Source organism: Spermophilus citellus, assembly GCF_964194105.1.
Source record: "Spermophilus citellus genome assembly, chromosome: 9".
NCBI classification, from domain to species: Eukaryota; Metazoa; Chordata; class Mammalia; order Rodentia; family Sciuridae; genus Spermophilus; species Spermophilus citellus.
Window position 1 is genome coordinate 109,844,053 of NC_138191.1, and position 69,529 is coordinate 109,913,581.

General features: G+C 49.4%; 3 protein-coding genes across 4 annotated transcripts in view; all 3 read left to right on the forward strand.

The window, feature by feature from the left end:
- The first annotated feature begins 2,449 nt into the window (after positions 1 to 2,449).
- Positions 2,450 to 11,679, forward strand: HPCAL4 (hippocalcin like 4). Its single transcript, XM_081305512.1, has 4 exons — positions 2,450 to 2,560; positions 8,556 to 8,725; positions 8,874 to 9,089; positions 10,768 to 11,679. Exons 2-4 carry the CDS (start codon positions 8,564 to 8,566, stop codon positions 10,963 to 10,965), a joined length of 576 nt encoding a protein of 191 aa, XP_081161638.1. The 5' UTR covers positions 2,450 to 2,560; positions 8,556 to 8,563; the 3' UTR covers positions 10,966 to 11,679.
- An 8,837-nt stretch (positions 11,680 to 20,516) lies between these two features.
- Positions 20,517 to 42,928, forward strand: NT5C1A (5'-nucleotidase, cytosolic IA). Its single transcript, XM_081305982.1, has 6 exons — positions 20,517 to 20,975; positions 29,024 to 29,191; positions 29,647 to 29,776; positions 31,472 to 31,594; positions 33,579 to 33,763; positions 35,304 to 42,928. The coding sequence occupies exons 1-6, from the start codon at positions 20,850 to 20,852 to the stop codon at positions 35,667 to 35,669; spliced, it is 1,098 nt and encodes a 365-aa protein (XP_081162108.1). The 5' UTR covers positions 20,517 to 20,849; the 3' UTR covers positions 35,670 to 42,928.
- Positions 42,929 to 52,496: 9,568 nt separating this feature from the next.
- HEYL (hes related family bHLH transcription factor with YRPW motif like) overlaps positions 52,497 to 69,529 on the forward strand; it is an 18,425-nt gene continuing 1,392 nt past the window's right edge. Inside the window, exons 1-6 of one of the 2 annotated variants that reach the window (XM_081307981.1) lie at positions 58,126 to 58,240; positions 58,313 to 59,137; positions 59,418 to 59,480; positions 60,996 to 61,079; positions 62,280 to 62,361; positions 65,484 to 69,529. The exon at positions 65,484 to 69,529 is cut by the window's right edge and continues 1,392 nt beyond it. In XM_081307981.1, the coding sequence (XP_081164107.1) occupies positions 58,805 to 59,137; positions 59,418 to 59,480; positions 60,996 to 61,079; positions 62,280 to 62,361; positions 65,484 to 66,157 (1,236 nt within the window). In that variant the 5' untranslated portion in view covers positions 58,126 to 58,240; positions 58,313 to 58,804 and the 3' untranslated portion in view covers positions 66,158 to 69,529. Of the gene's footprint in view, positions 52,698 to 58,125; positions 58,241 to 58,312; positions 59,138 to 59,413; positions 59,481 to 60,995; positions 61,080 to 62,279; positions 62,362 to 65,483 lie in introns of those variants that run through there. The other variant, XM_081307982.1, reaches the window with a different exon arrangement.

Genomic DNA, 69,529 nt, shown 5'->3' on the forward strand with positions numbered 1-69,529 from the left:
ATTAACACTCATTTCTTTTCCTTTCTTCACAATTTCATGGATAGAAGAATCATTCTTGTTACAGCTCTTAACAATCAGCATACAATTTTATTAAGTCAAGAATTTTCACCTTTTTACTTACAGGACATCTTTTATGGATTCTCTTTGGCATACCCAAAATGCCAGCATCACTACTCTGGTTGCAGCTATTATTAAGTAAAATAAGGATAACTTGAAACCAAGCACTATGATAACCCACTAACTATAACTAACAGGCAGATTGTATATATAGCATGGATACATTGGACAAAAGGATAATTCATGTCCAAGGCAGGATGGAGAGATGGAGAGGGATGGCATGAGATTTCATCATGTTACTCAGAACAGAGTACACTTTAAAACTTATAAATTTTTTATTTCTGAAACTTTCTATTTAATATTTTCAGACTATGATTGACTGCAGGTTACTAAAACCACAGAAAGCAAAAACACCGGTAAAGGGGACTACTGTAAAGTTCTAGAATAGCACCTGGCACAAAGTAAGCTCTCAATATGTTGCCTAGTGGTAACATTAGCACCTGCCTCATAGAGATTCAGTCCCATCTAACTCTGTTCAATGTGATACTTTCTTTTCGTTTAAAATTTCTTTAATTTAAAGAAATTTTCAAGCTCTATCCTTATTTCTGGAAGACCCCCAAAAGAATTTCCGACTTGAAATTCTTCCCCTGTTCCACTGGATCTGTACTAGCTCCCACATTTTGCAGACTAGGAGACCCAGAGTGAGAAAGGTCCTGCTCATGGTCACATATAGAATCATCTGTAAAAATGGGACTCCATTTTAGGGTTTCAGATACTATTTCCAGCAAATGCTGCCTATCCCCACCTCCTTGTGCCTTACATGTACTATGGTTAACTGAAAGCAGGACAGTTTCTGCCCACCTCTGGGTCCCCAGGGCCCAGAGCAGAGGAGTTGCCTGGAAAGCAAAAGAGGGAGTTCTAACACCTGTCCCTTATAGTCACCAACAAAAGGTGCCAGAGAAGTGCCTCCTATCTGGAGGGGCAGGTCCCTAGCTCCCTGCTAGGCTCCAGCGAGGAGCCCCTAAACCCCAGCTAGGGCCCCAGAGACCCGTAGAGACACATCATGAAGCCAGGAGAATGGGACAACAAAATCAAGGCAGGAACGGGGGCCTATTGGTTCCTCTCCAGCCTGCCTATCCTGGAGGTTTCTGGATCAGCCCCAGAAACCTCATCTCCACTGGTGGCAGGCCTGTCCCCATCCCCCATCGCCCTCCCAATTCTACATTTGCTGCTTGGACAGAAGACCTGCTTCTTAGCATCTGCGATCCCATTCGACCAATCTCCAGGCGTCCCGCCCCACTTTTAATAGATCCCTACAAGGCCCTCCCTCGCACGTGGCCCAGCCCAGGCATTTCTGCTCGCCTTTTACCCCCACTTTGGCATAAAAGGGTTCCTTTCTACCTCCTTAAGTTGTGAGCCCTCACACGCCGGTGCTGCCTGAATGGCGTGGCCAGGTTTTGGGGAGACCCCCAAACGCGGGGAGGAGGTGTTCCCGGGGCCCTGAAACCTTCCAGACCCGCTCAGTGTAAACCGCCTCGGGTTTGTGTCAACATCCGAAGCCGGAGACTGGCGGCGGCTGGGGACAGGCTCCATCTAGGGCAGGGAACACCGGAGGGTGGGGAATGCAGGGGTCCTTAAGGTAGGAAGAGGGGTCCTTCTACGAGACAATACGAGAGACCTTTGGGGGTTTTCCAGAAATAAGGATAGAGCTTGTCTGAGAAGGGATGGAATTAAGAGCTGCCGGGGTAATCTAGCTTGGGGACAGGTAGAGGTTGAATATTCACATCCATACTGCGCTCTCTGCGTACACCTACCCTCCTCTCTGTTTCACGGAGTGAGGAGAGTGGGTTATGGGGGGCGGGTGGTGCAAAGGCAGGAGCTGCTGACCATCCCATCTCTTCTCTCCCCCACCTGTCAGTCGGCACTGCTCGTTTTCTCTCTCCAGTTTCGGGTGGGATATGGAGGAGGGGGGGTCTCATCTTGTGAGTCATCCCCTCTTCCACCCCCACCCCCGCTGGGGCCCAGGAAGAGAGGGCTTAGAGATTCGGCTGTGGTTCTCTCGTTTCCATAGCAACGGTGCGGTTGTTTTTGTGAATCCACTTCAATTGTCAGTAGTTTTCACCCCAGACTGTGACCCGGGGTCTGAGCCTCAGGGAAGGGGGTAAAGATAGGGGTACAGTCCTCCCGCATCCTGGAGACTCCGAGAAGGTCAGCGCTGGCGGGCGGGGCGCGCTTCTGTGGCTGGGCCTCACTAGCCACCCCATCCCCACCTGAAACCCCGCCTGCCACTCGGCCCCGCAGAGCCAATCGACGTCCAAGTTGCCCGGGGTGGGGCGGGGCTTATGCAAATCGTGTCGCCTTCCAGGGGCACAGAGTGATACAAGAGCTGGGAGGCGGCTCCGGCGTGGACCTTGGGAAGCCCAGCTGCCCGCCCGCGAGCCAGCCTAGCCTCCGCGGCCCGCCGAGGCTCAGAGCGATCCGGAGACCCGGCGAGCGGCCTCAGGTAACGCGGGTGGGGCCGGGCCCTCTGAGCAACCCCGCTGGGCGGAGGCCCTAGACCCCTCCCCCTCCACTCTTCCTCTGCAACCTGTTCTTCTGTCCCCTAATTCTTCTCCCGATCCTGGGTCCTCCATAAGTAGTAGCATCTGGAGGACCGGGGACAGGGGACCTCCACCTCAGACCCGGTCCCCTGGTGCAAGGAAGGAAGCCGCCTCGTTACCCCCAGCTCAGGTAAGAACATCCATTGCTCTGGCTCCCAGGGCTCACAGGCTCACACATACACCTACCTGGGGTCGTGGGGGGTGTGGTGGTGTTGGTGCTAGAGGCACCAGTCACCCTCCTGTTGCCTTTGGAGATGGCTAGTCTGCCTAGCCCCATGGCAACCTCCCACCTCCAGAGAGTCCCCACCAGCTCCTCCGGCAACTCATCGCCCTTCACACCATGGGCTCTGTCCCCAAAGACAGCCCACCTCCACAGGGCGCCCACTCCCTGCTTACATTGTCACCACTTCCCATCCCTCAAGCTGACAGCTCCCAGCATACCTGAAGGAGAGAAGAAGCACCAGACATTCTCTCAGCAGCCCACCTCCAGTGGTCCCCAGTACTAGGCAGAAGTCCCCATATTTGGTCTCTTTTTTCTGGATGGAGGATGAACCAGGGATGCCACCCTACAGTAGACTATCCTTACCCTGTCACTGGCTGCCAAGGCTTCAGCTTCCATACTTCCTTCTCCTCTCACCCCTCACAACCAAAGAACCAAGTCCTCTCATTCCGCCTCTCAAATATCTAATCTGTATCTCTCTAGCCTTCCTAAGCCTTGTTGCTCCCTCTCTTGTCTTCCTGCTATTCTTCAGGGACCATGCCAAAATTCCATGTGGACTGTGTCATTCCTTTCCCTAAGGTGGCTTGAACCTGGAAGGCAGAAGAGCTAGGTGCAAATCTTGCCTTTGCCTCAGTGGTTTATTTGACCCTGGTCAAGTCACTTTCCTCTCTGATCTTTGGTAGAATGGTAAGGTGGCAGGCACAGGATAGATGATCTTGAATAGTCTTCCAGCACTGACACACTCTGGTTCTATGGCTGATTATGGGAAAATAGGGCTCTGAACCATAAGGATATTTCACAGAGGAGGCCTGAACAACTTCAGTCCTCACTGAAGGGACATTACTTCTTACCCAGGCCTAGATACAGGCCACCTCCTCCAGGCCCCTTCTCTTAGGGAGTCTCTCCTCGATTACTAGTCCACCCTGATTTGGACAGCTCCAAATAGGAGGTGACCAATAGAGCTCACCCTTTATTTTTCACACCCTGCCTCTCATGAAGAAGGAGAGGGAGAATACCTGGCTGCAGCTGTTATTGCTGCTGCTTGAAGAAGAGCAAAGGGAGGAGAGCAAAGAGAAAATCTCCTGACCAGGGAGCTGTTGTCACCATAGCAACCGCCTCAGCACCAGCTTCTCTGAAGCTGGGCGAGAGTGTGGGATTATTGCCTCCTTCAGTCCCTCCCACCCTCACTGCCACCTCTCTACTCGAAGCCCATAACCCTGAGCCCTCTAGAAGAAACCTCTAAGCACAGAGGAGCAACAGTTTTGTGTTTGGGGGCAGTGCCAGCTTCTCAGCTGGAGCACAGCTCTCCAGAGGCCATGGCTCCAACAGAATATGCCCCAAGCTAGGTTCTGGCCTTTGCTTTGCTGCTGATGGGCTCTAGTTGACCTTGGATGAACCCTTCCTTTCCCTGGCTCTGGGTTCATTGTCTCTAAAGTGGGTACCATAGAAAAAGCACAGGTAAACAAGACAATGTATTGGGGCAGGGAATATAGCTCAGTTGGTAGAGTGCTTGCCGTGCATGCACAAGGCCCTGGATTCGATCCCCAGCACCCCTCCCCCCCAAAAAAAGACAGTGTGACATAGTTACAAGGAAGAAAGGGGCTCTTTTCTTCTCACATAATCTACTAAGAGATGTTCATTGAACATGGCTGAGTCCTGGGCACTGCCTCCAAGCCTCTGCAGGGTGCTACATATATGCATATCGGACAGAGAACCGCGGGGGAGAGGTACAAGAAGGCAGATTCAGGAACAATGGGAAGAGCACTTTTCTCAGTAACCAAGCTTCTCAAAAGTGGCCTGGGTCCTACTGTGTAGGGATAAGCTCCTTACCATTGAGCAAAAGTCCTGGGGAACTTTTCCTAGCTCAGGAAAGGCCTCCCCTGGAATTCTTGAGCACCAGGTGAGGTCTCTGCTACAGAGTCATAGGGCGCACAGTCTTTTGGTACCCAGAGTGCTGAGCCTGTGCTGCTGCCTACCCACTGTCCAGGCTGGAAAAGGATAATCATCAGGAATTGGGCCCTGAAGGCTGATTGTAGCTTTGTGTCAGCCCAGAAGAGAAAAAGGATGGTGGAGGAAAGGAAATTAGCCAAACAAATAGGTGAGGTCTATTCTATCTGTGAGAAGTCTGGCTTAAGAGTATGTGGCAGTGAGGGGAGCAATGGGAGGTAAGGTGAGATAGGTGAGCCTCCTGAAACCAGATTTTAGAAGATTCTGGAGTTTCAAAGGGCCAACGAACATGGCTGCCTCTGCCCTTATTGTAACTCCGGGGGCTGGGTGTACTTCCTCAGAACAGAAGAGTCAGAGGGAAGGCACTTCCTGTGAGGCAGGTGAACCCCTTGGGCATGGGCCTGGCTTGGCATGTGGAACACCATCTGGATTTCTGCCCCTGGACATGGATAGTGAATGTTTCGGGAGTGTTTCAAAGAAAGAAACCAGCCTGAGGCAAGAGAATTGCAAGTACAAAGCCAGCCTCTGGAACTTAGCGAAACCCTAAGCAACTTAGCAAGATCCTGTCTCAAAATAAAAGTAAAAAGCCTGGGGATGTGGCTCAGTGGTTAATCACACTTAGGTTCAATCCCCAGTACTACTTACTAATAATAAGAATAAACCACAGAGCCAGGTGCAGTGGTGCATGCTGCAATCCCAATTACTTGTGAGGCTGAGTCAGTAGGATTGCAAGTTTGAGGCCAACCTGGGCAATTTAGCAAGAGCCTTTCTCAAAATAAAAATTAAAGAAGGTTGTAGATGAACCTCAGTCCTTACATGGTTCACATGAGTCCCTGGGTTCAACTCCCAACACAGAAATGGGTGGGGAGGGAGAAAGGAAGGAAGGAAGAGGACTTGATGGCAAATTTGATCTGGGTTTGAAAAGAAAGAGGGAAAAACTGAAATAGTTTACCTCTGCCAACCCCAGGGATGAGGAGAGAGAACAGATTCAATTGAGAGGACAAATAGTCCCAAGTCCAGAGTGAGTTTGGCTGTAGACAGATTGAATCAGAAATGCTGGGGGAATCAACACTAGTGTGGATATTTCCTGGGTATCAGACTATGGCCTGGAGTTCAGGCAAGATGGTATCACTGAGGCAAAAGGAAGATCAGAGTGGATTTTTCCAGAAGCTAGGTAAGGGTGGAGAAAGTCTGAGCTGAGCACGATTAGCCATGATGTATGGAGGATGGTCCAGGCAGGTGGCAAGGATTCAGCTTGGGCGCTGACCTGCTGGGTAACCCTGAGCCAGTTTTTCCCTCTCGCTTGATTTCAGTTTTCACTAAAATAAGGGGATGAGCTTAAAGGATGATTGATTGCCAGCTTTCATCTTCTGACCAAAGAGCAAAGGAGAAGAGCTGAAATAAAGGAAGAATCCTGGTCCTCATTGGGTCTGGGACCCAGTAGAGGCAAATAGGAGACAGAACTGTGGGAAATGTAGTGCAAGGCAGGGAGGAGAAAGAGGGCAGCAGATGAGAGCCACACAGGCACCAGGACACACACAGAGACATGTGTGCTCTGACAGATTTGCAGCCTGATACAATGACATCCTCCCACGTACCTACTCAGCCCCTCACGCAGACACTCAGACACATGCCACAGGAGACAATGGGGAGAAGCTGTGCCTCCCCCATCAGACATCTCTGCCTCTGGGTTCTCCAGCTTCCTTGCTGATACCCTGAGACTACAGAATCTTTGGACTTGGAGAGGGGGCAGCTAAGTATGAACTCTGACTCCTTTTGCCCATGAGTGTCCCAGAAGCACCCTTGTCTCTGGCCCCAATGCAGCTCTTTAGGACCTCATAGACCCAGGTTCCTGAAGATGATGTGCCTCACCCCCCTCCCCCACCCCAGCTTTTTACTGCATAGGACTCCTCATTCTCTGGGGGTGGTAGGTGGGGAAGGATATTGCCACTTTTATTGCTCCCTGATCTTCCTCATGGCCCAGCGGGGGGAGGGGGGGACCTGGGGCCCAGAGATATCCTGTAACTAGCTTAAGGTTACACAGCAAAGGAGGTTGGGGGGGAACATACCAAACTCAGATCAGGTGGCTGACAGCCTGGCTTCCCTCCAGAGAGACTCTAGGCAGGTCAAAATCACCTCCTAGGGTTTTTTTTTTTTTAATATTTTCTTAGTTGTAGATGGACACAGTTCCATAATTTTATTTGTTGATTTATTTTTTATGCAGTGCTGAAGATTGAACCCAGTGCCTTGCACATGCTACACAAGTGCTCTACCATGGAGCTACATCCCAAGACCCAACCTCCCAGATTGTGTCCTGGGAAACCCAGGTTCTGAGGGACATTTCTTCCATGGGAGTCAGATAGGAGTGCCCACCCACACTTCAGGGCCTGGCTACCCTCTTCAGATGCTTTCCCTTATGCAGGTCACTAGAGGGGCTCCCATCCCAGTGTGGGACTGATTCAATCCTCCCCAAGCCTGCTTCTCAACAAAACACCTCCATCTATTCAGTTCCAAATGTGAGCATTTGCCTTAACTTCTGTGCCCTTCTTACTCCTCCATCCAACCAGTCACCAAGCCCTGCCAATGTCCCCTTCTAACATCTCCTGATTCATCCACATGTCTCCACAGCACCTGCCCTAGCATAATTATGTCACCTAAACTGTGTGGCAGGCCCCTCCCTGCTCTACCTACCCCCATCCTAAGTTATTTTGCATACTGTAGCCAAAGAAAAATTCCAAAATGCATCCCTTCTTTCTAGATCCTCAGCACTTGGCATATTGAAACATCTTTTAAGTGTTGTTAGTTTCAAAGTCCTTGGTTTTAAAGCCCCAGGTTCTGTTTCCTATAGGTAAAGTCAAATTCCTTGACATGGGTTGAAAGCCCCAGTCTTCTACCCAATTGACCCAATTATGAGTTATTGAAGGCTTGTATTGTGTTTATCTCCCTCCCTAGCACAAGGCCTAGCACACATAGTCAGTCTCAAAAAGTGCTATGGGAATGAATGGGTTAATGAAAATTGATGTAATCAGGGTCATCAATGCTCCAGGCTAAGATTTTCTATTTGTACACAGGAAAGAGGAAGAGAAGCTTCCTGCTAGGGTGGCCCAGGAAGGCCTTGAGAAAAAACTTGTGAGACAGAGCCAGGGGGTCACACTAGGAACCTGCCTCAGGTCCCTGGTAGGACAGCAGCCTGCCAAGGAGGGAGGGGCCTGAGTGCAGAAAGCTCTGCATAGGAGGGAGAGGAGTTGGGACTTTATGCTACAGGTGTGGGGAGCTGTAGAAAGTGGAAGAGGAGAGGATGAAAATTGTGGCTTGCTGCAGGACGGCCAGCTGTGAACGGGAAGGCTATGGACCCCCTATGAGGAAGGCCTACTCTGGGATGCAGGATGTGATGGGGAGAAAGGAGGTCCTGTTATGGGGAAGTGTCCCAAAGGGAAAAAACCCTTCCATGTAGGGGAGAGGGGGATCACAAGGGGGTGGGGAGGAAGGGAGGGTGGCTTCCTGTAGGAGGGGTGGGTGAAGAACTGCCTGCTGTGCCCAGGTGGGGCTTGCTGAGCTGGGTAGCCAGAGGAGGGGACCTGTTGTGAAAGGAGAGATAGATCCTGGCCATGGAAAGGTCAGATCTTTATGGGATGGAATGGGGTGCAGAAAGGTGTTGAAGGGGACTTGGGGACCACTCTCGAGGCGAGACTCTTGCTCTGGACTAAGTTGAGGGAGCCCTCTGTCCCCAGGCCCCGCCATGGGGAAGACCAACAGCAAGCTGGCCCCGGAGGTGCTGGAGGACCTGGTTCAGAACACGGAGTTCAGCGAGCAGGAGCTGAAGCAGTGGTACAAGGGCTTCCTGAAGGACTGCCCCAGCGGCATCCTCAACCTGGAGGAGTTCCAGCAGCTCTACATCAAGGTGGGGCGGGGCGGGGCGAGGTGTCCGGGTACCCAGTGCGGCTGGAGGAGGATAGGGAGGGCGCCCCAGGAGGGGGGAGGCGGCAGGGAGGGGGGGACATGGTGGCAAGGCTGTCGCTGCGCCCCAACCCCTCCCACTCGCTCCACAGTTCTTCCCCTACGGCGACGCCTCCAAATTTGCTCAGCACGCCTTCCGCACCTTCGACAAGAACGGTGATGGCACCATTGACTTCCGGGAGTTCATCTGCGCCCTGTCGGTCACCTCCCGCGGTAGCTTTGAGCAAAAGCTCAACTGGGCCTTTGAGATGTACGACCTGGACGGCGACGGGCGCATCACGCGCCTGGAGATGCTGGAGATCATCGAGGTGCGCTAGGAAGGGCGAGGCCCGGCGGGCCCGGTGGGCGTCCCTGACTCTGTGTCCCTAGGCTTCTCCTGCCATCCTCCCTTAGGCCTCGCTGCTGGGTTCCCAGCTCGCTCATACCTGCTTCTCAGGATCGGGTCTTTATGGGGTAGATGCTGTCAGAATCTCCGTTTTACAGAGGAGGAAAACGAAGCAGCAAGTAGCAGTTCCTGATTCAAATCCAGAGTATCTGGCTCCAGAGCCTAATTAATTCTGTTGATTGATTGATTGTACCAAGGATTGAATCCAGGGATGCTTAACGCCTGAGCCACATCCCCAGACCTTTTTAGTTTTTGAGACAGGGTCTTGCTAAATTTCTTAGGGTCGCTCTAAATTACTGAGGCTGGCTTTGAGCTTGAGATCCTCCTGCCTCAGCCTTCTGAGTCTCTGGGATTACTGGTGTGTGCCATAATGGCTCCTCAGAGCCTAAATTCTTAACTCATTTATTCTTTAAACAAATAAATATTGAGTATCACCAGCAGCAGGGCACTGTTCATGGGAGATTCCTTCTAGAGAACTAAGTCCTCTAGAGAACTTAGAGAAATATATCAATAAACTTGTGTTGGTCCGGCAGCAAGTGCTGTGAAGGGAATAATCAAAGTAAGGGGAGAGAACAATAGAGGAAAAGTGATTTTACATCAGGTGAAAAGTGAGCAGCAACTTGAATAAGGCAAGGAAGCAGAAGGAAAATAAATGTAGGTGAGATGGTGTTTGCAAGGCTCAAGGAGGAGCAGGAGGCTGAATCCTTGGAGAGGAGTGGAGTGGAGAGTGATAGGAAAGTGGTCTGATAGGGAGCCAGGAGTAACTCATCCTGTCAGGTGGGTGTGGAGGATAGACCATGAGCAGCAGGGGACAGCAGAAGCAGGGAGACCACGTAGGAGCCTTTCACAGTAGTCAAAAGCTGGTGTAGGCTGCAATCATCAAGGAGCTGGGAAAGTGGAAGGAAATGGATGGATGGATGGATGGATGGATATGGGATCTACTGCAAAATTAGAGGCCCACAAGGTTTGCTGAAGTGTGTGTCCATGGGGTGTGAGAAGGAGGGGAATCAAGAATGGCATCAAAGTTTTTGGTCTAACAGCTGTCGGAGTGAAGTTGCCACTTATGGAGACAGGGAATGCTGAGGAAGAACAGGGGGAGGAGTGAAGAGTTGGGTTTGAGACATGCTTGATTCGAGGTGTCTTTTTTTTTTAAGAGAGAGAAAATTTTTTTAATATTTTTTTTTTAGTTTTTCGGTGGACATGACATCTTTATTTTATTTTTATGTGGTGCTGAGGATTGAACCCAGTGCCCCGCACATGCCAGGCGAGCGTGTTACAGCTTGAGCCACATCCCCAGCCCTTGAGGTGTCTTTTTAAAAATTATTTATTTATTTATTTATTTTAGTTTTAGGTGGACACAATACCTTTATTTTTATGTGGTGCTGAGGATTGAACTCAGTGCCTCACGTGTGCTAGGCGAGCACGCTACCACTTGAGCCACAACCCCAGCCCCAATTTGAGGTGTCTTAATGACTATATATCACCTCCCAGTATCCTGGCTCCCTCCCGGTATTCTCCCTCCCTTTCTGCAGATGCCTTTTATTTACTCTTGGCCCTCCCTCCATCTGTGGGTGTTCACACCTCCCTCTTTGCTCCACCAGGCTATCTATAAGATGGTGGGCACCGTGATCATGATGCGCATGAACCAGGATGGGCTCACACCCCAGCAGCGCGTGGACAAGATTTTCAAGAAGATGGACCAGGATAAGGACGACCATATTACACTGGAGGAGTTCAAGGAGGCAGCCAAAAGCGACCCATCCATTGTGTTGCTGCTGCAGTGTGACATGCAGAAGTAGAGGCTGGTGAGGGGCAGGACCCCTGGCCAAGAGGGGCATGCCATCTCCCAACCTGATGACCTCTCTGGCTGGCCCTTCCCCAGGGAAAGGGATACTCCAGCCTCACTTTCTGGCCCACTCACTCCTCTGCCCAAGCCCTTCTTCCCCAGTCAGGTTCCTTGAAGGATCACCTTACCCCCCAAAAGAAACAGGTCCTCAAGTGTATTGTTATCTAGCCTCACCCCTAGCCTTGGCCCAGAACCAACATCAGTTGGGCACAGGGGAGTTGGCTTTGCCCTAAGAGGCGTGGTTAAGGAGGGGTGCTGGGGTACTCTTTGAAATCTTATTGTTTCTGGGCTTATGCTTTATAAAATGTGGGTCCCACAGGCCCCAGTCAAAGGGTCAGATTGGATCTGTCCTTTCCGAAGGACCCAGATTCCTTAAAGGTAGTCTCTACCCTGCCCCCTCAACTCTACCTGACCCCTCTGGCTCCAGTCCTTTCTCCCCCTGATGTTTATTGAACATTTGTTCAGTGCCATGCACCTTTAGGTGCTAAGAATATGGTAGTTTACAAGACACAGTCTGTACCCTCTGAGAGCTCCTAGCTGGCAATGGGGCATCCTTCAGTGGTCAGGGTCTCAAACAGGAGTGTCAGACATAGCTGAGAAGAGGTACAGGATTGCCGACTAGCTTGAGAGGAGCTGTTGCATCTTCTAACTAGCTCCATCCAAAGCTGCAGAAGGCTGAAATGAAAAGCACTTAGATGTTTAGGAGCCATGTGAGTGGAAGTTTTAAGGAAAATGGAAATTTATGTAATACTTATTTTTTTAGTACCCTTTAAAAGAGCTAAAGTCATTTTATTAGGTTAGGATATTAAAGATACTCTATATTACTTGGTTTCTTATAAAATGATTAAATGATTATAGATAATGCTAATTTTCAGGGGGAAAAAAAGTTGAGATAAAAGGGGAAAATACCACCAGACTTAACAGACAACCCTTTTCTTTGTCAGGCTGAGTCCTGAGCTGTCACCATCAGCAGTTTTTGCTGCTTCCACTGCTTCTTTTTAAATGAACTTTTTTTTTGATTGAACAAGTGAACAAGTAACTCTTTGTTGCCCACTGACTCTGGTTGGGTTCTGGCTTCAGAGAGAGAAACAATAGGTGTGCCAAGAGTGAGACAAGTGTGCATCCCACATCATGGAGGCTTGTTTCTGAATTTGGTTTAGTTTCAGAGATGGCCTTGTTCTTTCACTGCCTTCTATGCAGAAGGAGAAGTGACCACCTGGCCACTGTTTAGGCTCCCAGGCTGCATTTGTGGACCAAATGCCTAAAGGTGTGCTGGGCATGCTCCATTTGAAAGGTTTTTTTTCTAACTCTCAATCCTAGATCTGCCAGGTAAATTTACCCCTTCCCAAGCGCACAAGCTTTGCTTTCTGATTTTGAATCCGTGAGATATACAGCTGCATGCTTTGACAGCAAGAAAAATTCTTCTTGCTTCTTCATCAGGTTGTTCATTTTACTTTCTCCTGTACTTGTGATCAGAAATTATCTTTGATGTGCAGTGACAGTTGACTTCCTCTTGAACTGCTGGTGAAAACAGTCTAGTATTCAGGTGCTGCCAGCCTAGAGTGGGAGTAAGGAATGATTGCAGTGCCAGCGCATGTGATGGCAGAGTTTGCCTCTACAGGAAAGAGATGCAGTTCGCCTCTCACTTCTGAGCACTCACCTGTCCTTCCTCTCTACAAGTGGAAACTCTTGGGGATGGATGCAAGAGTTTCAGTAATCCCAAGCTCTGTTGGATCTTTCTTTATGTGGCCCTTTGAAGTAACAGGACCACTGGGTTGCCACTCTCTTTCTATCCTGCCGACCACCAAGCCGAAAGATGAGGCTAGGGAATTCACATTGTTAGGCAGTAACTAGGAGGTACTTATCCTGCAATGCCTTCAGGAATGTTCCATTGTTTTCACTCAGGAGCTGAATATGTGTACCTTGTGCTGTCAGTCAGCAAGCCAGATACAGAAGGCTTAACAGCCTGGCTCAGCTGGGACCTGAATCTCTGGTGGAAGGCTTTTTGCTAAGTGAAATTCTTTCTCACCCAAATGTTGGATCAAACCTAACTCAAAATCACACGGAATTCCATGGCTTTTAAAGGCTTTTCAACAAACCCGTCTCATTTTATCTTCATAATCTATGGAGATTATGAAGAATGAATTTTTCATTCCCTTTCTTTAGACTTAGAAGCTGAGGTTTAGTTAAAGGGAGTCTCTTGTGCAAGAGCACAGTCAGGAGGTTACACAGTGTCAAAACTTGAACCCACGGCTCTCTAAGAGCAAAGAGACTCTTCTCTTCCCTGCTTATTCCTGTATCTGATTGGTGTGGAGGTTGACTCTGGAGCAAGCCAAGTTGGCTTTTATCCTTTATAAGCTTCCTGCTAAGAAGTTTCTAAGGGTGTGGTCTTCCAAAAAGAAACAGAAGTTTGAAGTCCCTATATTTTCAAGAATCTTGTTTTCTGTTACTGGGCAGTTCTGCTAATGGACCAATGCTATCCTGGGATGCCTCTGACCTAGAACCCTGGAAGCATCTTACATTGTCTTCTTCCCTGAGAGAACTGTTCCCCCCCACACCAAGCTGGTGGGCAAGTCCTACCCATGAGAGCAGATTTGATCATTCCTGTTTTATGGATGCATACCCATGGATGATATTTGCTGGTCAGGCCAAGGGTTTTCAGATAGCCCAACAGAGTGAACATAATGCCAGACCAGAAACTGGCACCTCCATGTTGCTGATGGGAGGAGCCATGGGCAGGCCAGACCTTGCTCCCACTCTCTTCTAGGTATCTCAAGGACTATGTACCCAGGAGCCCATGTGGTAGAGCACTGGCCCCGCCTTAAGAACAGAAGCAGGTATCCTATTGCTGCCTCAGCTTTAGAGGGACTTGCCACTAAGCACAAAGTTAGCAGAGATTTATATCTGACTTTCACAGACACAAAAATATACAGACAGGGCTGAGGTTGTGGCTCAGTGGTAGAACACTTGCCTAGCATGTGTGAGGCACTGGGTTTGATTCTCAGCACTGCATACAAATAAATAAAAATAAAGGTCCATTGACCACTAAAATAAAATTTAAAAATTATTCAGACAGTTAAAACATTATTATATAGCCAAACTATCCTTTGCAATTTGATGTCTTATAGCAACTTTGTGAATTACAAGGTTGCAGAATCTTTCTTCTCACATTTTCTGTCCTTGTTCATTCATCCTTTTAGGCTAATCAATAAGCACCTTATTTCTTATCTTTAAGATCATCAACATGGGCTACTTTAGATGACCATCCCAGTCCTTAGAGCATAGTCAGGATTATTTAACTTACTTTTAAATCAAAAGTTAAGAAAAAGTAAGTTTAAAAGCAAAGGCACTGAATCTTTTCTTGACCTTGGCAGAGTCCCTAGAGGTGAAAATTCATCCTGCTGCAGAGAGAGAGAGAAAAGATTAGGGTAGGGTGGAAGGAGAAAGGAAAGAGAAAGGGAGAAGCTGGTATTCCTAGGCAGGGTAGTAAGCTGACACTGTAAATATTTTTACACAAAAAATTATTAAAGCAACAAATATTTCCTAAAGATACACCCTGGGTGAGGCTTTGTGTTGACTTTAGAGATCACCGTTGAGGCAAGAATACATTTCTTGCATATTTCATTCATTGCTCTTGAAAAATGACATAATTCAAATCCTAAATTTAAAAGTCTTCAAAACATATGGAATTTTCTTTCTGATATTTTCAGGGTTTCCTTTTTGCCTTTGCCAGGATGTAGGCAGGGTATGGCCTCACTGGGTGTATGGTCCTCTCTGCTTGGTGGACACTGGCCAGGCTCACGGTCTGCTAAGCAGCGGCAGTGAGGAGGACTGGGGAATAGAGGGGCTGTGTGGCAGAGAGGAGACCCCAGCTCACCATGAGCTCCCAGTGTAGCCCTTGTCTATAGAGTGTTGCTTCTGGCTGCACCCTCAGTGACTGTCCCCACTGGTCGACCCTGTGCTGTGTGGTGTGTCTTTTTCCTACTGATAATGAATAAAAGGCGTGACTGTGCAGAGAACTCCTGCTCTTCCCTACCCTGGGCTAGGGATGGGGTGAAGGGGAAGGGAGAGAGGGGCCGAGGGAAGCTCATGGTGGGGCCATCAGGAATGTGACTGGGATCAAAGTCGTTCTGGCAGGGACTCTGATCACATGGCACAGGAACCCACTTGAGCTGTTTCAAAGAAAGAGGAGAGAAGATGACAAGCAACCCTAAAGATGGAAAATCAAGAATGGTTGAGCCTCAAGAGAACGGAAACTGGCAACTGGGCCTCTCCCTCCTCAGCTCTGGGCTCTGGGGCTCTTGCCCCCTGGGCAATATTTGCATCTTGCTCTTTTCAGAGGCTTCTCTTCAGACTTCCTTGAATTCTCTTCACAAACGGGTATCCAACTCAGTGTCAGGACTTACCTGATATCCAACTCAGTGTCAGGACTTACCTGATATTACTGATATCTCCCTTGTGTGTCTGTTCAATCCAAAGAATCTGGTTCAGCTCAGCTTTTGGGGGATCCCATAAGTCAGGTGTCTTCTGAGATCCGACTGGACACTGATGTATGGGACCTTTGAGCAGAACAGCTCCCCCAGAAGGAAGTCAAAGGTAGACCATACCAGGATTTGGTTTCTCTCTCTGTCCAGTAGAAGGCATCATAAGAGCAGAAATGAGGGGCTGGGGATGTGGCTCAAGCGGTAGCGCGCTCGCCTGGCATGTGTGCGGCCCGGGTTCGATCCTCAGCACCACATACCAACAAAGATGTGTCCGCCGAGAACTAAAAAATAAATATTAAAAAAAAAAAAGAGCAGAAATGAGTGGATAGTGGGAAGAAAGAAGGGCTCAGAGCCAGGGTGACAATTGGTCCATATTAAGAAAAGGGACCTTCTCAGAGAGGAAGCAGCCCCATGAGTATGCAGCCAGGCAGTGATGGGCTGATTAGAAAAAATACCCCTATTCACAAATACGGCCCTGTCGTGACAAGGCATGCAGCTCAGCAAATGAAGCTAAGCTGAACCCCCACCTGCCCTGCTGGTCAAGGGTCCCTGTGTAGTGCAAAGCTTCTCCATTAATCACAGTCCTGAGACCCTCCCTAAGCTATCCCAGGTATGGTGGGAGTAGGGTGGGGGTTGGCAGTCAAGCTCCCCTCTCAGCACACCCCAACAGTCAGAGAGGCACTAGTCTCTGAAGGGAATCAGAGGCAGTGGCAGCTGGAGGTACCTGTTTTCTTCTTCTATGCTCAATTGCTTTTACAAGGGTTTCCTCAAGGACACTTGGAGGGGGAGCTCCCTTGGCAGGAAGCAATTAGGACAGAGGAAGGAGGGTGACCTGGCCTCGGGGTATCCATGAACCTGAAGAGGTGACTCAGAAGTCTGAGAACTAGGGACTGTTATTTCCAGCTGAAACCATGCTGGGGGGATGGGAAGTGCTATCTCCTGCCAGCATTGGGGTGTAAATGTCCTGAGTTACCTTCTCCCCAAATCCCTCATAGTTTCTTACCCACCAGTCTTGCCTTGCTACTTTCTGTCTTGCCCTCTGCATCATCTAGCTGCCACTGAGAAACCAGAATAATCTTAAAACACACATCTGGCCATGTCAGCTCCTCACAGTCTCCCCTCAGTAGGATACCCACATTAATGTCCTTCAAGGTCCTGCGTGGTTTGCCACCAGCTGATCTCAGAAGACTTGTTCTTTGTCTCATTTCCCTCTCCTTCTCCCTGCACTTAAGCCACCTGAACTGTCCTCCCCCATTCTCCTAAGGGGGATAGGAGGGAAGTCTCTTAGGCCTCTGTGCATGTACACATCATTGCCTCTCCCTGGGCCACCCATTCCTCAGCCTTAAGGATGTCCTCCTGTGAAGCCCTCCTACCTCCCAACAATGGCCCCTCGTGTACACAGTCCATCATAATCAACAAACCTTTCCATGTGGTTCTCTGTGAGCTTAGCCAAGCACATTCAAGTCTTCATTTTAAAAAACAAAACAAAGAATCTGGGACTTCAACTTGGACCTCCTGACATCAAGGCCACTGCTTATTGTGCTTTCTTAGCCATGGGAATAAACCCAATTCAGAATGTGAAAGAGAGGTAGCAAACCCTGAGCTCTGAGCTTCAGAGGAGGAAGAGTCTTGCCCGAGGGTGGTGTGAGGATAGGTAAGAGCAAAGGGGGGAGATGGTTTCATGGAAGAGGTGGCAACTGCCCAGGAGTCTTCCTCAGTTCTAGCCAACAAGACCAGGCAAGCTGGGCAGGGGTGCCCAGGGGAGCAGTTCAGGGTCAGGGATGCTCAAAGGGGTCTGTTCACAACTTATTCCCTCCCCAGAGGTAAAGTACTGATTGAAGTCCAGAGATACAGAGCCAGGGAATCCCTGTACTCAGCCAGCTATCAGGGAGTGAGAGGCAAGCCATATAGGATGGCCAGATCCCCAGAAAGGTGGCAAGAACAGTTGAGGACCAACTTCTATAACCCTTCCAAAGGTCTAGGAAAATTCTTAAAGGGACTGAACCATGAATTGGGGCAGGATCCTTGATGGCAAGGAACAGAGCCTTACTCAGGTCAGCATGAGTAAAGAGGAGAACAAAATCCAACATAAACAAGTTTATGCAAAAAGAGACTTGTTGACTCATGTAATTGGGAAGTTCTGGCCCTGCTGGATCCAGAAACTCTGTATTACACCCTTTCTTATTTCCTGCTTCTGCTTTTCTCAATCTCTGTGACTTCACTATCCTTCCAGATGGACTTTTTTTTTAATGTTTTTTTTTCACCTGCCACAGGAAAAGATGAGTGTCCAGTTCATATCCCAAATTAATAACCCCAGAGGGAAAAAAGAGCCAAATCTCCCAACATCCATATATGAAGGCCCAAAAGGGGTCACATGGTCATCCCTGGATCAGTCACTGCGTGCAGGCAAACAATGGTCAAGTCTTTGGCACATGTTACTCCTTGTCTGGTGGCAAGTCTCATTATTAGAGGAAGCTGGGAAAGGTGGCTTGGTCAAACAACACCAGTGGCCACCAACTTTCTTCTTTTGTTGAAGCAATGTGGAGAATCCCTTGGAAATTTGGGAATGGGCACTTAGCCGGTCCTCCTCATCTGGGACTTGGGAAATTGTCAGGACCAGAGGCGGCTAACTCTAAGCATTTCTGCTGCCCTCTGCATATGTTTTCCCAACTTTATCTGCTGGTTGGTTCACTCTGCTCATAGAGACTTTCTACCCCCATCCCTCTAACTTTACATATAGTTACAACCTGCTGAGGCTCATCTGAGTCTCTTGGGAACCAATTATATTTCACAGCATCCTCAATCATTCCTGAGCTCCTGTTTTTCAATTCCAAATTCCCCAGAAAGAGTAATTGACTGGCTCAGGTCATCTTTTCAAGTCAATCATATAGGTCAAAATTATTGGGCAGCATGAGGATGATTTACTTTTGTGGCAAGTGCTCATCTTCATCCAAATAACCACAACCACTCTATACATTCTTTCTAAGTGACTTCATCTTTCTCCATGAAGATATTGGATGTCTTCCCAGATTTTATTTTTTTTCTTTTTGTTTTGTACCAGGGATTAAATCCAGGGGCACATAACAACTGAGCCACATCCCCAGCCCTTTTTATTTTATTTTTATTTTGAGACAAGTTCTTGCTAAATTGCTGAGGCTGTTCTTGAACTTGTGATCCTCCTGCCTCAGCCTCCTGAGTTGCTGGGATTACAGGTGAGCACCATGACACCCAATTAGACTTTCAATTATTTAGTACTGTGTATGCCAGGCATGGTGGCTCATACCTGTAATCCCAGTGACTTGGGAGGCTGAGGCAGGAGGATTGCAGGTTCAAAACCAGCTTCGGCAATGACGAGGCACTAAGCAACTCAGTGAGACCCTGTCTCTAAATAAAAATACAAAATTGGGCTGGGGATGTGGCTCAGTGGTTGAGTGCCCCAGAGTTCAATCCCTGGCACCCCCCGCCTCAATTATTTATTACTGTGTTACAAGCTACCCCAAAGCTTAGTGCTTGAACCAACACTTTATTATTTTTCACAATTTCATGAGTTGGCTGGGTCCACCTGGTTGGTTTTTCTTCTTCATGTTGACTGGAGTCACGTAGGTGAATTCTGCTGGGGCAAGGCTGGGGCTGAAACAGCCAAGATGGCCTCACTGATGTGCTGTCACCTGGGAAATCCAGTTCTTCACTGTCTGCTGCTTCTTCTTGCTGTTCTTTGTTTGTTTGGGGTGCTAGGGTTTGAACCCAGGACCTCACACATGCTAAGCACATGGTCTACACTGAAATACATCCCCAACCTCTATACTGGCTTCTTATACTCCGTGGCCTCTTTGCAGTAGAATGGTCCACACTTCTTTTTTTTTTTTTTTTTAATATTTATTTTTTAGTTCTCGGCGGGCACAACATCTTTGTTTGTATGTGGTGCTGAGGATCGAACCCGGGCGCACACATGCCAGGCGAGCGCGCTACCGCTTGAGCCACATCCCCAGCCCTGGTCCACACTTCTTTACATGGTAGCTGGTTCCCAAGAGGGCAAAAAATGGAATCTGCATGGCCTCTTAAGACTTCCGCTTGGAAACCATACAACAGTAATTTCTACTGCATTCTGTTAGTCAAAGCAAGTCACAAGGCCACCTCAGACAATGCCACCTTTGGATCGAATAGGAGGAGTGTTATCATCAAATTAGCAAAGGGCAGGCAGGGTGGGAGAGGTCTGGGGTCATAACTAGAAATTATCTGCTAAGTCTTGGGAAGGACAAACACACATCCCCTCACTCCTATAACTTTTTTTGGTTACTATGATTTCCCTCTTTTTCCCAAACAAGGTTTGGTTGGTTCCTCCTCACATAGTGGAGGCCAGGAAGATCCCTCCTTTCTGTATTCACTCTTAGACTTCCTGGCCTGTTCCTTGGAATGGATGATATTCATAGTTCAGGGCTCTGCACCAAAGGGACAATACCGTGGAATTCCAAAACAAAAACCCGGCAGCCTAACGTTTGTTTCCTAGGCCCTACTTCTAAGCTCCCGCCTCCAGCCCCTCCATAGCATGTAAATAACCACTCCCAATTCGGCAGGTGGGACCTGGGAACGCGCGCCCTCTGCTGGCCAACAAGGAGCCAGCGAGAATCTGGGCTCAGAGTCCCAGTTTCTTCGATCTGGGTTTCCCTCTAGGCCAGAGCGCAGAAGAGGCAGCATCGCACAGTGTCCCGACCGCCTCCGCCATGGTATAGAAGGGCTGCTGGCTGGATCTCCCACTTGCCCCCCGCTGAGGAGCAGGTCCCTGTTGGTAGTTAGAGTTGTCCATCCACCTCCTCCTCAGTCCGCAGGATGCCTAGGGTCTGAAGTAAGGGGACTGCTCAGGGCCCTAGGGTTCCAGCATTCTGGCATCCGAGGGGTTCAGAGGGACGGTTAGCTTTGGAAAGGAGGGTGGAGAGTCACTTTCCATTTTCTCTTTTAGTGATCACTCTAGGTGAGAAAAGTTGTCAGATTTCCCCTCTCTCCATGCCCTTGAACATCATCCTGACAATCCCGAATCCGCAGCAGCCTACAAGCTTGCAAATCTGGAACCGCATCCCTCCATTTGCTTCAGGCGCGGGTCGGTCGGGAAAGGAGAGTTCAGCTGTACCCCGCACCTATAGCAGCAGCAGCACGCCGGCGACAGAGAGGGCGAGCCTAACCTCCCGGGTCCCCCACCCGCGGCGGGCGGGCGGGGCGGCGGCTCACGCGGACACCCTGGCCGCTGCTGCCCGCCCTCTTCTCACGCCCCGCCGCGCCTTCCCTCCCGCAGCCCAGCCCCGCGAGCTCCGCGTCTCCGCAGCCGCCTGCTCCGGCCCGGCAGGGTTAGAGCTGGAGCATGGAACCCGGGGAGTCCCGGGAGGCCCGGGAACCTGGACCCGGGGCAGAGACCGCCGCGGCCCCGCGCTGGGAGGAGGCCAAGACTTTCTATGACAACCTCGCGCCCAAGAAGAAACCTAAATCGGTAAAACTGGGGCATGGATGGGGAGATCGGGCGGGGAAAGGGTCACCCAGAGGCGGGTTTGCAAGGCCCCTGGGAAGGGACCCGTAGTGCCCCTCTGGGAGGGAACGCAGCTCCTCTGCTCCAGAATGCGCCCAGCAGTTGGCTCAGGCTCGGGTTTATTTTGGGAGCTCTGTTCTGATGGTTGTGTGTTGTTGTTGTTTCTTTCTTTCTTCTCTTCCCCCGCCCCCGGGGCTCAGTTTCCACGCCAGGATCCCCCTCCCCCCAAGTGTTATCACTGCTCAGATTGGGCTGCGACCCCAGATTACCTCCTTCCCCACTATCCGGGGTGCACTTGTTGGCAAAGCTGGTCAACCCCTCCTGAAGCAGCGTCCCAGGCTCCGGTAACTCGAAACTGGAAACCCGGCTCCTCTCTGTGTGCTCCCCTCTCCACTTATCTGGGCACCGGGCTCGGGACCCAGACCTCTGTGTTCGGGCCATCTCTTGGGGCCCTGCTCTTGGGATGCTGCCCTCCCTGCGTCCTAAAAGGAGCTTCTTGCTCCAGGCACTGGGATCTCTGTATGCTCAGGCCTTTGTGCCCCTCATTCTAGGGTCCCAACGCTGGGTTCTGCACCCCAGTAGCAAGCTCTGCTCCCCCTTTGAAATGGACATTAACATCCCAAAGTTGAGTCCAACCTTTGAGACTTCACACAGAGGAAAGAGCTCCTCTTCCCCTGTGGGATAAATCATAAAGCCCTGGTCTGCCTTTAGCCTTGCTCAGTCCATCTTCCCAGATGCTTGGGGAAGGGACTGAGGATAAAGGCTGGCCTGGATGTATTCACCAAAGACCTTTAAGCTTCCTTTCAAAGAGCCTTTTCTAGGAAGCTCACCCCAACAGTCATTCTTTGGACATCTCTAGGCCTTGGTCATCCATGGCTTTGAGATATTGATTAAACTGTGCCCCAGTCAAAGGAGTTCACGGTGCACTGTTGGAGGCTCTGGAGATGGTGGGTGCTCAAAAAAAGATCCCACATGGTGCAGTGGGAGCATAGAGGAGGGAGTGACTGCCCACCAGGAAAGGCTTTGTGGAGTTGGTATTTCAGCTGATCTTAAAACCTGAGTAGATGGAGTTTCCCAGGCAGAAAGGGAAAAGATGGAGATGTCTTTGAAATCAAGGACTGTGTTTCAGAATCAGGACTCAGTAGGAAAATGTGGGGTTATTCAGAGAAGAGTAACAGAGATGCTGTTGGGTGGAGGAACTTGGGGCTTGTGGACAGGGCCTTAGTGAGATAAGGTTTTCAAACTAGGTTCTGTGGAGACCCATGTTTCAGGGGGCCTGCAGACAATTGAATACAATTTTCTTTCTTCTTTAAACTATGTTTTAAACTATTAAAAATATGTGATAAAGCCCAACTCACTCAAATGTGTTCATTGGAGATTTCAGCACTATGGGGACCAGAGACATATTAACTTGTGCTACAGGTTTATTATTATTACATTTTTAGCAAACCTCAGAATAAAGCTTTTCCTCAGTTCTATTTAATAGAAAAGCATCTTGAGATTGTCAGCCCCATTATTTAACAAAATTAAAACCATTCCCACTTGCAACCACTTATCTGTATGAATCAGGGCTTTCTCAACCCTGCCCCAAAACAAAAACAGAAATAAATTGGCTGGATTCTAAAGCTTAAGTCTGCCCTGGCGTCCCCACCCCTGGTTTTATGTTTGTTCTCATCAAAACAACTGTGTTGTTTTTGTTGGTTGACTTTATAATAAATACATTCATAAATATATATTATATGTTTGAATTTGTAAAATAAGCTCATACCTATTATTTATGGCAATATGATTTTCATATTGAGGTTCTGCCTAAGAGTTCATCTGAATAAAAGGACAACCTACATTTAAAAACAAAACAAAACATGGAGACCATAATGGACCTATTATAGGATTTTTCAGCAGGGGATTAAATTGGTCCCCCCCCCTTTTTTTTCCTGATCCCAGTTTCATTCTAGATGATCACTCTAGGGCTGTTTGCTGGATGGATTGGAAAGGGCAGATCTGGCAAAGGCATAATAGACAGAAGGCAAAGTTAGATTGATGTTGTGGCCTGGGGGCTGGAGAGGAGATGGATGTTGGAGATTGGAGTGTTCCAAATCCTATTCTTCCCTAGGCACCAAGAACTAGGGAGCTCAGGCCCAGAGGTCAGTCATGACCCCTCCAGCCTCCCTCATGGATCTCTGGGAGGCAAGGAACCTGGAGGCTTCCCAGCTCCTATTCTTTCCTGTAGTAGCCCCTCTTCCCACAGGCTATTTTGGGGGCTTTAGGCCTCCTGGGCCCCATCAGGGCCTGGCCCGGACTTATTCTTATTCCCAGGAGACTGAGGGAAATATTTAACTGAGTGAAGGCACATAGGAGGCCCTCACCTTATGGGGTCAAAGGACTTCCTCAATCCAGAGCTCTTCTGTCCCTTTCTCCCAGCCACCCTTCTCTCTCTAAGTCCTTCCAGAAATAATAGCATTTTGGCTATGTTCCTATCTTGGGTGCACTAGGCAGAATCATGTTGATTTTTATGGAAGCTTCTCAGGCAGGCTGGAGTGGGAGTGGTAGCTGGGCTGCCCTCTATTAATCTTCCTTCCCCACCCCCTAAGTCAGAGCAATGCCTCAGCCCCAGCAGAAGGCAGGGAGCTGGCAGGACTCTGGCTTCCTAGAGCTAGAGGTTCCAGGCTGAACCACTGAATTGTTTTGACCCATTTCCCAGTGGGCTGCTTTCTGATTTTGGTGCACCTGACAACACGTGACCAGGTGTTAGAGATCTGGCCAGGCTCAGGAGAATCTCTAAGCACCTGTTCTTCCCCTCAGCTTGGAGTCTTGACTGCCATTCATCTATTCCAGCTGTAGCTGCATTTCCTACAGCAGCACATGCCCTGGAGGCCCTTTGACCCCACTTTAATTGTGTTGTGTTGAGAGTATTCTGGGGGTGGGGAGTAGAGTCCTTGCCTTGGGAATTCCATTTTGAGAGGGAAAAAGTTCCCTGCTCTGAGATTCCACACTCTGGGAGGGCGGTACCTCTCACCATTTCTCCCAATCTGGAAAGGGAGGCTAGGGAAGGTATATCCAGGGAAGTCCCTAAAGTAACAGAGGTTGAGGACTTCTGGGAGCCATTGAGGAGGGCCATATCAAGGGAACTGCTGTGTGGACAGAGGCCAGGATAGAAGTCGAAAATTGGGATCTCATCTTGGCTCTGCCTTGACTTTGCTGTGTGGTGTAGAGCAAAACTGCCCCTCACTAGCCTACTTCCCTATCTGGAAAAGAGGGTAGTTGAGACTCCTGGGGCCAAGGCAGCCAGGATGATTTTTCTTGCAATGGTCAGGAGTGGGAAGAGATGGGGTCTGGGTAGCTCGGCCAGAGGAGACTCAGGACTTGGCAGTCTGGCAGAGACTGTGGGACAGAAAGTGGGGACTGAGACCTTGGCTGGCTGCCTGGGCTGGAATGACAGGCTTGGGAACCTGCCTGAAGGGACCGGGGAGCAGCTGGCTCTCTGTCCTTCAAGGGAGCATGGGTCTGTCCCTGGGGTAGTAAGCCCAGAGGATAGAGTAGGAGAAGCCCTGTCTCAAAAGCATATAGAATTCCTAGATTCATGAAGAGTGAATGTCCCCACCTCTGACCCTACCCTTACCATCCATGGCCATCACCCTATCACCCCTTTCCTTTAGGGCTTTTGACTTTAGCTTCTTCCTTGAAGGATCACCAGTGTTGATGGGGCTAGGGGGTGCCCAGCCCAAGGAAACACAGACATACAGTGTTCAGCAACTGGGAAAGACATTTGGGTTGAGCCTAGGAGGAGGACCTGTTCCACTGGTCCTTACACTGACCCTACTTGCCACATACACCATCTTGGTTGGGGTTAAAAGCTAATGCTTTGCCAACTGAGGTCAGTCAGTCACATGACCTTGGGGAATTCTTTGGCTTTCCATTCCTGTTTATAGGTTCTAAAGCTGCACTAGCTACCAACTATATGTAGATATATAAGTTCATTAAAATTAAATGAAATTAAAAACCCAGGTCTTTGGTCTCACTAGCTACACTTCAAATTGCTCCATAGCCACATGGACAGCACAGATTATGGAACATTTGCATTATCACAGGAAATTCCACTGGACAGTGTTCTTCTAATGAATGGCATGAATCCCTGCCTTGAAGAAAATCATAAGTAAGATCTACGGTGGCAGGGATCTCCTGTATTGTTTTCAGCTATGTCCCCAGCATAGTGCCTGTCACATGGTGATCATTCAGCGTTATCAACTGATTGGAGCCCAGGTTTGACCCCAGAAAGAACCAGTGGGGTGGGGTCCCTAGCCCACAGGGCTACCAGGAACAGGCCAGAATTTGAGGTCCACTCACAAGTCTTGACTTCAATCTGAGCCCCTGTCTCCTTATCTATAAAGTAGGAATCATGATCTAGGACTTCCTAGGTCACAGAGCTGTGGAAGGACTCTCTGGGTGTCCATGAATCCCTTGGGCACCCACATTCTGATCCTTGCCAGGGACTAAAAAGAGTCCAGCTGCTGTCTGTGGTGTCAAACTCCTCTCCCCTTTCCACCAGAATTGAGTGTCTTAGACCATTTGGGCTGTTATAACAAACAGTGCCATAAACTCGGTGATTTTTACTGTAAACAACATAAATTTATTTATTTATGGAAGCTGAAGTCCAAGATCAAGATACCAGCAGACCGGTATCTGATGAGGGTCCACTTTCTGATTCAAAGTTAGAAACTTCTAGCTGTGTCCTCACATGGTGGAACAGGCAAGGCAAGCTCTCTGGTGTCTCTTGTAGGACTACTAATCCCATCATGATCTGATCACCTCCCAAGTCCTCACCTCTTACTACCATCACCTTCCCTACCACATCGTGAGCTCTGAGAACAGGAGCCATGTCTCTACCCAAGCTCAGGTGCCCGGCATAAAAACTGGTCAATGTCCGCTAGTTTTACACCAACTAACAAAATATTTTCTGGGCACCTGCTATATTTGAAGCAATCTGAACAGATGAGGGCACTGCATTGGAATTTCTGTTTCATGTTAAGTTTTTCGTTTTTGTTTCGTACTGGGGATTGAACTCAAGGTCACTCAGCCACTGAGCCACATCTCAAGCCCTTTTTTTTTTTTTTTGTATTTTATTTAGAGACAGGGTCTCACTGAGTTGCTTAATGCCTCAATTTTGCTGAGGCTGGTTTTGAACTCAAGATCCTTCTGCCTCAGCCTCCCAGCCACTGGGATTATAGGCATGTGCCCCTGTGCCTGGCTCCATGTGAAGTTTTTTATTGCACACACTTTCTTATTGAAATATGTTAAAAGTATATTGATGCTGGGCCCAGTGATGCACACCTGTAATCCCAGTGACTCTGAGGCTGAGGTAGGGGGATTGCAAGTTTGTGGCCAGCCTCAGCACCTTAGTGAGACCCTTGTCTCAAAATTTAAAAAACTTTTAAAAGGGGAGTATTGTAGGCAAGCTCTCTGGTGTGTCTTTTATAAGAATAACTAAACCCACCATGACTGGATCACTTTCCAAAGGCCTCACCTCTTACTACCAATACCTTGAAGATTGGGTGACGGCAATAAGTGGCAGAGCACCCCTGGGTTCAATCCAATGAATGTGACATAACTTTTCTATGTTCATATGTGAATATACTACCAGTGAATCTCCACATCATGTACAACCACAAGAATGGGATCCTAACTAGAACAAGTTATAGTCCATGTGTATATGTCAAAATAAACTCTACTGTCATGTATATCTAAAAAGAAAAAATAATTTTTTAAAAAATTAAAAACATATATAAAATGTATATGTGTGAAATATTTTTGAAATATGTTAGAATTCAAGAGGTATTAAAGGTTTGCTGAGCACCTCTCGGTGCCAGGCACAGAGATATAATAATGAAACCAGACATGGTGGCACACATCTGTAATCCCAGCGACTTAGGAGGCTGAGGCAGGAGTATCACAAGTTCAAGGCCAGCCTCAATAACTTAACAAGACTCTCTCTCTCTCTTTTTTTTTTTTTTTTTTTGTGCTGGGGATTGAACCCAGGGCCTTGTGCATGCAAGGCAAGCACTCTACCAACTAAGCTAAATCCCCAGTCCAGGACCCTGTCTCAAAATTAAAAAATAAAAAAACTTCTGGGGGCTTCGCTTGCTGGTAAAGTGCCCCTGGGTTTAATCCCCAGTACTACTACTGGTACCAATAATAACAATAACAGATGAGATACTCATGTTCCTGCTTCCTTCCTAGAATTCACCTAGAAAAACGTTAAATAAGCGATTATAATTTAATGTTAATTGTACTAAGAAGAAAACCCACAGGAGAGGTATCAAATGGAGACTGTGGTGAGGGTAGTCCTCCTAGAGGTGACAGTCTATTTTGGGACCTGTAGGTTGAGTAGAAGTTAGCTGGACAGAGAGTATGAGAAAGAGCATATTCGCAAAGGGAACAGCATGTGCAAAGGCTCAGAGGAAGAGGAGAAGGTGTGTCAGATGTGAGAAAGGTCACATTGAACAAGACTGGGAAAGCAGAGGCTGAGAGTGGAGAAAGAGAAAGGGGTCTATTGTGAAGGACTTCCAACTCCATACCGAAGGCTGCCAATTCCACTCTGAAAAGAGTGGTCACCACTGAAGAGGTGGGCTGTGCTCCCATCTGCACTTTAGGAAAATCCCCCGACAGCAGCATGGGTGAGAAACTGTAGAGGGTAAGAGGTGTTGATGGCCTGGTGTCTGGTAGAGAAGACAGAAAGAAGTGGCTGGACCTTGGTCATATTGACTGCTTGGGGTGATTGACTAATGGAGAATGGAGTCGGGGAAGAAGAAGGAGTGAAGCCGCGTCGGCTTCACTTTAGGGTTCTGCTTCTGTGGACAGTGGTTTGTGGGAGACCAACCTTGCACATGACTGAGTTAACTCCCCTGCTGGGCGATGTGGCATCAGGCACCCATGCTGCTAGACTGCCCTACTCTTCTAGGGTTCGAGTGACCTGTGTCTTCCTGCCCAGGCTGTGTCTTCCTACAGCCCCATGGGTGGAGCTATGCTCACCTGTTCCTTTGTAATCTTACCCCTTGCCCTGTTTAGGATAGAATGTTCCATCGAAGTGCCTTGTGTGTATGTCCCCTTCTCTTACTGTGCCCTTGGGTGTGGCCTACCCAGGTGTCAGTCAACCTGCTGACAGTGGACATCATGAAGATAGACTCAGCCCCCTGAAACCTGACCCCTTGCCTCATTTGAATAGCTTCTCCTCAATAAAAGGGGTCAGTGGGTGCTCTCGCGCTCTCTCTTCCTATGGACCTTTAAGGTCAGAGGAGCCGTCACAGTGAGCCAAAGAAAAAGGTATTTGTGTCTCTTGTGTGGTTATTTTGTGCAGCCCAGTTAGCCCAGTTTACCTGGAGTGATCCCTGAGCCATTTAGTCGCTAAAATGGAAACCTGGAAGCAGTGCTGTCTACCCTTCTGGTGGAGCTCTGGAGTGGATGGTGGTGCTGAGCCCGGAGGTGAGGGAAAAGAAGAGGGATAAAGTTGGGGGTGGAGGAAGTGGTGGGAATTCAGCCTCAGGCATGATGAGTTGAAGCTGGGGCAGTTGGATATTTGAATCTGGAGCTCAGGAGACAGATCTGGGCTGGAGATAAATTTTCTTATGTAACTGCTATGTTCCTGGCCATCAATTTCTTCCTTAGGGCATGTAGCTCTCATTTCCTAATGGAAACCACCTGGATCTCAAGCATCAGTCATACTTGGGCCACATACATCATATTCATTTTTCTGTTGTATTCAGATGTCCCAACCAAATTGTGAATTCCCTGAGGGCATGTCCCTCCTTCAGATTGCACTCTAGATGGCAAGCCGTCCTCTGCCTCTGGGTTCTCTGTAAACAGGGTCCTAACCTGTCTTCCTCTTCTTAGACTGAGTCTCTTTAGGGAAAAGCCTGGGTCTGGGTCTTTTCCACGTCTTCAGTAGCTGAGGGGCTTGCATAGGAACACCTGCCCCGGAGCAAGTCTGAGTGACAGCCCTTATTCCTGCACCTCTACAGCCCAGGCCTCAGAATGCTGTCACCATTGCTGTGTCCTCCCGAGCCTTGTTCCGCATGGATGAGGAGCAGCGGATCTACACGGAGCAGGGCGTGGAGGAGTACGTGCGCTACCAGCTGGAGCACGAGAATGAGCCCTTCAGTCCGGGGCCAGCCTTCCCCTTCGTGAAGGTGAGGGGCAGGTCCTGCAGCTGCCCACAGAGTGCCTTCGTGGGGATTAGAAAAAAACACTCCCATGATTGTCTGAGCAGGGAAAAGGAGCCCCCTCTGTACAGATGCAGCCCCACCAGGGCACAGGCTTGGCTAGGGAACAGAGCCTTTGTGGGAAGAAGAGGCCACCCCTCCTCTGGACTGATGTAGCCCTGTGCCAGGTAACCAGTTTGGTGAGTGAGTGGCCCTCACTCACCTCTTTTGTGAGGTGCTCCTGAAGAGCAAACACCCTGCACAGCGGTGGAGAACGCCATTAGGAGATTGTCCCTATGCATTGTTCTCATCCCAGGTCTGCCTCTGACCTCCCCTCCCCTCCCTTCCCCTGTTTTCTCCTCCCCTCCTCTCATTGGATCCCTGGCCACCAGCTCCAGGTATCCATCTAAGAATCTGAGCAACAGGGTGCCCTCTCCTTCCAGGCTCTGGAGGCTGTGAATAAGCGGCTTCGGGAGCTGTACCCCAACAGTGAGGATGTCTTTGACATCGTGCTCATGACCAACAACCACGCTCAAGTGGGAGTCCGCCTCATCAACAGTATCAACCACTACGGTAAGCAGGAGGCCCTACCACACCCCCTGAGATGGGCCACACCAATGCAGCATCAGTTGGTACCCACTGGACCCCTAAGTTCAATGGTATGCTGGTGAACTGGCTGTTTACAAAAACAAAAAACCCTGATTTGATGTGTTGCCAGTTTTCAGGTGTCAATATTCCTGCAGTGGCTGATTTCAAGCCACCCATGGTTGAACAAAATTCAACCAAATGTCTCACAGAATTCGTTTGACCATAGGCTCTCCCAAGCCGACACAAGTTAGCTCCACACACAGTGCACAGGCCCCACTCCCTGTGTGACAGCAGCACTTTCTGCCCCCATGCCTCTTTACCTGCAATGAGGCTAAAAGGCCACACAAAGCTGTTGGGAGAATCACGAGCAGTTGCTAGAGTAAAAGTGCTCTGTGTCTTAGTCCACACTTTTGATTAAAAATACTTATCGAGTATGGTGGCACACACCTGTCATCCCAGTGGCACAGGTGGCTGAGGCAGGAGGATCGTGAGTTCAAAGCCAGCCTCGGCAACTTTGTGAGGCCCTAAGCAACTCAGCAAGACCTGTCTCTAAATAAAATATGAAAAAGGGCTGGGGATGTGGCTCAGAGACTAAGTGCCCTTGAGTTCAATTCCACGTACCCACCCCTCAAAAATGATACTAGACCCTCCAGAGCTGGCTTCAGATGAAGAAAATAATTTATTAGGTTCCAGAGTGTCTCAGAACCTTGGGGCAGGAAGTAAAATTGGCCCACAGAGGCCAGAAGCCAAGTTCTGGAAAGCCCTTACTTATGCTTCTCTAGCAAATTATCTCTCTCTCTCTCTCTCTCTCTCTCTCTCTCTCTCTCTCTCTCTCTCTCTCTCTCTCCCTGGCGGCCCCCAAACTGGATTTCTCTGCTTTCTGAATATAAAACAAGGAAAAGCAGAGAAATCCAGTTTGGGGAGAGAGAGAGAGAGAGACAGATTTCTAAGACCTTGTTTTAAGGAAACAAGCTAATCCAGTTGGCTTTATTTAATTTACTTTAATAATTCTTTATTTGGGGTGCTAGGGATTGAATCCAGGGCTTTGTGCGTAAAAGCATGAGCTCTACCACTGAGCTATGCCCCCAGCCACCAGTTGGCATGTTTTAAATATTAATTTCAAATTTATGGGAGCAGGAGTGATACTAAAAATATTTAATCGCCTGTGTGATAGGTGCTGAGCAGTCCACACGCGCCAAGTAGATAGTGCTAGAGCTGGCCCTGAAAGACCTCTGTGGTGCTGGGCATTTCACCTTTCTGTGGACTTTGGACTGTGGACTGTGACCTGTGAGGAGGACAGGGGTTCTGGGTGAGGGGCTGAAGTAGTGATAGATCCCTTAAAACAATAGCAGCCGTTGACCAGCAAATATTTTACACCCTTGGCAGCCATGGGGACTAACTGTTTGACAGCTGGGTCAGGGGTCTATAGGTCCCGCAGTCTATAGCATCCTGATTCCTTGACAAGAGGGAATTTCTGTGAGCTGGGCAGTTTCATCTCCATGTCATTGATGAAGGGTGAAGGGGCTCAGAAGGGAAATGCTGGCCTAAAGTCACAGAGAATCACTCTGCTGCCCACCACCACACGAATCCAAGATGGCACTCCTTAAGCACAGAGAATCCATTCTAAAACCTGGAGGATTGACCTTGGCCTCACCTGGGTGCTCTCTGCCTCCTCACCAGATCTGTTCATTGAGAGGTTCTGCATGACAGGAGGGAACAGCCCCATCTGCTACCTCAAGGCCTATCACACCAACCTCTACTTGTCAGCTGATGCAGAAAAAGTTCGAGAAGCCATTGATGAGGGTAAGTCAGAATGAGGAGGGAAAATACAGGAAGTCTAGCAAAGTGGTCTAAGAGGTGGGAGGCCTGGGTCCTAAAACTATACAGGTGCTGGGAGTTGCTATGGTAACTAGAGAGGGGCCTGTGCCTAAACTCCTGTGATCTGTTTATAAAGTCTGAAAACAAGGCCCCACCTATTCTACTTTCCCACCTCCTGCTCTACTGTGTTAAAGATGGATTTATTCATCAGCATTACCCAACCTTCTGTTTCCATGGAAACCCTCCTTACAGCCCAGAAAGCTACTTCCTTCTAAGATTCCTCCAGGTCAGTGAGAGTTCTGATTCCTGTATGATCATGGGCAGTTCCTGCCCTTTTTTGAGCCAGTGGGATGGGGGATCCATATCCGGTCCAGCCAGAGTGATGGGCTCAGGAAATGGCCAGCATCTCCAGCAGCTGGGCTGGCCAGAGCTAAAGTGAAGCCAGGAAATCCAGGGGCAAGTTCCAACAAAGGGGAGTTCCCTCTATGAGCCCTTTTCAAGGGGAGACTATGGTGGCCAGGATAGACTCAGTCCTCCCCGTTGGGTGTGTATCCAACTCACTCAAGACACAGAGGAAGAAGGACTGCCCGGCTGCCTAAGAAGACTCCCCAGGCTGAACACTACAGTGGCAGGATTCATAGCCACTTTTCTCTTCCTCTTTCTTGCTTTCTCCTGCCTGTAAGCCTGGCCACTCTCCTGACGCCTCCCGCTCCTGGGCTGTTGGGAGCTCCACAAGGCTTCTTTAATCAGGACCCAGGAGCCATTTTCCTGGGCAGATGTCACACTCCCTGGTTGAGGCCTGAGTGCTGACATGTAGGCATGCTTCTGTGTGCCTGTAACCTGACCTCAGGCTAGGGAGCAGGAAAGTGGTCTGGAGGGAGGCCCTGCTCAGGGTCAAATGGTTCTGGATCACCTTGGCTTTGGCATTAGCAGAGCTGAAAAGGTGCCTAGCCTGATGCCCAGGGGCTGCCCTGCTGTTGGCATCCTCAGGCTTGTGAGGTTGCTGTGAGGCCTGTACTGTTCACTCCTCCTAAAACTCTGCTGAGCCCTGCCTCTATGATCCTGGATTCCCAAAGAGCAGGACAGAAGTGGCCTTCAGAAAGATGAAGACAAGCTGCCAGGTTTCCAGCCTCTTAGCACCTGTGCTCTGGGTCCAGGGCAGCTCTAGCCTTTAGCCTGGGTTCCCACAGAGAAGACCCAGTTATGGAGGCTGCACACAGTCAAAGGCAGCTTCTGCTACCACCCCCTAGGGCCACCTGTATTGTTTCATGTAACCCTGAATGGCCAACCTGCCCTGAGTAGGGCATACCTGGGAACCATTGTGGTTGTAGACATGGTGCCCACACCCATCCCATCCCTAATGCAGCCTGGAATCTCAGCCCCAGACAGAGCCATAAGGACCTAATTTTATCTTGGCCCAGAAAAAGGTGAGTGACTTATCACAGTGAACAGCAAGGGAGTGACCAGGGCTAGCCAGAGTAAAGGGCTCCTTTCCAGACCCTCTGTAGATCCATATCAGGGGTCTGTGAGGAGCCCTGGGCAGGAGAGCAGGTCCTTCTTCCCAGGACCAGCTCTTTGGCTGATCCCTAGCATGATTTTTCTTGGTATTAAAATTCCTTCATACTATTTGGTAAAGAACTCTTGCCCTGAGCCCTCTGAAGCCTCCTCCTGCCTCCAGGACTGTCCCAGACTTCTCCACATAGGTGAGGGCCCTTAGCACCCAGTGTTGAAGCTACAGCTCTGTCTACTCCTATGGCCAATGTCCATGAACTAACTACTGGTTTTTAGATATTTTTAACACTAGCTCTCATTAACCTTGCCCTCTGTCCTGGTGGGGGAGAGCAGGTGGGGTGAGTGTAGTCGGAGATAACCCTCTCTGGCATAGCCTGAGACAGCCTTCTCTTGCACCACCCAGGGGGCCCCTATTGCCTGCCCTGAAGACAGACAATGCTTGCCTCTCTCTGCCCAGGGATTGCAGCTGCCACCATCTTCAGCCCCAGCAGGGATGTCGTTGTGTCTCAGAGTCAACTGCGCGTGGCTTTCGATGGGGATGCTGTGCTCTTCTCAGACGAGTCAGAGCGCATTGTCAAAGCGCATGGGCTGGACAGATTCTTCGAGCATGAGAAGGCCCATGAGAACAAACCTTTGGCCCAGGTGCTCTACATCGTCCCAGAACCCCTGAGAAGAACAAGGTGGCTCCCTAGAACCTGCCCTTGGTCAGAACCAAACCTGGGTTCAGCCCAGACTCTAGCCAGGTCCCCTCACCTAACCTAAATCCCTCGTCCCTCTCGCTGGGCCCCAGCCCCCTCAGTGAGCTCCCAACCCCTTCACTCAGTCCCCATCATCCTCACTGAAGTCTCCATGGTCTCTCTGAGCCCCATCTCTGAACCTCTTCCCCTTCCTTGCAGCTCCAATCCCTTTTCTGAGGTCTCTGTCCCTTCCTGAAGTCCTCCTTCCTTTCTGGAGCCTAATCCCCTTTCTGAGGTCTCCACCCCTTCTCTGAAGTTCTCATTTTCTAAGGCCTCACATCTTATCTGAAACTCCCACTGCTCTCCAAAAGCCTTACTTCCTCCCTCTGAATCCACCATCCTGTCTCTGGATCCCTCAACTCCTCTCTGGTATCACCTCTGAGTAAGCTGTTCCTGAAGAAACTCCCGTTCCCCTTCCTGGAGGACAGGAAGAACTGGATTGGCACCCCACAGGGGCAGGCCCACTGGAGCAGGGACATCTGGCTGGGGCATGGGGTGGGGCACTGGGACAGACTATATGCTTGGGCCACTTCCTGCTATGCCTCAGTTAGTGGGATCAGGGACTTCAGTCACACTCAGATTGCTCAATGGCCCTCTGAGAATGGAACATGTCTTAATACTTGTTGAAAATTTCTTGGGGTTGGAGCTGTGGGGTTCTCCAGTCTTCCTGGGAGCTCCAGTTTGAATTTTTTCCCAAAAATCAGTTTCTCAGAGCAAGACAATTTTCCCACTAAGTGGTCAATAGAGGTCCAAGGACTACTGCTTGCTCTGAGTCATCCAGCAAGGCAGAAGTCTCTAAGCCTAGAAGCCCAACTTATTCCCAGCTACTTTAGAAATAAGCAGTCTTCATCATCTTCCAGTTCTTAATTCATATATCCTCATTAACTCATGTCTCATCACACTGTATAGAATTGAAGAGTTGGGACTTTTCATTGCTCTGGGCACTGTAGAGAAATAAATCCTTTCCCTGCCCTCAGAAAGCTTGAGTCTGACATCCTGAGCTACCTGTGTGCCCAGGGGCAGGTTCATATTCACCAGATACACATTGGCCCCTGTGTCCCAGATGTTGACATCTGGAGGGTGTCCATGCCATAGTTACTAATTTTAATATCTTCCCTTCTGGTGGGCCCAGAAGGCCATGCTTACAGAGCTGCCAGACAGACACCTGCTGATGGGGGCATGGATAGATATGCATACTAATAATTGCCCTGGTACAGTTATTCTGGCACAGCCCCAATCTCAGTAAGACAGACTTCAGACTGTGGGTACCTACAGCCCCACTGATGCATACAGGAACCCCAGCAAGTACAGCTAAACTACCCGAGAGATCTAGGGATCCTGAAAAGTTTTCTCATACCAACAAGGAGGATACTAGTGCCTCAGGGAGAGGAGGGGAGCACTTGTTGGGGAGGCTGAGCTCACAGTGTTCCCTTACTTTTTCACAGGGCCCCTTAAAGGGCTTCCTGGAGGCACTGGGTAGGCTACAGAAGAAGTTCTACTCCAAGGGCCTGCGGCTAGAATGCCCAATTCGCACCTACTTGGTGACAGCACGCAGCGCAGCCAGTTCTGGGGCCCGAGCTCTCAAGACCCTGCGCAGCTGGGGCCTGGAGACGGATGAGGCCTTGTTCCTAGCTGGAGCACCCAAGGGCCCCCTCCTGGAGAAGATTCGCCCACATATCTTCTTTGATGATCAGATGTTCCATGTGGCTGGGGCTCAGGAGATGGGCACCGTGGCTGCCCATGTGCCTTACGGCGTGGCACAGACACCCCGGCGGGCTGCACCTGCAAAGCAGGCCCCATCTGCACAATAGCTGAGCCACTTCACTTCAGGCTCCCTGTCTTAGTTCCACACCTTGTCTGGTAGCCCCTTCTAGTTCCTCGCCATTCTGTCCTTCCGCACGTCTGCCCTCATCCCTTTGGGTGAGGTACTTGTAGGAAATCACACAGACTGGGTCAACGAACTGACTGACCATGCCCCCTTTTGGGCAAACACTGTGCCGTGATCCTAGCTAGGACAGTAGGATCATGCAGAGTAGCTTGGTTTCAGGGAGAAGTTGATGGGACTGAGCAGGGGAGGGTCAGCAAAGCCAGGATGCTTCAAAAGGGCCTTGGGATAAAAACCAGCCCAGTGCAGTGCCAAGAACTGCTGTGGAGAAGGAGGACTTGGCATCTGAGCTCTGCCCTGGCATTAACTGCCTGACTTTAACTCCTTCCCCTTCATGGTCCTCAGTTCCCACATCTTTTAGGTGGTTTCTAAATTCTCCTTTAGCCAGAGAAGTTTTTTTTTTTTTTTTTTTTTTAATGAAATTGCCTTTTGAAGGAAGCATTTTGTGCCAGGGCTGCTGGGATGCAGCCTAGAGTGTACAAATCACACAAAGGGACACTTTCTCTAGGCCAATTATAAAATGATACCTCTTCCTGTGGCCAGACCCAGGCTGAAGCTGGGCTACACAGCTTTGTTAACAAGGTATAGGCTGGATTTCAGCCCCCAAGTACCCCTCAGCCCAGAGGCCTTTGTTAAAGGACACAATGTTCCATAGCAGCCCTGTATATATCTTTCCATGTTTGGAAATCAATGGACAACGTGACCCATCTGCTTCCTAGAACTCTCTAACCTGGACCATCAGAGGTCAGCTGCCAAGGTGGAAGTTTTTGCAGAAAGGAGTTGGGAGGAAATTGAACCTGCACGCAAGTTCTCCTTCAGCCAGCAGGGGGCACTGCAGGCTCTTCCTGGGGAGGAGCTTTGGTAGCTGCTGCTGCAGGGTTTTCTCTCCTTCAGACTTTAGCCAAGATTCAGTTGTTGTGCCTGTCAACCCCCTCTTATTGGCCCTTGGTCCTGTTGTGCTGTTAAGCAGCTCTGCCAAAGGGGAAAGAGGTGGAATATCTGTGGCCCCAAACACAGGAAGAGAAACCGCAGTGTCTGAAGTGAGCAGTTGTCCATGCTGACCCAGAGGGTAAGGCACAGCTTGGGTGAAGTAGGAAGTGTCAGGAGGTCTGATCTGAGACCCAAAAGTACCAAGGCAGTGATGACTTAGGAAGGAGCTGGATGTGCACCAGGCAAAATTCTCCCACTGTGGATAGTGAGCCGAAGGCAGTCAGAGCTGCTTTGGAAGTAACGAGCTCTCTGTCACTGGGATGTTGTGTAAGGGATTCTGGAATGAGGCAACCTCCACTCTTCCAGAAGTTCCTGCAGCACCTCCTTCACCACCTCCAGAGAGCCCTGATGAATCAGTCTCCTCCTTTGCTGAGCAGCCTTGGCTCTCTGGGAGAAAGGAAAGAAGCATGAATGGCTGATGCCCATGGAAGACCAAGAAGGGGTGAGCAGACATCTGTGCATGCACTGATTGCCCATCTCCCCAAGGATCCTAGCTTTGAGTGGGCACTTCGCAAAGAAAACCAAAGGCATCATTAGAGGGGGCAAGAGCCTATAGGTGTGGGGGTGAAGGGCAACCTGGGAAGCCCACCCAACCTTTGTCTTTCTGAGCACTCAGCCCAGGGTCTGAGTGAGCACATGTCCCAGACAGTGTGGCACCAGGTAGCAGTTGCAGAAAGATAGTCCAGGAAGGAGGAAAAAGAAGACCGAGGTGCTTCCAGAAATGAGTATCAGTTTGGGCCAGAAAAGAAGTGCTGGCTGTGCTTGTGCTCTGAGTGTCGGAGGCCCAGAGAGGCTGTTTGCAGGGAAGAAGGGCAAGGCTGGACTGAGTGGCTGCCTTAGGGCCACTGGCATCACGGCACCCAGATGGGCATGTAATGAAGGTGTTTTTGTATGCAGCCATTTCCATCACATAACCAGGACTCTTTAGGCCAGCAGAGGCAGCCTTGGGGCAGAAGGTCTGGTATGGAGCTTCCTTTACAATCAGTGCTCTTGGCCTGGCCATGGATGCTGTGCAACCTAAGAACAGTCACAGGGAAATGAAAAGGAAGAGAGAGGGAACTCGGCCTCAGGTCACCTCCATTTTGGCAGGAGGTGACAAAAATCCTCTGGCCTGCCTGCCACTGGGGTCACAGTCATGCTCTTGGAGGAGCCTCCAGGACTCACAGAGCCAGTGGCCATAAGAAGCCTACCAAGCTGGACACAGTCTAGGCTTATAGAATGGCATCAGGCTGCTTCACTAAGAAGGACTTATGCATGGTGAGGGCAGCAGATGTCACCAAATTGAGATAAACTTCAGAGATTCTAAAACCCATGAAGTCCATCCCGAGGGCCCAGCAATGAACACCACAGACCCTTCGGCTCTCTTAGGAAGCAGGAAAATATGATGCTAGAAGCAGAAAGATAAGGTGCAATAAAAGCTGTGGATTTCACTGGGGCACCATTAATAGCTATAGAGAGCCTTGGACAATGAAGAGACACTGAAGGTCCAAACTCTATTACTGAAACCACAAATGAGCACCTCAAGCCTAGAAAAGAGCTTTCAGAAGCTGGAATAAAAAGCTAGAAGTCCTGGGGGCAGGTTTCATCACAACCAGACAAGCCTTCTGATGATCTCAGTACTGAAGAGGGACCCAGAGGTGGGGAGCATTGTTTATTGAATCACCAGGAAATTAAAAAGCCAGATGAGCATCAAAGCCCCAGGCCTGACTTAGGACTGCAGCACCAGGGCAGAGGTACCACAGCTTCTGGAATGCTGGACCCTTTAGTTGAAACCACCACTTCCCCAAGTTCTGCAGATCACTGGACCCAGGAGTGTTTGCCAACAATGGAAGTGACCCAATGGAACTGCCACTTAGCAGGAAAGCAGAAGCCCTGTTATTAATCACCAAGACTGCTAAGATCATTACAAATAGCCCCCTCCCCTACCTGAGAGGCAAACCAAAGTAGTGGGAATGTAACAGAATATGTCAGGAACAAAAGAAAAGAAACCAGCAAGAAGTTCAAATCCAAGATGAATTCAATATTATAATGATATTCAGCTGGTGTACACCCATACAGCCAAACTGATGGTCAAAATATTGAAATACCTCCATACCGGGTGGTAAATAGCCCTGCCCTGAATCCCCTGAGTATCCCTTGGTGACCTCAATTATTCTGGGTCCTACAGTGTGAATGCTTCATCTTCCCACGGTTCAGTCTTGCAGAGGCTGTGCTAGCACCATGGCCAGTGTCCATTCTGTTTCACGGTGTCCTGGCCTTGCTGGTTTAGGGAACTAAAGTAACTTGCCCAAAGCCACCCAGATAGTGAGTGGCAGCACTGGGACTCCCAGATGTGTCTGTATATTGCTGGGACCAGGCTCCCCGCTATTTTCCATACCATTCTACACGTAGTGATAGCAAGAGAAGTCCCACTCTGAGATCTTTACCAGAGAAGCTCTCTGGACAGCCAGTGAACATGTTGATTTCCTGCATGTGGAACTGCTGGAATGCATCTGACTGGGTTGATTGTGGTTATAGATTCATAAATAGCTGAAAATCAATTTAAATCAGAGCCAAAGATTTGCAGATCCCTGGGGCACTTTCAAACGATCCCAAATTTGGTGGAACCTTGTTTGAAGACCTCTGGTTTGAGCGAATGAAGAATTTGATAAATGAGGGGCTCTTGTACCAAATATGACCCACCCCCTATTTTTGTCAAATTTCTAGATTTTTTTGTTATGTGCATGTGTTATTGAATTTTGGGTTTTTGTTTGTTTTGGTACTTGGGATTGAACCTAGGGATGCTTTACCATATCCTTTTTTATGTTTTATTTTGAGACAGGGACTCACTACGTTGCTTAGGTCCTGGCTAAATAGCCTAGCTTGACATTGACCTTGCAGTCTTCCCACCTGAGGCTCCTGAGTTACTGGAATTACAGGTGTGTGCCACCACACCTGCCTGGCAAAAACCTCTTGCTATTTTTAATGCAGCATGTGCTCTAGTTTACACATGTCTCTGACTGCTTTTGTACTCCAGCAGCAGAGTTGAATGGTTACAAAAGAGACTATGAAGCAAAAAAAATATTTTTTTCTGTCCCTTTACAGAAAAAAGTTTGCTGACCCCTGGGCTAAGACAACATACACAGCCACACCTCAGTGGGATGAACTAGGTCTCATGCCCTGAAGCACATGAGGACAGAGGTTGGCTCCACTGCCAAGGGGGATGGGCTCTGTGCCCCTCTGATCCTTGCCTGCACTGCAAATCCATTTGAGGATTTAAGATTCCAAGTTTTTATTATTCTCAAGTGACCCAAGCTGATGTGGGAGGGGCAGGGAGCAGGACCCTTGACTAGGGATGATCTGTGCTGGCTGTCCAGCATCTGCTCAGAATGGCTTTGTGTTTTCACCTCTTTATGGTCCTCATGCAGTCTTTTGGGCAGTGATGAGTGCTGGTAGAGGGATGGGGGATAAATGTAAACTTTGGATAAAGTGAAGTGCCCACTGTTGACTTGAGTGCCTCATATCAATGAGTCATCCATGTACATGCTCTGAAAACAAGGACAAATTCTTCATGAAGAGGGTTCCAAGAGGGCTTTGGCTGGCTCAGAAGTTATTTATCACATGAAAGATCAAAGTCCAGTAAAAGTTGGAATGACAGTTTTCTTGTGCTGTGAGGGTGTGAGCAACAAACTTCCCTTCACCAACAAGCTGTGGACCGGAAGTTTCCAAGATCCACCATAGAAATAGCAGTGTGGAAGTTGTCCCTCTAAGCCACGGTTATTGTCACCATTCCATCATGAGAGTTCTCTCTTCTAAGCCCAGACTTGGCCTCAGAATCCTTCTCAACCCAGCATTCCAGGCAGTCTCTACCAGTGGGTTGGAGGTGAAAGATGAAACCTAGTTTGTCCTATCAGTGTGGCTATTGCTTTCCAGGAGTCCTGGATGTCCACGCTTTGATACTGTGCTGCAACTCTGAGGACACCAGGCTCTCACCTGATTCCAGTGAAACACAGTGAGGAGGAGGATAATGGCATCCCATGGTTGGCAGCTTATCTGGAAGGGGGCCTGAGAAGCAGTGTCCTGGGTTTTGTCCTGGGTCTCTAAGCAAAGTGCAAAACTCCCTCTTGCCGGTAGGTGGCACTGCATGCCCGCACTCAGCTGCCAGCTGTAGTGATTTTGAATCTAGTTTACTTTTATCTTCTTTCATTCTACTTAATACTATGCTGGACTTTCCCTACCAAGTAGCCCTTGCCAGCCATAAAGGACTTCAGGTGCTCTGAAAATGTTTTCTAAGCATACCTGAGTGACGAGCTGATTGTTCTTGCCGATAACCACTGTGATTGTGTGGATGCACACAGTGTGTGCAACCAGATAAAAACTGTGCATGTGTGTATATTTACGTGGGTATGTGTAGTGGCTCAGGTAGCTCTTCTGATGATGCTGTGTGTGTGTGTGCATGTTTGCACTCCTCACTAGGAGTGTACAAACTGTTATCTCCATTAATTGAGGATCCTCAGTTTGTGGGGGCCAGCCCTGCTTCTTGGAACTGGTTCTGGCAGTTCCCATCATCTCATGGACATTGCATGTGTGTAGTGTGGGGGCCACTGAGGTCAGTCCCCTTAGCTTTCTTCTGCAACTTCTAGCCTCTGGCCAAAGCCTTGGCTTTTAACCTGTCTCCCACCCCTACCTACGCTCTGTAGACTTAGCAAGGAAGTGATAGAATCTGGGCTAGGACGATGCTTTTGACTCTACCTGCCTAACTCCACTTGTTTCTTCCCTCCTCCTAATAGTGCCCACAGCCAACATGTACAGTTGGGCAGATTGTGTACTGCAAAGCTCTAGAGGAGCCCATTCACACGTGACATGGGTGAGGCCCAAAGCTGCAAAACCTGCCGAGTGTGCACAGATACCCTGGCCATGTCATGGCTGTGTCTAGGATAGTTGCTTTCCTCCCTGAACCCTGGCCCAGCCCAACCTAGGCTAGCATTCCTTCCTCTGCTTGGATGTTCTAGTCTGAACTTCTAGCCAAAAGTGACTTACTCTTGACCTTGATTGGGAAGTATCTCTCTGATGAGCCAAGTCCCAGAGGAGTATGAAAGTGAAATATGGCTGGGAACTTTTAGTTACTCATCTTCGCCAAGTAAAAGGCCCCATAAGGTGAATCAAAACCGCAGATGGAGGTCACTGACCTCTGTCCTCCTGGCTTGTGGGTGGCTACTCCTTCATGGGAAGTCTGCCACTGAATTAGGGTAAAGGCTCAAGGCTGTACATGTAGCTGCCACCACATAGAAAATCACTGAGATCACCACAGACCAGTTGCACGGGCACAGGTCACAAACCCTGATGCCTACAGGGGCTGAGCAGCAAATAGAAATGAGTAAAGGGGATTAGCGGAGCCATTAGGGAGATGGAAAACACTGACCAGGGCCTGGCAGATGGCTGCCATGTGGGAATGCAGGCTGATATTGCTGGATATTCCACCCAGTTTTTCCCAAGAACCTAGAAGTCTGGACTTTGAGATGTTGGCAACTATTTCAAATTCAGAAAACACCAGGCAGGCCAAAAAAAGCATATCTTGTAGGCTAAATCTGGCCCTTGAATCTCCAGTTTACACTGCTACCTGGGCCCAGGGAATTGGGATTTTTTAGAACCAAGTAACTGAGAGTAGGAGGTCATTAAACTCAGGCTCATAGTTTGAGGACGACAAGAGTTCAGTCCCTGTGTGTTTTAAACTTAATAGTCCCATATCCTTAATCTCTGGTTTCTACTTAAAAGCATCCCAGTATCCCCAGATTAAAACAAGATTAAGAGTGAAGCCATCACACACAGTGTGGCTGTGTCTACCTGGCAGAAGCCCTTTGCTGCACACCATTTGCTGCCCTGCTTCTCCCTCGCCTGCTCCCCCTGAGTTGCTGTTTATGATAAACCTCCCAAGTGCCTCCTTTAGAGGTCAGAGCATGTGCCTCTTCATCTCCATGAGTCCCCTCACCTGGGGTTAGGCCTTGCACACCCTGCCCAGCTTTCCTCCCTCACCTGCTCTTAGCACGCCCCATGGTTCCAGCTAGGTCTGGCTTTTTGCATCATTCACCAGGTCACATGATCAAGGGCTACATGCTTGTCCCCCTGGACCCCTCTCCTTCCTCATGCTTGTCGATGCCTTCATTTACAACGAGGGCTTCTGCTTCTTAAAAGCCATTCAAATAAACAGAAAAGGTTTTGAATAAATTTATATTGTCTCATTTTTTTTCTCCCAAAACTGTATTCACAAACTGGTGTATGGCCCTTGAGAAATGTTAATGGGGGTATAGGTAGTGAGCAGGCCTGGGACCAATTTCATCCCTTGGTATGAGGGTCTCTCTGTAGATTCTACCCTCTCATGAAGACCACCCTGAGGGGAGAATCTGCAATGGATGGCAGTCCTGAGCCTCTCAGAAAGTAAGCTTTCCCTAGTAGGGCTCCTGACGTGGACTCAGTGTTCCCATCTGGAACTACAGAGGGTGGATATGGCGTAGGAGGGAGAAGAGAAGATGAGAAAGGATTAAGATGGAGGAGAAAGGGGTAACCCCAATTCCAAACTTATTGTCACATGATCTTTTTCCCTGTATCTCAGCATCTTCCTGCATTTCAGAGTCTCTGTGGAGCCAGATCCTGAAGACTGAGTGATTCTTGCTCAGAGTGTCTCATGATGCTGTAGTCAAGCTGCAGCCAGCCATCTGAAGGCTTGATGGGGGCTGAGGGATCCGCTTCCAAGATGGCACACTCATATGGCTGTGGCAGGTGGCTTTAGTCCCTTCCCACAGGGTTGCCTGCGTGTTCTCATGACATTGTTGTTAGCTTCCCCTGAAGTGAGAAATCCAAGAGGGAACAAGAAAAAAGCCACATGGTCATTCATGACCTAGCCTCAGAAGTGACACATTACCATTTCAACCACATTCTGTTGGTCACACAGATCAACCCTGTTACAGTGTGGGAAGGGACCACACAAAGGTGCAAATACCAGGAAATGGAGACCATCAGGGCCATCTTGGAGGCTGGCTACCAGATGTCTTACCTCCATCAACCTGGTGTAACCAGGGTCCTCCAGGGTTATTTTAGCCTCCTCTGACTCCTGGCTTAACTAGTCTCAAATGCACCTCCACAATACTCCCAACAGGAAGTCCCTCCAATTTCTCACCTCCACCCACCCAATCACCAGAGCTGGGGAAAAATGATATTCCTCACCCACTTCCTTCCTCCCACCTCCCATCCAGGAGAAGCCCTCCTCCAGGAGCCCCAGAATCACAAGCTTGGAGACCTCAAGGAAACTGTGTTCTGAGATGTCTTGATCTCACTGGGCATCTTTACAATGCCCATAGGTCAGCACTACCAGAGCTGGTGTGCAGCCAGTGAATCATGTCCTAGGTGAGGGAAAGGGCAGAACAAAGGATGGGTGGTGACCAGATACCCTCTGCTACTAGCCCTGAATAAAAAAACCCAGCTCTCTGAACTGATTTCCACTTACAGATGAGGAATCTGAGGCTCACAGAGGTAAAGTCACTCATTCAAGGTCCAACTTAATAAGTGACAGACAATTCAAGTCATCTGATTGCAGAGTGTTTCTTAAGTGCTATACTCTCCTGACTCTCTTTTACATTTTTAAGATAAACACCACAGAAGAAATTTGGAACTCTAATGAAGTTAGTTTGAGTTATATCTCCTCAAACCTCAGGAATAGAATAAATTATTTTCTGCCATTGGAGTTACGCTGGGCAAAAGTTTTAGGAACAGTCTTTGGTGGGCACCTCTCTAAGAAGTAGATCCATCTTTATGGATGAAAAGACTGGTTGCTGTTACCCTATTATTTTTTGCCTTGGTGGGAGACCTGAGTGAAATTTTCTTGTCCACATTTTACAGAAGAAGAAACCAAATCTTAGAGAAAGAAAGCCCCTTGTCTGAGGACACACAATGTTAGATGCAGAAAAGAAGTTTAACCCCAGGCTGATGATCCCAGTTCAGTGCTATTCTGTCTGAAATGCCATATTCTCACATGACCTCATCTGTGTATTAGTCCATTTGGGCTGCTATAACAAAACACCATAAGCTGCGTGTCTTATAAACAACAGAAGTTCACCTCTCACAGTTCTGAAAGCTGGAAGATCCAAGGTCAAGGCTCTAACAGATTCAGTGTCTGGTGAGGGCCTTCTTTTTGACTCAAAGATGGCCATCTTTTTGCTGAGTCCTCAAGTTGTGGAAGAGGCAAGGGAGCTGTCCAGAGTTTCTTTTATAAGGACACTGATCTATCACGTGACCTTATCTGCTCCCAAAGATCCCACATCCTAATATCATCATACTGGTGATTAGTCTTCACCACTGTAATGGGGGAAGGGGCACCAACATTTAGAATGCAGCAATCCGAATCCTCAGTCTTTCATTCCTCTGGCAAAGTCGCTCTTAGAAGCCCTGGAAGCCCCAAGGGATCTAACGCTCACCACAGTGTGAGCACGGTGCAGCCATAGCCCAGGGGTGTGATCTGGTTGCTTGCTTGCTGGGTGAACTTGCAAAGCACACACCCTCCACCCAGAGAGCACAACACTGGTATCTCCCTTCAAGAGAACCTGCTGCAAGAAATGTCGCTGATTCACAGCTGGGTTGCTCCTAGCTGTGACCCGGCACAGTGGGGACACTGACTCCAGGCTACTTGGGCCCTACCTGGGGCTTCTCTAGAAGACAGCTGGATCAAGACGTCCTCAGAGCTCCATGGCAGCCAGAGACTCTTCCTGTCTGAGCCCCCTTCATCTCCCTTCTCCTCCACAGGAGTCAGAGCTGCATGGGGTCATGGGCTCCTTCTGCTTCCTCCTGCTCCCTTCCTTTTATTCTTCCAAGCACACCTCTCACACCTCTGACTGGCCTCGGCCTCCATCTCCTAGAAGAGCTGAACTGACACAGCCTTCCTGGACCACAGGACCCACGCTCATCCTCCTCCTGGGGTCACCTCTTACTGAAGGTCTTAATAGTCTTCAAGTGGTAAAATAGAAGCATGGTTTCCCTGACAACAGCAGGGGACTTGGTAGAATGAACCTGTGATGAACTTGTGATATATATTCCAGAAAATATGAGAAGTGGCAAGACTGGGTAGAGGTCAGGAGAATGGTTGGAGAGTAAGTTCTACCCAGGTATAAAAGGTTCGGGGTCCTCCAACTTTCTCTTGGAGTTAGAGGCGGTTTTTTTTTTTTTTTTTTTTTTGGTACTTGGGATTGAACCCAGGGACACTCTACCACTGAGTTACATGTCCAGCCCTTTTTTATTTTAAGACAGGGTCTTGCTAAATTGCCCCAGCTGGCCTTGAACGTGCAATCCTCCTGCTTCAGCCTCCAGAGTTGCTGGGATTACAGGTGGGCACCACCATGCCTGGGCCAGGCCACTCTCACTCTCCTGTTACAGATGAGGAAATGGAGGCCCAGCTCTGAGGGCAATGGGCTGGGCAGTGTCAGGGCCCAGGCAGATCTGGGAGCCAGAGACTGAGCCACTCTCTCTTTGTGTGTGGAGTGCCTGCCCCCACCCCCAAAGCTGTCTGACTTTGGGTAGCTCAGCCCTCCTTTTCTCCCCCAGTGTCCTTGTCCTGCTGACATCATGCACACATGGAAGAGAAATCTGTGAGATTCCAGACGGTCCAGAGTGTGGGAACCAGGACAGATGCTGCTGGCGCTGCCCCAGGGCTGAGGCTCCTCTGGAACCCCTGGGTGCTGCCAAGGGGGCTCTGGAATGTGTCCAGAGCCTCTGGCTTCCTCCGTGGTAGGCCATCCCCCAGGGCCTGGGAAAGTTGGGGGCTCTGAATGCCTAGTAGGTCACTTTAGCCCTGGGCAGCCTCTGTAGGACTTGTGATGCCTGTCCAGCAGCAGGGAGGGTGTAAGTATCAAGCGTCTAGGCCTGCCCTGCCAGTCACTCTCAGGGACCCCCATAGGGAAAGCTTGACCCTCATAACCTCTGCAGCCCAGGGCTAGGGAAGAGGAACCAAGCCAATACCATCCAGCACATCACAGAGTGAAAGGGATCAGGAGTATGCCTGCGTGTGTGTGTGTGTGTGTGTGTGTGTGTGTGTGTTCATGTGTATGTGTTGCAGACTGACAAACAGACACAGATGGTCCCACCCCTGACCCCACCAGCCCCAGAGGTAGCTATGTACTCCCTATTCCACACATGTGGCTTCTAGCAGCTGTGCATTCCGTCACTGACCAGCTGTGGCAGCAGCTGTGGAGGTGGGGAATGAGTGCTGATAGGTCCCAGGGGAGTGGGGGAGGACAGGAAGGGCCTGAGATGAGCAGGAGTCAGGGAGTAAGGGAAGGAGGCTCAGAGTGTTCTTGGGCTGGAACGTGGGACATGGTAGTAGTGATGGGGTTGCCCAAGGTCTGGGCCTTGGCACAGAGAGCCTGGGGAGGCCCTCGCCAGGGCTGAGCATGCAGGAGTGTGAAGAGACTGAGCAGTGGAGTGCATGCCTGAACCTCAGAAAAAAGGTCTGCATTAGAGATAAAAATCGGGGAATGGTTTATTGTGATCCTCTTGCCTCAGTTTCCATAGTTGGTGGGATTACAGGCCTGCACCACCATGCCTGGATGAGGCCAATCTTATTCTCTTATTACAGATGAGAATAAGACTTATAGGCGGTAAAGCCAAGGAGTAGATGGCTCAACTGGGGAGAATGAGTTTAACATTCGGCACTCACTCTAAACACCTCATTTCAGCTGGCTGTGGTGGCACCACACCTGTAATCCCAGCAATTCAGGAGGCTGAGGCAGGATGATCCCAAATCCAAGGCCAGCCTCAGCAATTTAGTGAGGTCCTAAGCAATTTAGCAAGAGCCTGTCTCAAAAAAATTAAAAGGGCTGGGGATGTGCTCAGTGGTATAGTGCCCCTGGGTTTCATCCCCAGTACCAAATTAATTAATTAATTAATTAATTAAACACCTCATTTCATCCCCATAGAAATTTATGGAGCGAATAACTTTGTTATCATCCTATTTTACTAACGAGAAAACCAAGGCCTCACTGTGTGGCCCTGGGTATGTTTCTGTCCCTCCAGACACAAAGGGAGGAGCAAGGCCCTGCAGAGAGAAGGCTGAGTGGCACCAAGGTGCTCCAGGCCTTGCCTGGACCAAGACAGTCCCCACTGTGACTCTACTGTTCTCCCAGGAGGGCCAGACACTGCCCTCTCCACAAAGAAGATGCCCTCATCCCCTCCACCCTTCACAAGACTCTCAGCCAATACTTACCAAACACCTACTGTGCCCCCCACACTGTCACACACCAGGGAGAGACAGTGACCAAACTGGACATGGTCCCTGCTTTTATGGGGATTACAGACCAATCCCGGAGACAGACAAAAGTTATTGCACAATTAATAATTACCATCTGTCGCCAAGAGCATCTCAGCCAATCACCCTCTCCTCCAGGCCCTCCCCCCAGCCCCTCCACCAGCAGTCAGAGGCCCAGTGACTGGCCCAATGGAGGTCTCTGGAATCCTGATCCAGCACATGGCCCACATGCAAGCTCCCATTTGGAGCCGGGGCCATCTCAGTTTAGTAATCCGAATGTCCTAAAAGAAGATGGGGGCTCACCTAGTGTGGGGTCAGGAATAAAGTATCATTGGAGCTGAAACCTGTCCCTGGAAACCTGCTTACACAAGCTCCAGGGAATGGTGATAAGAAATGGGAAATATAGAGGTCCCCTCTCTGCCTCCCTCTCTTTGGATTGAGACTTCCTGACACTCCTAGGAGCCCCAGATAGGAGCTCGGCAGTGCTCATACCTGGTCCCCCTCCTCCCCAACCTGTCCTAGGTTCTCCTCCCTTCTTGCTCGGCACTAGCTTCGTGGGACAGACATCTCACATATTCCCATGGCTTCAGTTTTCAGTCACCACCCCTCTGCCTTCTCCGGAGTTCTTCTCCAGCCAGCAAATTCCTCCTGCTGGCCCCCAAGTTGCCTGGTTCTCCCTCTGTCACCGACTGGCTGCTTTTCCAAGCCCTCCTCTGCGTCCTCAAACACTTTTGGTCCACAGGGTCTGGCCCTTCCTGGACTCTGCTTCTCCATTCACTCATGCAAGTCCTCTCTGACCTCTGGATCTCATGTCAAGCTTTTCTTGCCTTGGACCTTGGTGTCCCATCTTTGCCAGATTCCCCTCCTCCTTGGCTATTGTTTCCCGAGATCTTATCCTAGTTCTCCTCCTTCTTCTCTCCTCTAGCTCTTGGGGCAGATATCTCACATACCCAATGACTTCAACAACCAGTTGCCAAGTCTCTATTCCCGCTCATACCGCTCTCTGGACTCTTCTCTTGGGTGTCCCCTGAGTCCCACAACAGCATGGACATCCTGATCTTCCTATCTTCTGCAGTGATTCCTGTCACTTCCCCTGATTACATCATCTAGACGGGAGCCCAACATCACTCAAATCTGTTCCTTCTTCTTCCCCATCGAATCCAGCCCTTCTTCCTTGTCTAGTGTAACAATCTCCTGTTTCGCCCACCCAACTCTAATGCATGATGCAGTGGTTACCCTCATGAATTCAGATGTCAGCCTTTTGAATTAGGATTCCATTTCTGCTACTTACTAGCTGTGTGATCTTGGGTAAGATACTTAACCTCTCCGAGTCTCAATAAAATGGAATAATAATAGAAATTTATCTTATAGGGCTGTTATGAGGTTTAAATGAGTTAATATGTGTCAAAGTACTCAGTACAGAGTTTAGCACATGTTAAATGCAATAAAATTTTTATTATTATTATTAATTTATTTTACAGATAGTTTGGAAGGTTTCTTATGTGCTAGGCACTTTGCTGAGCACTACGGGACATGATACTAAATAACAAAAAATGATTGGACCCCCCCAAGAACTTCACAGTCAAAGTGGAATCCTTTATGAAAAGGCCCCTCCGAATGACCGTTTTCTGCCCCTGGATCCATGTTTCTACTCCCTCCCATCTTAAAACAAAGCAAAAGCAAAACAACCCCTGGACTTCACATTTCCCTCTGGCCTGACTTTCTTCCAATCTCAAACTGGTGTTCCACCAGCAAGTATTCACTGCACACATACTGCCTACCCTATACAGTTCTAGATGCCGGACACAAGACACAAATATCTATCTTCAATTAATTCACCTTCTTGTGGGGGACATGAACAGCAATAAACACAGCCACGTGCATGTCACTAGATGCTGTAAAGGAAGATAAAGTGCTGTGGGAGGCAGGGCTGACAGGATCAGTGGCTATTTTAGTTAGATAGGGTGGGCAGACTAGTCCTCTCTGAGGATGTGACATTTGAGCAAAGACCTCAATGAAGAGAGGTAAACTGAGAAGACGTGGGGAAGAGCAGTTGGGGCAGAAGGCACGCCCTGAGGCAATGCAAAGCCCTGAGGGCAGAACAAGCAGGGGCAGAATCGCTGGAAGGCTCTAGCAGCTGCAGGAGCTGGGCAGAGGTGCTTGGGGATGAAGCTGGACAGTCAGAGACGAAGCTTTCAGTGGCCATACTTCTTTATTTTTTTAATTTTTTTTTAGCTGTACATGGACACAATATCTTTACTTTGTTTATTTTTATATGATACTGATGATCAAACCTAGTGCCTCAAGCATTCGAGGCAAGTGCTCTACCACTGAGCTACCATCCCAGCCCAGTGGCCCTGCCTTGGTACTAGATCAGATAGCCTAATGTCTAAGAGCTCTATAAGAGCCAAATATGGTGGCACATGCCTGTAATCCAAGTTACTGGGAGGCTTGAGGCAGGAGGATTGCAAGTTTAAGGCCAGCCTGGGTAACTTAATAAAACCCTATCTCAAAATAAAATATAAAGGACTAGGAATGTTTCCCAGTGATAGAGTGCCCCCATGGTTATTTAATAAAGCCTGGGAATTTGTCTCTGGAACCAAACTGCTTTGTTGAATTTCAGCCCTTTCACTTACTACCTGTTCCTGTTGACCTTAGACCCGATTACTCCACCCTTCTCTGCCTCTGTTTCTCATCTGTAAAGAGGGGACAATAATAATAGTACTATTTTGTAGGTTGTCAAGGATTAAAAGTGTAACTACTTACAAAACACTTAGAACCTTTTCTGGTATTATAATAAATGCTCACCAAATGTTATCATTTAGACTCCTCTGTCTCCATCCACACTTCCTAGAGATTTCACCTGCTCCTAGCTTTAATACCATCTATTATCTAATGACTTCCAAATTTAAGTATTTGGCTTAAACTCCTTCTCTGGACTCCAGAACCCCTGTTTAACTGTGCACTATATTTTGATAACCTGGGATAGTTCGTGTGAAGAACGCTTGACCTTCCCCTTCCCCTGCGAATCTGCTCCTCTACCATTTTTTTTTCCTCTCAACTAAATACAGAGGGCAAATGTCTGGGAGGCTCCCTTGATTTCTGCCTTTCTGGGGGATGCATGGTGCATGGAGTGTATAATTTCTGTGCTGGCTGAGGTTTCCACTTCATTGGCATGTCCCCACATGAGTTATGTGAGTGTCCAGGACATTTAGAACAAGAGTCTCCAAGGGTGGCTGTTCCTCCCAGTGTTTATGAGTGTGCAGGTCTGCCTGTATGGATTTGGCCTGTGGCCTACTGTTTGTGGACCTGTGTGGCAGGAAACACAGGCATGTTTCCCCCCCACACACACAGGTAATCAAGTGTCCCCAAGCAGGTCTTGTTATGGGGTAAAGTACAGTTATTCTCATATGATCAACCCCACTCTTCCACATGGAAAGGAGGCTTTCTTCTATGCCTGTCATGGTGGGCAGGGCAAAGGAAAAAGACTTTTCTAGTATCCCGCCCACCACACTAATCTTCACGGAATCTCTTCCTCCATTCCCAAGAGGTCCACCCTCTAGGGTGCTCTGTTTAGCTCCCTTCTGCCTCTTGGGGGTTTCTCTGGTACTGACCTATGAGATTGGCGGGTAAATCTGAGAATCTTCCCTGAGTCCCTCTACAGGCAGGTTAGCTGGAACTCCCATCCAGAGAACAGTTAGTCTGCTGTTGGGGGGTGGGTGTAAGAAGAGAGGCATAGGGCTCCCCTTTTCCCTCCCCTTCCTGAATTCTGGGGCTTATGAAATGAGCCCTCTCTGGGCATTCTTGGCCTCCCAGGACAGCTCTGCCTTTGGTGAACTCAGAGTTGATTCCCAGGGACACGCCCCACCAAAGCAAGTGTGGCCCTCCTGTGCACAGCTCAACCTTCTCAGCGGGCATAGGCACTTGAGCAATCCCTTTTGGGGCTGACCCCAACCTGTCACAGGTCTGTGCGACCCATGGTGTGTTCTCTCCCCCACCCCTTTCTCTCTCTCTCTCTCTCTCTCTCTCTCTCTCTCTCTCTCTCTCTCTCTCTCACACACACACACACACACACACACACACACTCCCCTTACTTTGATATCCTATGGAAGGAGATGCTGGGGAATTCTCATGGAAGATCAGGTCACAGTCACCACCCCGCCCCAACCTCACCAGACCAAACGTGTCTGCCCCTGGCGCGGGTGGGAGGTAGAAAGGTGCAGGATCAGCCCTCGCAGAAGCTAGGGCTTCTCACAGCCGCGCCTCCAAGGGCTGGCAGTGCCCTGGGCGACCCAGGGACAGCCGAGGACCCTCAGCGTCCCCGCAGGGCCTCCCAGGGCACCTGCCCAAGGCCACCCAGAGCGCGGCGGCCGCGGCGGGGCGGAGCGGAGCTGGACCTCCCAGCGGTCGGTGGGGGTGGTGACCGCCCGGGGCCTTCCCACGGCTCGGTGGCGCGTCACCGCGGGGGCGAGGGGGCGCCGAGGCGCCGGGGGCTGTGGTGCAGGAAAGGGCCCTGGGAAAGGGCGGCGTTGGCGCCCCGGGGCGGGGCCGGGGCGGGGCCCGACGGCGGATTCGGAGCCGAAGCGTGGGCCGGAGCCCCTGGCAGCCTGCGCTCGCCATGAAGCGGCCCAGGGAGCCGAGCGGCTCCGACTGCGAGTCCGACGGACCCATCAACGTGGGCCGCGAAGGCAATCTGAGGTAAGGATCAGGATGGGGGACCTAAGGACGAGCAAGAGCGCCCCGCCGGGCTTGCTGAGCATGGCCTCTGTCCTTGGTTACCCCTTGGCCCGAGATGCAGGTGTGCGCGACAGCCCGCAGGCGTGAGTCAGGTGAGGGGGCGTGTGCCATTGATTGCACCAAAGCCTGGTACTCCTGGGTGCTCTCAGCCACTTATGGGTTCAGGATGCTGGGATGGAGGTAGAATCCAGCTCAGGGGCTCGATGGCCAGCTGGTAGTGGTCTTTCTGTTGAAAGGCCCCATGGTAGGTCACCAGTTCAGAGTTTTCCTGAAGACCTTAAGAAACCCCCACAGACTATCGATACCACGCTCCCTGTCCAGAATGTGCTTACGTGCAGAATGATCACACTTCCCCAATCTTACCCTAGATTGGGTGCAGTTTCGTGTAGTTCACAAAAAGTTTCAAGGGGAAGAAAATATCTCCTCCTTTGAGCAAATCGGACTTTGGAATTAGGGATTGGATTTTGAAGAAAGTAATAGCCAACTTGCAAAGACCTAGACTCCAATTTCAGAGCTCTTTCTACCAAACCATTCTGTTGCCAAAATCATTGTTCTCTTGATGAATATTCCGATTTGCTTCAAACCTATAGAATAAACTGTACTTACATAGTTCTGCAACTCCCAGCTCTGTGAATTATCTAAGCTTCAGTTTCCTCATCTGTAAAATGGGAAAAAATATATATATATAAAATACACACATATATATATATATATAATACACACACACATATATATAATACACATATATACATATGCATATATATAATAATAATAAAACCAACTTCATAAGAGTATTAGGAAAATCAAATGAGAAAATGTATGTCACGGGCTTAGTAGAGGGCCTAATGCTTAGTAGAGGGCCTAATGTCCCTGGGTCACCAAATGCTTAGTGTCAGACACACACCCTGAAAGAACTGCAGGACTGACTGGGAATCTGCCAGCCTGGATCCCAGTCCCACATCTGCCACCAACTCACCATGTAGTCTTCCTTTCTTTCTCCCCCTCCACCCCTATCCCTCACTCCCAACAGCCCCCCACTCTAGTGCTGGGAATTGAACTCAGGGCCCTACACATGCTAAGCAAGTGCTCTACCACCATGTATCCTTGAGCCATCGGTTTCCCTGTCTGAGCCTGTTTCCTCTCAGTAAAATAAAGGAGGAGGGGAGTGGGAAAGGGAAAACAACCTCAGGTCTCTTAGCTCATCCAAACCTGACTCTCTAGAACAGAAGAAAAGTCAGTTCGTTCTAGGGGTATTTCTAAAGGCATTTCATAAGTTCAAAGCTCTCTAGTTTTCTGAAGCCAGGAGAGCCTGCCTCAATCACAGATCCTGGCTGGGGGTATAGCTCAGTGGTATAGTGCTTGCCAAGCATGTGAAGGACCCTGGATTGGAGACCTAGTACCCTCTTAACACACACACATCCTAGTGAAACGCCACCAACTACTAATTATTTATAGCTTATAATAGGCAATAGGACTTTAGATATCCCTCTTACATCTTGCGTTTGGTTTAGATTTTGTATCATACAATTTCCTATGTAAAATATTAGCCTTCCCCCCCCCCCACCACCAGTGCTGGGGATTGAACCAAGGGCTGGTACATGCTAAGCAGGTGCTCTACCACTGAGCTACATTCCCAGCCCTTTTTATTTTTTATTTTGAAGGAAGGTCTCACTAGGTGGCTGAAGCTGGCCATCAAACTTGTGATCCTCCTCCTGAATCCTCCTGAGTTGCTGGGATTACAGGAGTATACCACCACACCTAGCTTAACATATTAGCCTTTTCAAATTGCTTAGCAGAAATTGCTGTTTAGAGAAACAATTCTCTGAGCCTGTCCTGCCAGCAGGAGAAGGGCCCAACACCAGGTGGTGGTGGTGGAGGGGTCTCAGATTCAGTGTCATTGGGTCTTCATGGGTCAGAGGCACAAAAGTGATAACAGAGATCTAGGTTTATCAGAGCTGGCTTCTGTTCTCCATGAGTGTGCAGCCTGGGCAGTGACTGCCACGTCACACAAAGACTGTAAACAGAATGAAAAGAGAGAGGGATTCCTATATGGGGAGGGGTCACTCACAACCAAAGATGGCAGTGAGGGCTTCTTGAAGGTGGTGTATTGGAGCTAAGGCATAAAGGGTCAGTACAGTTTTTTTTTCCTCCACAGCATTTTGTCATTTCAGCCAAACCCCAATTTTAGAGCCTGTTCTTAGAAGAGCAGACCCCTCCGAGGAGGGAAGCAGCTGGACATCTGGCAGAAACTGACTTATAGATGCCTCATTGTAGCACTCCCCAGAAGGCCCTCCCCCCAGCAGACATAAATGCTTCAATTCAGGGACTGTTGAACGATGCCTGCTGTGGCCCAGACCCTGGGCTGGGCATCGGGGCCCAGATGTATCCTGCTCAGGCTCTGCCCTCAGGGAACTCTCAGGGAAGAAGAGCTTTATGTACAAAGAAAGCCAGATAAACAGTGACAAGGGCCACAGGGCTGGGGCAGCCAGCCTGCCAGGGTCAGTGGCAGGGCACAAATCCCCCACACTCTGAGATATGAGAGGGAAGAATAGGGTGTGTTCCATTGTTGCTGGGGTATCTGCCCCATCCTTGGGAATCACCCACCAAACTTCTGGCTGAACCTGGCTCCTGGACATATTCTAGGTCTAAAGTGTATACAGCCTCTCCCCTACCCTTCTGCAAACATGTAATAAGCACCCGTCACATGTCAGGCTCTGTGGGTTGTTCCCACGTGATTTAAGGACTGGTGGCCTTTGAAGTTAGATAAGCCTGAGTTTGACTCTCCTTACCATTTACTTGTGCAAGTGACTCTACCCTTTCTGAACCTCAGTTTTCTCTCTCACAAAACAGGGTGCCAATACTGCTTCACAGGTTGAAGCTTTGATGAGGTTGTTTGTATGTAAAGCACACAGCTTCTTGCTTAGGCACAAGGTAACTTCCAGTAAATGCTGCTCTCTAAGGGGTCACAATGGGGTGGGCGCATGCTCATGAAGCAGCATGCTCTAATGGAAAGACTGGAAGTCCAAAGACTGAAATTACTGAGTCTGTGTCTGTCACCCCACTTATGAAATGATCACTTCTTCTAAAAGTGAAACGGCCCAAATAATAATGAACTCAGAGGGCTTTTATGCAACAAATGAGACAGACAAACATAGAAGTGCTATCTAGAACAAAAAGTACTGGTTATGGGGCTGGGGATGTGGCTCAAGCGGTAGCGCGCTCACCTGGCATGCATGCGGCCCGGGTTCGATCCTCAGCACCACATACAAAGATGTTGTGTCCGCCGAGAACTAAAAAATAAATATTAAAAATTCTCTCTCTCTCTCTCTCTCTCCCTCCCTCCCTCCCTCCCTCCCTCCTCTCTCACTCTCTCTTTAAAAAAAAAAAAGTACTGGTTATGATGGGATGATGAATATTTGGGGTATATTAGCAACAACACTGGATTAAAAGCAGTAGAGCTGGCTCTAGTTCTGGATTTTCCTCTCATTTGCTATGTAACTTGGGAAAGATCCTTTCCCATCTCTAAGTTTTTTCATTTTACAAATGGGCTCAGTACTTTCCAAAATTCACTTTTGGGAACGTTGAGATTCTCCTTTGGTTGATGCAAAATGAGTGGGGTTACCTGCAAGGATTCTGCTGGGAATCAGTGCTAAGAGTGGTCAGGACTGGCAATTGGACCACCTGGAAAGCTGACCCTGCCTCCAGAGACACTGCAGTGGAATTCTGGCTGGGGCCTCCTAGAGGGCCATGGAGCAGATCTTGATGGTCATCATATCCTCTCTGGGTTCATGAAAATCTTTTTTTATTTTCAGACTCTCAGGGGAGAGGCTGCCACCCCTCCTCCCACTGTCAGGGCAAGATCACAGGCTGGAATGAGCATTGGCTGGGAGTTTGAAGGATAAGGGGACTGGAGGACTATTCAGACAGACAGGAAGTAGGGCTTAGGAGAAAAACAATGCTGAATTGGGAGCCAGAAGACATGGATTCCCATGCTGGCTTTGCTCCTTAGCAGCTGTGTGGGCTGGGCAAGCTGTTTTAGCTCCCTGAGGTCCAGCATCCTCATCTGTGAAATGGCACTTTCCTAAGGATCAAAGGAGAGAAATACATGTAGTAGCATCAGTAAAACTATATAGCAAGGTTTGCTTTTGAGATATAGGGAAAGGGCAGGTCATGCTGCAGAGTAAAACTGACCAGAAGACTGGAAAAAGGGACAGCGGACCTGCCTTGCCCTGGAATGGGTGCGTCAGCCTCTGACAGATGGTCCCTGAGGAGGGATCAGGCTGAGAGGCAGTGACGTGCATAAGACTAACCCAATACCCCCAGAGATGCTTTATCCAGCAAAGGGGAACAAAGGCTGTGTTTCTTAGTGTACCTTGGCTCTTGGGGCTTGTCCCCAGTGAACCAGAGAAGCTTTGAAAACAAGTTGCCCTACAGACCTACAGATCTCAGGATCTAGCCATCTGAGCCCTGGACCTAGCTCACTGGGCCCTGCCTCCCAGGAGCCTCCCCAGGCCTCTTACCAGTTCTGCTTGGCCAGATGTTTGGGTGGGAGATATACTTTTCCAGATGTGGCCGAACAAAGCCAGGGCATAGCAATAGGATCTGACCAATGCTATCTAGTTCCTCTTACAGTCTTCTGTCTTTGAGGTGTTGATGAAAATGATCGAATCTCAAATCCCAAGAGTATAGTCACATAGGTGGAACTCTTCTGGTGAGCCACATATGCTAGCATTCCACAAAAGTCTAAAACATAGATTTTTATGCATATCTCTGTTCTTCAGTGATGCAAAGATGAAAAGAAGCTCTACCATGAGCTCTGCAGAGTTCCAACCACTTGCCAAGAACTCAGGCTACAATAGTGAATGAAACTGACATGGTCTGTTGCCTTGTGGAGCTTATGTTTTTGCTGGAGAGAGAAACATTAATCAAATAACCATATAGATATAAAACAACAAAGTGGTATAAATGCTGTGAATTCAGGAAGCTGGGAGAGTATAGAGCAGGGACATCTAGCAGGAGAGTAGATGTCAGAAAAGGCTCTCAAGAGAGGTGATGTTTGAAATATAAAAGATGGTTGAAGTTACTAGGCAAAGGGGTTGCAGCTTAGGGTGGGGAGACTGGGTGGACTGGAGATTTCTAGACTAGGGGAACAACTGCAGAAAGGAGTTAGTACATTCGCAGACTGGAGCATGTACACAGAGCAAGAGTTAGTTGGGTCTAAGAGGTGAGGAGGGTCAGCTGGGCCACCTGAAGAGTGACAAGATCAAATTTGCATTTAAATGATCACTCTGCCAGAAGTGTGGGTTAAAGAGTGACTCAACAGGAGGCTCTTAGAGTCCTCCAGTGAGAAATGATAGGGGTGTGGTCCTGAGAGGAGCCATCCAGATAAAGAGGACAGACATGAGATGTATTTTAGACATAGAATGGGCAGGTCTTGGTGAGATAGGGGTGAGGATGGGGGAAGAATCAAAGACAATACCAGGTGTCTGCCTGCAGACCTCAAGGCTGTATGCTTAATGTTGTGAACAACCAATAAAAAAAAAATAAAATAAAATAAAGAGTTAAAAAAAAAAAAGGCTGTATGCTTTCTGGGAGATGGGAAACCCAGGGGGTCAAGGAGCAGGTGTAAGGTGAAGTCAAGCTCGTGGGTTCCTGTTAAGTTGTGTGACCTTTGGCATCACAAAACGGCAGGGGATTGTCTAAAGTTGTTTGTGGAGCTGAGCACCTGGAGGGCTGAGGCCAGCTCAGGAATCCAGCCCAGACCTTGGGCCCTAATAGGGCCTCCCAAGAATAGAGACCTCAGTGCCTCCCAGAGAACCTCTCCATTCTCAGAGAGCCTCTGGAGAGAAACCTGTTGAGAAGACAGCTGCTGGGTTGGAGATTATTTTGGTAAAAGTCTGGGCAGGAAACCCCCTGGGTCTGAGCCTCTTCTCTATAGTGGGAAATCCCGGGGTGGGAACAAACATCCATCATCCAGCCAGGGCGGCAAAAGAAGGTCCCAGGTGGGAGGAAGGCCGAGGTTAAGGGGGACAGAGCCTTCTGGGAGGCCCAGAACAGTGTCCGGGAGCATGCAAGAGGGGCCTGTGACCCAGATGCCGCCTCCCCCTTTCCCCCCCAACCCCCGGCCGCGCCGCGTGGGAGGCGACAGCAGCTGCGGGCCAGGCAGAGGGCGGGCGGCCGGCGCGCCGGCCCGTGGGAAGCGGCGGCATCTGCTCTTTCCACGCTCCTTCCCAGCGGCTCCCTCTGAAACCCAACCCGCCCGGCCCCGGCCCCAGCCCGGCCACTGCCGGCCCGTGCCCTCCGCCGGCCCGCCCCCGGGATCGGGTTGCAGGACCCAGCAGCCACGCCACAGTTCGCGGTTCCCCGACGGCCGCAAGAGAAGAGGGACAAGGGGCGACCAGGTCGGGGTCCAGATAAGTCTGAGCGGCCGCCGCGAGGCTCGGAGGCAGGAAGCTCAGAGTACTTGGGAGGACTTGGCCCGCGGAGAAATGGGCCCTGAGGGCAAAAGGGAGAGCCGGCGCCCCCTCCCACTCCTGCCCTGCGGCTCTTCCCGGTCTGGGAGCCGGTGGCCGCGTGGGTGGGGGCTGTGCCTGAAAATGGCCCTGCCTCCCAAGTCAGCCCAGGCCAGGAAGATGGTCCCCGAGCTCTAAGAAACCAGCCTTTCTCTTCCTCCTCAGCCAGATGGCCAGACCGCTGTCCTCTCCCAGCCCTTCGCAGATGCAAGCCAGGAAGAAACGCAGAGGGGTGAGTGCCTTTCTCAGCCGTGGAGTGGCCCAGTCAAGGTTTATCCAGAATCTGTTGGTCCATAAACCTGTTCGGAAACATCACCTCAAGATAACTGCCTGGGTTTGAATCCTAACGCTGCCAGTAACTATTCGGGACATTTGGGGCAAGTCACTTAATTTCTCTGTGCCTCATTTTTTCATTGGTATAACCCAAATAAGGGCAATACCTGCCCCCAAAGAACTGGCTTGAAGGTGAAGTGTATTAATGCAGTGCTCTCTGGAGCAATGCAGAGCAATACCCAACACACAATCAGCTGTTCTTATTTTTGTTCCTCTACCCTATCTCGGTCCCTTTTTGGACCCTGAAGCTTTCCATTCTTTTCAGTGCTGAGGAGGGAAAGCAGTTTCCTGCTTACTGGGAATCTGGAGGCTCGCCTCTTGCTGCTGTCCATCGTATTCAGTCCTCCATCCCAGGATGCAGCTGTGCTTTGCATGCTGGATCCAGAGACCTGTCGTCTGGCAGAGACCAGCTGTGCCTCTCACTTCTACCTTCAGCTTTTTGAGTTTCTCTGGGGGGGGGGAATATATATATATATATATATATATATATATATATATATATATATATATATGAGGGTGGGAAGACGTCACAATTTCTGCCCTACTATGAGTACTCTGCAACTAGGATTTTTTTTTTTTTTTTTTTTTGGTACTGGGAATTGAACCAAGGGCCACTTAACCTCTGAGCCACATCCCCAGCCCTTTTTATATTTTATTTTGAGACAGGGTCTTGCTCAGGGTTCTGCTGAGCCTCCTGAGCCACTGGGATTACAGATGGGCACCACCACGCCTGGCCTGCTACCAGGATTGTGAGGGAGGAGATAGTGTGAATGAGCCCTTTACAGTTGGAGAGAACAATACCTAGGGCTCTTCAGACTGCCTCTGACCCAGCAACTGAAGGGGTAACCCTGGCCCAACAGGGGCCCCCAGGGCCGGCTTCAGTGTTGTGGCTGGTGTTCCTATTTTGTTGGTGTCCTGCAGTACCAGTGACTGAACATTTTGCATATCACTCCTACAGACCAACATAAGAGATCTGAGCTGCACTGTATTGCTCTGTGACCTTAAGCAAATTATAGTTCCTCTATGAGCCTTGGTTTCCTTCTCCATAAAGCAAGAATAGTTTTACTTCTGCCAGATGCCTCAGCACATGCCTGAAATCCCAGCTACTCAGTAGGCTGAGGTAATAGGAGCTCAAGTTCAAGGTCAGCCTGGTCAATGTAGCAAGACCCTGTCTCAAAATAAAAATCCTTTAAATGACTGGGGTTGTAGATCAGTGGTTGAGCACTTGCTTTGCATGTGACAGCCCCTGGGTTCAATTCCCAGCACTGCAAAAAAAAAAAAAAAAAAAAAAAAAAAAAAAAAGGTAAAACATTAACTTGCTCACAACAATATTGTGAGAAAAGATATAAATCAGCATTCATCAAGGTACATTGGAAACCATGACAAGTGCCTACATCTTGTCATTGCTTTTCAGATCATAGAGAAACGACGTCGAGATCGAATAAACAGCAGCCTTTCTGAATTGCGGCGCTTAGTCCCCACTGCCTTTGAGAAACAGGTATGTGACATTGTCGATTGTGCCACTGGAAATACTGGGTGGATGGCAGATAAGGTTTGTTTCCCATGGTATCTCTTATTGAAGTGTAGCAGCTGCCTGAGGTGCTGTGATCATGTCTGAATATCTGTCACCGGCTAGGGGACAAAGGGAATGAAAATTCATACTTGGTGAGGTGCCTCAGGTATTGTGGCTTTACGTCCATTTGAATGGAATCCTAAAAATGATCCTGAAGGGTAACAATTGTTCTGCCCATTGCACAAGTAAGGAAATTGAAGCAGAGAAAGAAGAAACTTGGACTAGATCACCCAGATAGCAAGCAGCAGAGTAGAGTTGGAGCACAGGACTATGTGACTGTCTCCTGACATTTCCAGAGCTGTTTGAAAGTGGAGCAGGCTGCTCAGGGGTGAATGCCGTATCATGAACATGTTTTGGTGGGGGGACTACAGTGAGGAGTCAGGCAGTTGAAGCAACAGCTTCAAAGATTCTTTCCCTAGGCTCAAAGGCACCTGTCGCAGGTCATCTGCCTTCCTTTAGTCATTCCACATATGTTCACTGAAACCTTTACAGGACCAGCCATGAACTAGACCTGGTGTCTGCCCTCAGATGTCGTGTAGAGTGTCTGACCCTGAGGTTTCTCTGAGAGGCCAGGTGGTCTGTGAGCTTAGAAGACATTTCCCAAGAAAGAACAGGGGAAGAGCAAGTGCTCTGGGGCTAAGATGATGAGCTAAGGCTTGAGCACGCTGAGGCTGATCTTGTATTCCCAGGAGCGCTGCTCTGGGAGGCAGGTGGGGATGTCTGAGTGGCATTCTGGTGAGGGATGAATCCACAGAGGTGGATGAGATCCTGGAGGAGAGCAGGCAGAGCTGGAAGAGAAGTAGGCCAGTGCCCACTGGTGGAAGCACCCATTTAAGGGACAGGCAGAGCAAGAGGCAAAGTGAAAGGAGAAAGCAGAAGTGGTGTTGCTGCAGTCCAGGGAGAAGAGGTTTCAGAAAGGAAGCTGAGTGGTGCTGCAGACAGGAAGACTGAGGTGAGAAATGAAGAGCATCTGTGAGATTTGGAGATCTTGGCCAAAGCAGGATCCTAAATTCGAGCGGTGGGGAAACCAGGAAGAGTTGAGAAAATCAAGACATGATAATGGGCAGAGGAGGAGAGCGACAGAAGTCAGCTGGAGCCGCATCTCCCTGCCTTCTGTACCTACAGGGTTCTTCCAAGCTGGAGAAAGCTGAGGTCTTGCAGATGACCGTGGATCACTTGAAAATGCTCCATGCCACTGGTGGGACAGGTACCAATGCTCTTCTCTTTTGGGAATCATTTGCACGACAAATATTTTCAGGCTGGGCCATGGGGATATGCAATGAGCCAAGTAGACAGGATCTCTGCCCCCCTGGAGCTCACAGTCTCCAGAGGGGCTAAAGCAAACCTAGTTGAATATTCACCAAATTTGTCTCTTAACATCTTCCTCCCCACTTCCGGTGTCTGTTTTTCCCAACCCTTTCCTCAACTCAGCTCTTTTCAGTCTTAGACCTTGGAGGATCTGTGTTCTGTGTAAAAAACTATTCCCCTGTGGTAAGTGGAACAAACTTACCCCCAGGGCCTCACTAAGGAGTAGCCTCAGGGAGTTAATTCTTACTGGGGTCTCACACTCTGTGACCCTCGTAAACCCTGAGAGGGACCTGCCTGAAATTCTTAGCCACAGGGGATTCATTGGTGTCTCTTCCCGTAGGTCTAGACTTCTGGCCTGCTGTTAGGTCCTGGGCAGTGTTGTGGGGATACTCCCTGATCACAGCAGGTGTCAGGATTGTAGTAGAACATAAATGTCACTCATTTGGTTATTCTAAACTAGTCCACCACAATAAAATCATGGAATTGTGGCTTTAAAAAGGCTTGCAGACAAAAAGAAATATGTTCCGAAGTTTCTCTGGTGTTTTTACATTTGGGAAACTTGAAAAACATTGGCCACAAAGACTTAAGTCCCAAAGGTAACCTGCTACCCTGGAAGAGGACAGGGACAGTGGCTGCTGCTGCTTCTTCTTTTATTTGTATTTATTTATTCGTTGTGTGTGTGAGTGTGTGTGTGTGTGTGTGTGTGTGTGTGTGTGTGTGTAGTACAGGGGATTGAACCCAGGGGTTCTCTGCCATTGAGCCACATCCCCATTCCTTTTTATTTTACTTTGAGACAGGGTCTCTCCAAGTTGCTGAGGCTGGCCTCACACTTGTGAATCTCCTGCCCCAGTCTCCCAAGTTGTTGGGATTATAAGCATGTGCCACTGCACCAACCAACAGTTGCATTTTAAGTAGCCCAACCTGGAGCTTCCCACACCTGGGATTCCTGGGCCACCTTACTGAGATTCTGGGGCAGTAGATCTGGAGTGGAGTTTAGGGATTTGCAAGTTTAACAAGCCTGCCCAGTAAACCTAATGCAGGTGATCCTTGCTTTTGAGAACTTCTGTTAAAGGAATGTATTGCTAACAGTGGAGATTTCTGTTACTAAGTTTTCAGTAGGGGAGATGTTTCAAATTACAACTCCTGTTATCCTGTTTTGTTTTTTTTTTAAAAAAAGTTGTGACTAATATGTGGGCAGCATTCAATGGCTTTCAAAATGCTTTTGCTTTTCACAAAAACCAGGAGAGTGGGATTGTCCTCATTACTTTTTGGCTCAGGAATAATGGGAAGACAGGGAATTGTGGTTTAGAGAGAACACAGGCTTTGGATTTGAATCCTGGCTCTTCTACTTACTAGCTTTATGACCTCATAAAATGATTTCACCTCTCTCTTCCTCAGTTTCCTCATCTCCAAAATGAAGATAACAATAGAGCTTATGAGGATTATATTAAATAATACAATGAAGTACTTAGTAAGAATTCAGCGGATATTAATTTTAAAAGAGCAACAAACACATCAAGGTGAAGCCAGGTGTGGTGACATACACCTGTAATCCCAGCTACTCGGGAGTTGAGGCAGGTGGATCATAAGTTCCAGACCAGCCTGGGCAATTTAGTAAGATCCTGTCTCACTAAAAATTTTTAAAAGGGGTAGGGTTGTAGCTCACTGGTAAAGCACTTCTCTAGCATGTGCAAGAAGACCCTGGGTTCAATCTCCAGTGCTGCAGATACAAAACAAAACACTCAGGTAAAGGAATTTGTGAGTTACATAGCTAAATATCCAGCAGAGCCAGGTCTTATCTGAAAGTTGGCCTCACACCAAACACAGTCTTCCTGCCAAGCCGTCCCTCTGGAGGAGCCTAAACCATGAACTAGGGCCCAGATATTTGCTGCCAGTCATGAGGACAGTGCCGGCCAGAGCTGTTCTGTCTTTGCCCATAAGTGATGGAGAGAGTGGCAGGTGTGAAGAGACAGTGAGGGTTTGAATGCCTGCAGGGACAGTCCACCTGGTTGACCCTCATTGACATCAGGCCAAAGAGAGGGCCCCTGGCCTGCTGCAGCTACTGAGTCAGGATCAGATCTTGAGTGCTGGACCACCTTTTGAGCTGGGGGACAAACAAATGCAGCATGAAATATAAGTGATAGCAAACTTTTTGTTTATGGAGCATTTTCTGTGAACCATTTCACTTCACTTTCAAGAACAATTGTCTGCCCACTTAGAGCTAAGGAGATTGAGGCCAGGAGAGATGAGACTTGCCCAGTCAGGCAGCCAGCTAAGTAGCGGAGTCTGGATCTGAACCCAGCTAGCCTGGCTTCCAAAGACTTCATGCTTCACTGCTACACTCTGTTGCCTCCTCCAAGGGGCCGCCAAGCTCTGATGGCTGCTGTCACCTCCTCCCCTCCCTGAATCTACCCCCATTAGCAGACAGGTTATTGTATACCTGTACAGGCACAGTCTTCTTAACTAAGTAAACTTGGTCACAGAGTTTCTTTTTTGCATTACTTATGAATTGTGGTGAAAGCAATCTATTTAGTAATGTTGCATAGTTTACTGAATTCTTTTGATCCTCACAACTCACCATCCCAAGTAAAGGTTTTTTTGTTTTTTGGTTTTTTGTGTGTGTGAGTGTGGCGGGGAGAGAATACCAGGGATTGAACTCAGGGGCACTCAACCACTGAGTCACATCCCCAGCTAAGTAGTGTTTTGTATTTTATTTAGAGACAGGGTCTCTCACTGAGTTGCTTAGCAGCTCGTTTTTTGCTGAGGCTGGCTTTGAACTCGAGATCCTCCTGCCTCAGCCTCCTGAGCCTCTGGGATTGCAGGCGTGCACCACTGCTCCCGACTCCAAGTAGAGGTTTTTGTTCCCACTTTACCAACGGGGAGATGGGGGCTCAGAGAGGTGAGAGGACATGCCCAAAGTCACCCAGGGAGTGAATGGAAGGGGCATGTTCAGAACACCGTCTGACCCTGGGTTCCCTGTCCCCCCACCCCAGCATGCCCTCATGGTGCCTCACTTTTCAGGATTCTTTGATGCCCGAGCCCTGGCAGTTGACTTCAGGAGCATTGGTTTTCGGGAGTGCCTCACTGAGGTCATCAGGTACCTGGGGGTCCTGGAGGGGCCCAGCAGCCGAGCAGATCCTGTCCGGATTCGCCTTCTCTCCCACCTCAACAGCTATGCAGCTGAGATGGAGCCTTCGCCCTCGCCTGCTGGCCCCCTGGCTTTCCCTGCTTGGCCCTGGTCTTTCTTCCATAGTTGTCCAGGGCTGCCAGCCCTGAGCAACCAGCTCGCCATCCTGGGAAGTGTGCCTGGCCCTGTCCTCCCCAGCACCTCCTCTCCTGCTTACCCCATCCCAGCCCTCCGAACCACACCCATTCGCAGGGCCACTGGTACCATCCTGCCGGCACGGAGGAATTTATTGCCCAGTCGAGGGGCATCTTCCACCCAGAGGGCCCGCCCCCCAGAGAGGCCAGCTGCCCCTCTTCCCATGGCCTCCAGCAGCAGGGCTGCCAGGAGCAGCCACACTGTTCCCCTCCTGCAGTCCTCCTCCCCAAGACCCCCTAGTGCTGTGGGCTCCGCAGCTTATGTGGCTGTGCCAGTCTCCAGTCCATCTCCCACAGGGCCAGCTGGGAGGCCTGCAGGTGCTGTGCTCTACCACTCCTGGGTCTCTGAAATCACTGAAATCGGAGCTTTCTGAGCTTACTCCCCCACCCCCAGGTTCCCAGGATCATAAGAAAGGTTCTTATTTCAGAAGCTCTAAAAATGATGCAGCCTCTTCTGCTTTGCTTCCCGGATGGGCTTCTATGTGAAAGCACCTTCCTCACCCATCAGAAGCTCTCTCCTCCTCACCGCTCAGCCCAGCCTGTCCACTCGGCTCCCACGGACCCCTTCTGATCTCAGAGGCTCCGTCCCGTTTCTCACCTGCACAGATGAGTCATAGTGCCTCATGAGCCCCTAAGAGCTGTGCCCAGCCCCCTCTCCTGCCCAGTATTCATGAACCATGGGTCTGGGGTGGAAGCTTGAACCGTGAAGCTTGCCATGGTCCAAGGCTCGCTGCCTCTATGGAGAGGTCAGAACAATGACTGGCTGTAACCATTCTAGGCCAAGGAACTGGAACATACTGTCTGTCTCATTTCCTGGAGATGGTAACTGAGCAGAGGCCACTAAGAGGTCTCTTGGGCACCCTGTCTGCCCCTGTCTACCCCATCACAGTGAACCACAGGACAAACCCATTCTCTATTACAACCAAGCCTGGATGACGGAAGCCCAGCAGGCCCTGCTCTACTTCCCTCCAGCTGCAGACACCCACCCTCCTTGAGACTAAGAGTTCCCTACTCACATCTGGCTCAAAAAGCCAGGCCAGGGGGCTTCTGAGCAGTGGCAAAGCTCTGTGACAGGGTGTCCTCACTGCCAGGCAGGTGTCAGGATTGAGGAACAGAGAACCCAGCTCCTGGGTGTGTGGTCTTTCCCCATGGGGACACAGTGTGGAGGGACCACGTGATGGCACCCAGAGAGGCATCCTCTTGGGATTCAGCACCAGACGTCTGAGCCGCCTGGTTTGCATCCGGCTCAGAGAGCCCAGACTGCCGCCACAGCCAAGGGCTGTCAGACTGAACAAAAATAACCGTGAGGAGGGGCAGAAGGAAGAACATTCAGAGGCATCTGGGCCCTTCAAGGTCACGCAGGGGGTCGAGGGCCTGAGAGCCTGTTCACCCAGATTCCACACAGCTGGCTCTGCTTAGAGGCAGCTCCCATTCCCCAGCTCTGCCCTGGGCCATTTTCCTCTAACAGAAGGAATAAATGGCCCAGCGACCCTTCCCAGAGGAACAGCAGACTGAACCTGCTTTCAGGATTGCCATATCAGTTGATAAAGTGCAGAAACACTTCTGAACTTGTTAGTAAACACCTGCTTCCCACGAGTGCCTCCCAGTGCCCCCCACCACCTGGCATTTCCCCAGGACCACCATGATCTGGTGAATGCCTGACAGACCCAAGACTGTGGGGTCCTGGAGCTGGCAATTCACTGGTGCGCATGTCATACTGGTTATTAAATATTTTGATGTCCCCTGCACCCCAGGGTAAGATTCTCTCACTCCCAGCCTTTGATGGAACCACCTTCCCCAGAGGCTGCATTGAGCAGGCTCCATCAATAGAGTTTTCAGAAACCATGGGGCAAAGGGCCCTTTCAGAGCAGTGGGGCAGAGATCAATTTGAGTGACCAGAAAGCTCTTTTGAAAAGAGAAATTCCTCAAGGAGGGAGAAAGAGGTAAGTTCTTCTTTTACTGCTAAGCAGAGCTAGTTTGATGAGGTCGCCGTCCTGTGGCAATCACTGAGAAGTGCTTCAGCCAGGAGAGGTGACATTGCAGAGAGAGGGCCACTGGCAGAGGATGTGCTAGAGGAAGATGGATGGAGGGAAGGCAGGACAGATCCACAGGCTCCCAAAAGTGGGGAGAGGGGAACAGAGAAGGTGACAGAGGCAAAGACCAGACTTAGATTTCTCACAAGGGGCACACTCAGGATGGGAAGAACTCCCCAGCTCCTCCCTCAACACTCCTCTACTTCTCCATCCCCCGCTCCTTGCTCTCCTTCTGCTCCCAGGATGCTAGGGCCATCTTTTAGCATCCAACCCAGCATTCACTGCTACCTGGGCTGTGGGAAACACATTTCCATGTTGCAGGTACCCAGCTCCAAACAGTGCATCACCACCCCGGAAATTAAGTGGAAATGGCCCGGCACTTTGAGCATCTTGGTTGGCCTTAAGTTCATTCCCCCCAAGAAATTGTGGGAAAGTGGTTGCGTGTTCCCATGGCTGGGGAGTGGGATCTTTTTGTTTTCCTATTCCCAAGCTTTCCAGGTGCCCCTACTCCCCCCTCACCCCGCCCCACTGTGGAGGTGTTGTAGACAGCCAATAGAGTTTTTGAGTTCTTCTAGAAAACTCCAATAGATTCTTAAATGTCTCTGGAGTCTGTCCACTTCTGTCTGGACCTGTTGCCACCACCCTGGCATGGCCACATCACTTCTCCCCCAGATCACTGTCCCAATCCACAAGGTCTCCTCCCTTCCCTCTTACCTTGTCTGACAGTTCTCAACAGCAACCAGAGAGAATCTGAATACGCAGATCACATTGTATTACCCCTGGTCCAAACTCCTCTTCTGTTACCCTGTTATATTATTTTTCTTGGGGGGTGGGGGTACTGGTAATTGAACCCAGGGTACTCTACCACTGAGCTATATCCCTAGCCTGTATTTTTTTTTTTTTTTGAGGCAGGGTCTTGCTGAGTTGCTGAGACTGGCTATGCCTGGCTCATTTTTCTTTAGTCCCAAACTTGCTCCTGGATTCTGGCCCAACCTGCCTTCATTTCCTCAACATAGCAATCTCACTCCCATTTCCAGGACTTTGCATATGCTGTTCTCTTTTTCGCAGAATGCTCTTCCCTACCCTTTGCAAGTTCTTCAGACCCTTGTGTTCAATATCACCTCCTCAGAGAGGCCTTCCCTGACTACTGGACTTGAATAGTTAATTAACTATTGTTTACCTTTATGTGGAGATTGCCATTGTATAATCACATACCTTGTTAGTTAACTGTTGCCTCCACTGGAATGTAAGCTTCATGACACCAGGGACTGCGTGGTCTGCTCTCCACTCTGTACCCAAGACCCAGCCCTATGCCTGCCTTATTGGTGGTGCCCAGTGAATCTTTGTTGAATAAATGAATTAAGGAGGTGTGAAGCCTGTTCTCATGCTGTGGATGGTACAGGCTGCCCTAGGGGTAACCCCCATCACTGGCTAACTTTGGGGACAGGCAGGAGACAAAGGAAGAGCCAGAGCCAAGGGACTGGAAGTTATGGCAAAATGGTCAGGAGGCCCTGGCCAGAGGCGGGCATGAGCATGTCCACTCTGGAGTACACACTGTCAGGCAGGCTGTCCCTTCCAGCAGGTATTGTTCTCCACTCTTGGCTTGACTCCTAACTGGAGTTGGCTCCCAACAAATCCAACAAACATTCATGGAGGTCTGCTCCATGCCAACCAGGCCTGGCGGAGCCAAAGGTGACAGGGACACAGGTCTGC

What these genes read in the sequence shown, in the direction of transcription:
- NT5C1A (XM_081305982.1), top strand. Translation starts at nt 20,850, where the DNA reads ATGGAACCCGGGGAGTCCCGGGAGGCCCGGGAACCTGGACCCGGGGCA. An exon ending in CAACAGTATCAACCACTACG is followed by an intron (nt 29,777 to 31,471) that starts GTAAGCAGGAGG and finishes CCTCCTCACCAG; the next exon opens with ATCTGTTCATTGAGAGGTTC. An exon ending in AGAACAAACCTTTGGCCCAG is followed by an intron (nt 33,764 to 35,303) that starts GTGCTCTACATC and finishes ACTTTTTCACAG; the next exon opens with GGCCCCTTAAAGGGCTTCCT.
- HPCAL4 (XM_081305512.1), top strand. Translation starts at nt 8,564, where the DNA reads ATGGGGAAGACCAACAGCAAGCTGGCCCCGGAGGTGCTGGAGGACCTG. An exon ending in TCCAGCAGCTCTACATCAAG is followed by an intron (nt 8,726 to 8,873) that starts GTGGGGCGGGGC and finishes CTCGCTCCACAG; the next exon opens with TTCTTCCCCTACGGCGACGC. An exon ending in AGATGCTGGAGATCATCGAG is followed by an intron (nt 9,090 to 10,767) that starts GTGCGCTAGGAA and finishes TTGCTCCACCAG; the next exon opens with GCTATCTATAAGATGGTGGG.